Source organism: Melospiza melodia, unplaced genomic scaffold, assembly GCF_035770615.1.
Source record: "Melospiza melodia melodia isolate bMelMel2 unplaced genomic scaffold, bMelMel2.pri scaffold_45, whole genome shotgun sequence".
NCBI lineage: Eukaryota > Metazoa > Chordata > Aves > Passeriformes > Passerellidae > Melospiza > Melospiza melodia.
Window position 1 is genome coordinate 3,942,967 of NW_026948772.1, and position 71,269 is coordinate 4,014,235.

General features: G+C 49.9%; 1 protein-coding gene and 1 non-coding gene across 2 annotated transcripts; one reads left to right on the plus strand and one right to left on the minus strand.

Annotated features, from left to right (window-relative positions):
- Positions 1–19,150: 19,150 nt before the first annotated feature.
- Positions 19,151–41,231, plus strand: LOC134434659 (olfactory receptor 14J1-like; the record flags this gene model as incomplete). The annotated part of the gene is made up of 2 exons (XM_063183299.1): positions 19,151–19,612; positions 41,205–41,231. Coding segments are annotated over 2 exons (489 nt in total), but the record flags the coding sequence as incomplete, so codon positions are not given.
- Positions 41,232–47,284: 6,053 nt separating this feature from the next.
- On the minus strand, positions 47,285–47,488 carry LOC134434678 (small nucleolar RNA SNORA74). The gene has a single exon (XR_010031903.1). It is a non-coding gene; the product is annotated as a small nucleolar RNA SNORA74 (small nucleolar RNA).
- Between the last annotated feature and the right edge of the window lie 23,781 nt (positions 47,489–71,269).

The window sequence follows — 71,269 nt, forward strand, 5'->3', positions numbered from 1 at the left end:
GAGCAGGGACAAGGAGGCAATGAGGCCCCAGCCCTGCAAGGGTCACTTGTCTCCTGCTCCTGCCTCAGGCCCAGGCCCAGCAGCCATGGCCAAAGTGCTGCCCAAGTTGGCTCTGGCAGGGCTGTCTTGCAGCTGCTGCCCATCCCTGTGCCCTGTGCAGCCCAGGCTGTCCCACGGTGTCCCTGCCCTGCGCCTCTGTCCCTGCAGGCTGTCGGCATCCCCCGGCTGCCCCACCTGGCTGGGCCCTTCCTTTGCTGACAGCTCTGCCTCCTGCCTGCCTCTGCCTGCCCACACAGAGCCTGGGGCTGATACCAAAAGGGTTCATTCAATTTTTACTGTGCCTGGGAACTTTCAGCACAGGAACAAGGCATGAAGGGGCTGCTTTCCCAGCAAGGATGGTTGGAAGAGAAGAAGAAAACATCTGGCTCAAGGGTGCAGGGATAGAGAAAACAAGGACTGAATCTGGGAACTTGGGGTGGGTTTTATGGAAATGGGCACATTGTAATTCACATTTAGTGACTGTATAGAAGCAACACGCTGGTAAAATTAAATGTCCATGTGAGATTGGGAGTTATCCCTCACTAGAGCTCAGGCCTGAGTAAATGACACCCTCTGAAACAGCAAATTCATGTACAGGTACAAAGCAGCTCTGTGCTCAGTGGAGTGGAGACTGAGGACAGCAGAGGAGACCTGGGAGGGCTGAAGGGAGGTTTCAGAGATGGTGGATCCTTTTGGCACAATAGAGAACAGCCAGAGGAAGAAAGAATTAATGCAAGGGGCAGATAGGGAGAGCCAGACAGAACCCAAACATAAAGGAATTTCCCTGCCAGGGCAGGGCTGTAGTGCAGCATGTGCCCCAGGAGCCTTTGTGTGGGCAGAAAGAGGCAGGCAGTCATGTCCCTCAGCGGGAGCCATTAAAACTTCAAGAAAATTTGGAGTCAAATATAACTTTGTGTTCTTGAGAAGTTTTTTCAAGACACTCTCAAGGACTGAGTCTGATGTAAACAACAGCAAAGCCCTGAGAGAGTCATTAAAGTTTTCCTAGTCCAGTTATGGAGAAAGATTTCAAAGAGCAGTAATAAAATATACATTCCTATTTTAAAGGGTGTCTTTTATTAAATTTCTCCTTAGAGCAGCATTCTGTGATTGATATTGACCCAGGGTCTCTCCTCAGCAGCTCTGGCTTGCTCACAGAAGCTGTGCCTGGAGCTCTGACCCAGTGTGCACAACCTTGCTCCACATTGCCCAGCCCCATCCTGTCTGTCCTCACTGCCCTGGGCCCTGCTGTGCTTGCAGAGCTGGCTGCACCCAGCCTGAGAGGAGTTTTCCCTTTTTGTACTTGTTGCAGCAATCTCAAACTGCTGAGTTTCCCACTGCAAACAGACACACTGCCCAGGTGTGTGCCAGCCCCAGGTGCCACCAAAGCCACTGCAGAGCTGCCCTGGGCCAGCTGTGAGGGTGGATCATCAGCCCAAGCTGCACTGGGCCCTGCAAGGGGCTGTGGCCATGGGCACTGCACTGACCCCACTGCTGGGTTTGGCTGCCACGGCCACCGTGAGAAATTAAATTGTCCTTGGAAACACTGGGGAGGACTGGGACATACTGGGGAACACTGGGAACGCTGTGGGAGACACTGGGACATACTGGGAGTGACACTGGGGCCGTTGTGGGGAGGACTGGGGACACTGGGGCAGCCTGTGGACTGCATTGGAGGGAACTTGGAGGGACTGGGTATAAACTCGGGTGTATTGGGAGGGACTGGGCTTTACTGGGAGGGATTGGAGGGGCACTGGGGTTGAACTGGGTTCTACTTGGGATGACGTGGGCTGTACTGGTGATGAACCGGGCTGTACTGGGAGGGATTGGAGATGTTGAATGGGCTGTTCCCGCCTCTGCCGCATCCCATTTGCCGAGACTCCCGCCCATCGCCGCCCGAAGCCAATCAGCGCCAGAGATCGGAGACTAGGGGACGGTGCCTACGGTAGCCACAACTCCTATCATGCCCCGCGGCCTCATTGAGCCCCATTGGAGCCGGGACTACAACCCCAGTCATGCCCCGCGCTCCACAGAACCCCGGGATCCGCCACCCCTTTGTCCCTTAAGTGTCCCCCAGACCCTCCAGGATCCCTCAGTGTCCCCTCAGCGCCCATTCAGGTCCCCCCAAAAGCGTCCCCGGACCCCCTGAGTGCTCCCAACCCCACAGATGCCCGGTACAGCCACTTGCGGAAATTCATCTCCTGTCATCCCCCACGGCCCCAGAGCTCCTCAGAACACAGTCCCACGCCCAAAACTCCTGCGGTGCCCCGCGCCCTAAAGAGCCCTCTTAGAGCTCCCCGAGCTCCCGGCAAGTTCTTTCGAACCGTTTACGTTCCTCCGAGGATCTCAAGTCGTGGCTCGGATGCAGAAGTGTCCGCCAAGTGCCTTCCCGAACCTCCAAACAAAGCGTTGGAGCCACTTCCGGGACTACGGCTCCCATCATGCTCCGCGGCACATGCCCAGTGCTCTTTCAGCCGGGACTTCATCTCCCGTCATGCCCCGTACCTCCACCGACCTCTATTGCAGCTGCGCCTCTAACTCCCCTTATGCTCCGCGGCCCCGTTAAACTGCATTAGACCCGCGCCTACAACTCCCATCACCGCTCGCGCCCCAGTGAGCCCCGTCAGAGCCCCCCAAGGGCCCGCCCGGACCCCGAAGGGCCCCAAATCCCCTCCCCTCCCTCCAAAGGCCACCCTGGACTCCCAAGTGCTGCCCCGAACCCCGAACTGGAATCCCTGAGTGCCCCACCAAGTGCCCACCCGGCTCCCCCAAGTGTCCTCCAGACCCTCAAATTCTCTCTGAATTCCCTCTCCAGACCCAAAACTGCCCTAAATGTGCCCCAGAAATGTCTCCACGGACCGCAAAGTGGCCTCTTTTATCCTGTCTTTGAAAAGGATAAAAAAGATAACAAAAGGATTTAAAATAGGACAGATTAGACTAAAGAAGTAGAAATCAATAGCCACACTGGTCAATGAATTAATGTTAGGAATTGTGTTACTTAGAACTAATGACCAATAAATTTTTTGCTTGCTAAAAAGGTATTGATTTTTAAATACAAATATTAAAATTTTGTGATACCAATATAGAATAATACTATTATAAATAATAAAAATAATTTTCCTAATTCCGTAAATTTTATTTTTAATAGGAAATGCACATTTATTTTTATGTTTAGGGATGTCAGTCTGTAAGAGACAGTCCAGAGATCCCTCATCTGCCTCACAGCCGTCATCAAGGATGGAGATTGAAGCCCTCCCCAAGGACTGAGACTGAGACCCCTAAAATTCTAACCCAGGGGTGCTGGCCTGACTGGAGCGGGATGTCTGCCATGGGAAGCGGGATGTTTCCCATAGGAACCAGTCCAGAAACAACGGGCCCCGCTCACTGCTGGCACCGGTTTGTGCCGTTCAGAAATGGACTGTCTGTACCTGTTCCCAATGGATTTATTCTCCACTGTTCCCTCCATGTGCCGTCCTGCTCCCCTCCCGGCGGTAGATTATAAAAGAGCCCTGAGTTAACCAAAGACTTTGAGACTCTCCCCGACGTGACCAGACGGATCTATTGGCCAGACCACGAGGATTTCATCTCTCTGTTGGCAGCCATTCCCCCCCTCCTTTTCTCTGTCTCTCTGTCCTTTATCTCCTTTCTAATCCTTGTGTTGCATCTGCTGTGGGCACTCACTAAAAGGTGCATTTGTTTTGGTTAATACTGAAAGTCCCCTGCTGTGTGTCTTTGCACCCTGAGATCAGTGAAATGAACCATTGTGACCCCCCTTGTACCAGGGGATGGTGGCACGGCCTGATGGGGTTGCTGCCCACAGCACGTGAACGTGATCTTCTTGGTGGCGACTGCGCTGGTTCATCTGCTCTTGCTTTCTGGTCTCCCTATCCCAGAATCACCTGTGCCACCTGCTTTTCTTATATTGTGGTTCTCTGCAGTTCCTTCAATAGTCAGCCCTTCTTAAGTTCACTCTTGGAATAGGGGATTATCACCTCCCCATCATAGTGAGCGCATTTGAATGCAGTTGAAGGCGTTTGGCTGCATTCAAAATATGGTCCCTGTTTTTGATTTACTGTGGAATCTCTGTTTGTATTTTCTACCTCTGTCGAGGCTGGGATTGAAGGTACTTGAGATGATATTTCACATTCAGATTCAGGTGGGTTTTGTTTCTAATCAGTGACACAGCCTCACAACCATGAGTTCTGAAGCCTTTCATCTAAGGCCCAAAATGGCTCCCTATCTCTTGTTACAAGGTCTGGATGGTACCAAGGAGACCATGGTGATACTGGGGATCCAAGGAGGCCGTGGTGACACCATGGACGCTCATAGAAACATGGGCATTGTGACACAGCAGGGCTTCATGGAACCAGGGAGTCAATTGTGACTCTACCAAACCTCGTGGAGCCAAGGGCCCATTGTGACACTGGAGAACTTCAGGGAACCAAGAGTCTCTTGTGACACAGGGGGTGCTCATGAAATTGTGAAGACCATTTTGAAACTTCAAGGCCTGATAGAACCAAAGGGTCATTCTGGCACTTCTAAACCTTGGAAGCAAAGGGACCACAGTGACACAGTGGGGCTCTGTGGAACCAAGGGGCCGTGGTGACTTTGTGGAGTGTCATTGAACCAACTGTCCATGGTGACACTGCAGGGCCTGATGGAATCATGGGCACCATTGTGACACTGCAGGGCATCATGGAAGCGAGGGGCCATTGTCACACTCTGGGGCCTCTTGGGATCCAAGGGCAGATGTGATACCATGGAAATTATGGCAACTTTTGCACCATGAAACCAAGGAGACCATTGTGACCCTACAGGACCCTGTGGAAGTAAGGATTCATGGAACTGTGCAGGACACATGGAACCCAGGGGCCATTGTGAAGCTGTAGGACCAAAAGAGCCCATTGTGACACTGTGGGCCCCCATGGATCCAAAGGTCCATTTTAACATTGCAGGGCCTCATGGAATCCTGGAGACCACTGTTGGGGCCTTGTTGAATGAAGTGGCCCTGCAGGGCCTGATGGAGCCAATGAGACCCCATAGAACCAAGGGTCCATTGTGACCCTGTGGCACCAAGGTGTCGTGGGTTGACCCAGGCCAAATGCCAGGCATCCATGTGGGCTGCTCACTCACTCCCCTCTGCAGCTGGACAAAGAAAATTTAATAAAGGGTTTGTGGGTTGAGATAAGGACTGGGTGAGATCACTCATCAAATACTGTCCTGGGAAAAACAGGCTTACTTAGAGATATGAAATTCATTTATTACTGACAAGGTCAGAGCAGGAAAAGGGGAAATAAAATAAGCCCCCCAGCTCCCTCCTTCCAGCTCTGCCTCCCACCCCAGCAGTGCAGGGAGACAGGGAATGGGGGTTATGGTCAGTTCATCACCCATGGCTTCTGCCCCTGCTCAGGGAGAGGAGTGATTCCCCTGCTGCACCGTGGGTCCCTCCCACGGGAGACAGTTCTGCAGGAGCTTCTCCCATGTGAGTCCATTTCAGGGGCAGCAGCCCTCTGCAAACTGCTGCAGTGTGAGTCCATGCTAGGGCCAACAGTCCTTCCCAAACTGCTGCAGCATGGGTCACTCTTCCAGGGGGTGCATTCCTCCAGGGACAGGCTGCTCCAGCCTGGGAGCAGGGCCCCTCTCTCCATGGCTCTCCTGCAGGTTGCCTGGGTCTCCAGGGCCTGGAGCACCTCCTGCCCCTCCTTCTGCACTGACCTTGATGTCTGCAGAGTTGTTCTTCTCACATGTTCTCCCTCTGCTCTCCTCTGGCTGGAGTTAAAACTGCGCCACAATCTCTATTTTGATTTCTTTTTAAATCTGGTATCACAGAGGCATTGCCACCATTTGTAACTGGCCCAGCCTTTGCCAGCAGCAGGTCCATCTTTGAAGCCACCAGGAATTGGCTGTGCCAGACACGGTGGAAGCTTCCAGCAGCTTCTCACAGGAGCCGTTCCTGTGCCCCCCTGTGAAATACAAAGCTGTGTTTCGTGTCAGGTTCATACAGGCAACGTGGTATTTGTGATTGTAATATGGGTGGGAAGCGAACATGGGACAGTTATAAAGACGATTTCTAATAATTACTAAGGAAAGTAAAGCATAGCTTTGAACCTATCTTTTGTTCGTAATTAACCTTGATAAGTCTTAAGTTGATTTAGGAGCATTGGAATTAAATCTTTAGGGATGTTGCTTTTTGACAAGAACTTTATGCTTGTAGCTAAGCCTTAAAGAGTTTTGCAATAATAACCTGTTGAATTATAATTTTAGAATATTGCTTGTAGTAAGGATCTTTGAAACTATAGCTTTCGAATATATATAAAGGAAACATGCTTATCTCACACCTTACAAAACAGTGAAAAGCAGCTTGAGAAAGGAAGATGAACATCAACTCATGGATTAATAGTTTTAACCAAGGGAAGCTGGACATCACTGTTTTGAGATTTATAGTCTCTGCAATTAAAAGGTGGACCCACAACTGGAATCTGGACCATGCCATCTGGGAGATTCCTTCCTTCTTTCAGAAACTGAACCACCACCATCTGGGCATACTCCTTTCTGGGATACATCCTGAGGAAAACTAATCACAAAAGGTATGGAATTGTGACATAAAAATTGGGAATAGAAACTGCTGAGAAAGCTGATGAGTACCCCTATAAATACCTGTAAGCCTCAACTATCAGTGTGCAGTTGGAGGGAAAACTTCCCCCACTGTACCCAGCGCTGTATTGCTCATACTTTACCATATTAATTAATTGTTGAAGTGAAGGTGAGACGACCATCCTTTAATGCATTGAACTCCGATTTATTGATCAATCAGTCACTTTAAATAACAGTGTTAACGAACTTCATGCATATTCCAAAATCCAAGTTTATGATAGGCAAACAGAGAAAACTCTAACCACTCCTTTTGTTTTACAATACCGTTAATTGTTTACACAAAACAAAACCAGTGTTCCCACTGTGGTATGAAAGGTTCCCAAAACTTCCATATCTGTTCCCAGGGTGCCATCTTTTCCCAGAGAGGGTGTTTCGCTTGTTATGGGAAGACTGTCTGAGAACCTTATTGTTTATAAAGTGATGCCTGAGAAAGTCTAATTGTTTATAGAAATCAGGCTGGGAACTGCTTTTGGAACTGCTTTGCAACTACCTTTTACTTTTCTCTCACTGTATGCCTTCATGGCCTTTTTCTTTAAGCCATGCTTGAACTAAACTCCCGACATTTCCCCTGTCTTTTTCTTTTTGAGAAAGGAGGTTTTTTTGCCAGGTTTTCTCTATCATCCTACTAACCATTTTTTGGATACAGCTACAGAAACAAGGTAATATAAGTAAGAGCAATAAGAGTACACCTAATATCCCTATAACATATATTACAAGGTTTCTTAACCATGGTCCCAATCCTAAGCTTTTAAGCCATTCATCAATTCCCAATCCTTCTTCTTCCTTAAGGCTGTTAAGCCCTAGCCATAGCTTTTTTATCTTAGCATGAATAGATACAGAATGATCAGATAAATTCATGCAACACATCCCTTCAGAGTCTTCAAACCCATGGCCTTGTGCTAGCAGCAAAAAATCTATGGCAGCTCTAACAACTTTGCACATCTGCAGCCAACATATCTAATATCTGTGAGGTCTTATTCAATTCACCCTTAGCCCAACACCCTATTTGTTTTGCTAAAGTCATTGCTTTTCTTGCAGCACCCCATGGTAGGAGAGCTGAAACCATCACTTGTTTAAATTTACTCCAGAACCAGGGATCTCCTATTTGACTACAGTCTAAGTTATGTAAGCTGCGCCTTTGCCTGCTTGTCTTATGACTTAGTTGCATTAACACAGATATATTAGGGTGGAATAATGATAACTTGCCTAAATAACAAGGTCCACCCTGAGGTTGGGCAGTTATACCATTCCAGGCTCTATCTCCACAAATTAGAAATATTCCTGTAGGTAATTTCTTAGGTGTCATGATCCTAGAGCCTTTACATTGGTTATAAAGCTGTTTGGACACTATGTCTGGGCTTAGAGATGAATCCAGAGTAGCCCATGTCTGTTTATGCTGATTCATCTTTTGAGAATTAGAGTAATCAAAGCTGAACCACCCACCGTTGGAAGTGCTGGTCATGCTAGCATTTGCACTTCCAAAAAGAACTAACTTCTCATGTGGGAAATGCAAAGGAGTATTAAGTGATTGAATTAGCAGACATTGACGGTAGCCGTCACTCTGACTGGCAGTATACCCTCTTTGTGCAGGCAATTTATTATTTACCATATTGCGCATACATAAGGCACGGTTATTAATAAGACTACAAAATTCTTGAGGAGACCATACTGGAAGCCCTACCAAACATGTTCGAAATGGATTAGTAACTCCTCCAAGGCTGAGACAAAGCGATGACTGATTAATCTGTCTAGCAAGTGTTATCCATACATTATCTCTAGGTTGACTAAAATGTGTTACCCTTAATTCTTCAGCTACCACTACACCAAGCAATATAACAAAAGTAAACCTCATTTTTCTGTTTTTACTTTGACCTTCTTTTTCTTATCAGTTTTTAACCTTGCTGTTCCCGAGACCTGAAGACCACACCTTTGTAACCTTCTAATGCAGTTATCTAATGCCTGATTGGGATCTCCTTTTATAGGCCCTACAACAGAATGTTGTGTTAAAGGCACCAGTTTTCTACACCTTACAGAGGCTATATATGATGCTCTTTGAGCTTTAACCCTTTTCAAAATACACTGTACCTCCCACCGATAATAGGCCAAGATTCTCTGCTCATGAGATTCATAAAGGTCTAAAGCTAAGGCAGTGTTTAGCCCTGTTTCATTCTGTAGTGCCCGCTCCCAATTATGTTCCCACGTATGTCTATAATTACAGGTGTTATACCATAAATGAGATAGCGACAACTGATCCACCCAAAAGGTCTTATCACAACCCCCGCAACACAGTGCAACCCAAGCAGCACAATGTGGGCTGTGACATTCAAGGCAGTTCTCTTTTGCCGGTCCTTTTATATGGAAAGATGATGATTCAATAATGCCAATCAGTTCTCTGGTCGTCCGGCAATGGCGCGTTATCCCAAAGGGTTAAAACCACCCCCCAGCTGAGCCACAATGTCCGGCCTTATCAGGCATTGCAAGGTAGGTGGTAATTGGACTAAGAAAAGAAAGCTGTTAGCTGATTTCATTCATGCCAACCTGGAGAGGAGGCGAACAGGCAAGTCTGAAAATGATCCCTTCTGTCCTTGGGTTTCTCAGAAAAGTTCAAAATCAGTTTTACAGTCTGTAATCCTTTAGTCATTTGGCTGAAATGGCATCAGCTGGGCGATTCTCAGTCCTTTGTTGATTTGGAGTGGTGAGAAAGCACTTAAAATATTTAACTTAGCAGACTTATTTTCAAATCAACAGAACTTAACTGGCTTCAAAATTCTATGGGCTAACTGTGTTACACTCTTTGCAACATAAGAATAGGCAATTCTAATAACTAAACTGTATTTTCAGCTAGCAAGGTTTCTCTGATGTTCACAACAACACTTTGAACACAAGTCATAAAATAAACGCCTATTGTAAAAGCATAAATCTATCTAGCATCACTTAAACTCAATAGCACTTATACTTAAAATACTTAAAATATTTAAACTTAATAGAACTTAACATTACTTAAACTTATCTTTACTTAAACTTAACAGATTTTTAGATCAACAGAACTTACATGTAAAATCTCTTAATTCTAATAAAACTTAACAAAACTTAACCTTAATAGTATTTAGCATTTAACGACACTTACTAGATAATTTAACTTAAACTACTTAATAACAGATAACTTACTATAGACATAAAATATAGCATTCATTATCACTCACCCACAGGCCTGACTCCAAAACACCAAACCAAAACAACATTTCTCACATTTTTGCTGCAGCATTTATACCAAAAAGCACACTCATACAATCTCACTCATACAATCAATCCAACACATCTTAATATTTTTAAACTTTTCAAAATATAATTTTAGAGTCTGATGTTCCACTGACTGAACCATCCGGGCTTCTGATGTTAAAGTCTATGTTAATGCAGGTGATTCTGACAGCATAACCAATGCTGAGCCAAACTGGCCGAAATTTGACCCATGCATACAGTACGCTGATTCCTGTTTCATAGTCTCTGCCAGGAAGAACAAAAGTGCCTTTAACTTTCCTTGTTTACCATCACTGGTTTCTCAGTTTCAGCAGGGATCTTTTCCTTTTGTTGACAAAAGTTACATCCATTAGGCTGTTAGGTCCAAGACCGAGGCTCTTTGCCAGCTGCGGGGCGGAGAGACAAGCTCTGGCGCTGGAAAAGCACTCCGGTCGCCGCTTGTGCCGGAGCGGACGGGCCCCCCGCGCTCCGCGCTGCGGGTCACTCCCTCTGCGGCGGCCCCGCTCCCCCCGCGGCGGCTCCCTGTGGTGTCGGGTTGGAGACAGGAGAGGGTGCCGATGCTGCAGCGATGACTTCTGTTGGTGCCCGGTCATCCGAGTGGCATTTTTGGCCCCAATTATTTGATTTGCAAATGCAGCTGACGCTTGGAGAGGTGCAAGAGCGGCTAATTCCTGACTCTGAGAGGACTTTGCCTGTTCTTGCAAGCCTATTCCTGATGCTGATTTCTGTTTGATCGCATCTACCACAAAAGCCTGCTGTCCCGTAGATATGAGGGCCATCTTCGCTAATGCCTCTTCTATAGTCCAATTAGTACCTAGGGTGTTAAGTACTCTCCTAGTAGTAGAATTACAATTTCGGAGAGCACACTCCCTGAGCAATACTCCCCTAAGATATTTTGGCACCTCAGCTCTTTCAATTGCTGCGGCAACCTTATCAATAAAAGAGCTAAATGATTCCTCTCTGCCTTGCTTGATTCCTATATATACAGGTCTCTCTTCTGGTTCCTTTTCCCTTTCCATCGCGAGTCTGACTAACCTCATTGCCTCCCGGCACTTCTCCTGGCCTATTAAGGCTTGTGCCTCAGTACGAAGGAAAGGTCCCAGACCCATAAGCTCACTAACAGTGACGCCATGGAGGGGGTCACCCTGCTGCCTTTGTACTGCCACGCACTCGCTAACGAGCACTTGCCAATGAGCATTAAACAGCAATTGTTGATGTTGGGTAAAGATTAATTTAACTATGCCACGACAATCATTAACGAGAAGGATACTGGTGTCAAAAATATAGTCCAGCATTTGCTTGGCTGGTTCGCTTTTAAATCCAAACTGGCTAACAGTGGCTCGCAACTGAGATAACATCTTCCAGTCTAAAGCACTGATTGTAGCTTGTATGCCTCCTCCGGCCTGAGGGGTGAAAATAACCAGACAAGCCAGCTCACTAGCCGTGCTTATCAACTCTTGATCTCCCTTTTCCATGGTATCTTTGGCCAGAGCAGCCCACGCATCTCGTCTATCCCTCGCAATCGTCGCTGCTAGATCATCTTCCGACCCAGGGATCTGATTGCTTTTCGGGAACAGAACATACGTTTTTGGCCCCTAGAGAGAACCTTGATTCTGGGAGAAAGCAACAGCTTCAGTGGACTGGGTTACTCCAAGGGTTTTCTCAATCGCCAAACTGTTGTTATCTTGTTGTATTTCATATTTCTAAAGTCCCATATTGTCACAAACATATTTCTAAAGTCTTGTACCTTCTCGGTGATATTTCTTGGGGGCAGTTCTTCACATCACAGACTTCACCTCCTTCTTATTGCTGCTTCTTAGTCAGGGCTCCTTCCAGGCTCTCCCTGACTGACCAAGCCCAGCCCCTTTTATCCCAGTTTTCTTCACTAGCTACAGCTGCAGTCCAATTAAGGACATCGCAGCTGCAGCCCATCAAGAACAACCGGGGCTTATCGGGGCAAGGCCTATATACAGATATTCAAATACAATACAGATATTTTACTAGGCCTCCTACTATACCAAACCTCATTGGTCAAGCCCTAGGAGAAGTAACACAACTCTTCTCCATTAAACCTGAGATAAAGCTCATCCAATATGTAAATTATTTGCTTCTCTCAGGATGGGAAGAAAAAGAAGTTTGGGAATCCACCATAGTGTTGTTAAATTTTCTGGGGCACCAAGGACTTCAGGTATCAAAAGGGAAACTCGAATTTGTAGAAAGGGAAGTGAAATATCCAGGACATATGATTTGTCAAGGGAGCTGGGGGCTGAACCCTGAGAGAATTACAGGAATAGTCTCACTCCCACGGCCAAAAACTAAGAAAGAAGTCAAAAGGTTTTTAGGCCTGTTGGGATATTGTAGGCTATGGATTGGAGGATACACGCAGGCCATACGGTTCTTGTGTGAAAAGTTAATTGGAGAGATTAGGTGGGAAAAAGACAATGAACAAACGTTTGAAGCTGTGAAGCAAAAATTAGTCAGTGCACCAGCCCTGAGTCTTCCTGCCTTAGACAAACCCTTCTATCTGTCTGTGGATATAGAAAAAGAGGTAACACATGAAGTGTTAGCCTAGGACTGAGGAGGATCCAGGAAACCAGTGGCCTATTTATCAAAATTACTAGAGCCTGTCAGCCAGGGGTGGCCAACCTGCATTCAGGTGCGGCAGTGACTTCCCTACTCATAGCAGAAAGCAAAAAATTAACCATGTAATTGAAAATTGAAGATATATGTCCCAGACTTAGTAACGAGTATCCTGAGAAATGGCTCACTGATTCCCAAATGCTGAAGTATGAAGCCATCTTAATAGATAATGTTTTAGAGCTAATTGTCAGTAACCAACTCAACCCTGCCCCGTTTTTGTATGGAGAACCAGATGAGGCACTAATACATAATTGCCAAGAGGTTATAAACTGTCAAACTAGAGTAAGAGAGGATGTAACAGATCAACCACTCCAAAGTGAAAAACAATTGTACATCGATGGATCTTCACAGGTAATAAAGGGGCACAGGGTATTGGGGTACGCTATAGTGCATGAAGGGTTGGTAGCCATAGAAAAGATAAAGTTACTTTCCTACTGGTCAGCCCAGGCACTGAGTTGTATGCCCTAAAACAAGCTCTGGATATATTAGCACAGAAAAGAAGAACAATATATACAGACTGAAAATACACTTTTGGAATAGTGCATATATTTGGAAAAAATTGGGAAGAGAGGGGGCTATTAAATTCAAAGGGAAAGGGATTGATTCACAAAAAAATTATTTTAGAAGAGTTAGAAACCTTACAATTACCAGAGTAAGTAGCAGTGGTGTATGTTAAAGGACATAAAAAAGGGGCAACTCAGGAGGAGCGAGGGAACAATTAGGCTGATCTAGAGGCTAAAAATGCAATTGAATCAGAGACAAAACACTAATAATAGTATTAACACCCATGAGAGAAATGCAAAAGTCCCTGTATTCAGTGGGACAGAAGAGGAAGAACTCCTTAAAAGAGGAGCCAAGAAAGATAAAAAAGAGAAGTGGAGATTAGCAGATGGAAGGCAAATGTTGAATAAACTCCTGGCCAGGAAAATGCTAGAAGGCATACATGGAACAACACATTCGGGTACACAAGCGCTAAGTGATCAATTTCTAAGGGATTTGGGATGCAAAGGAATTTCCAGAATAGCTAAGCAAGTAACTGAGGGTGTGTGATATGCCAAAAAGTGAATAAGAAAATCATGAGGAAAACACCCAGAAGAGGGTGACAACTAGCCTTAGAGCCCTTCCAAAACATCCAAGTAGACTTTACAGAGCTTCCCCAGGTACAATGGTGGAAATTTTTACCACTGATAGTAGATCACGTGACTCATTGGGTAGAGGTGGTACCCACTGTGAAAGCCAATGCCAATGTTGTGAGTAAAACACTTCTAGAATCAATCATTCCCTGATATGGGATGGCAAACAGGATTGATTCAGACTGGGGAACTCATTTCACATTACAAATATTGCAGAAAGTTGTTCAGGCCCTGGGAGTAAAATGGGAATTACACACTCCATGGCATCCACAGAGTTCTGGTCAGGTTGAGAGAATGAATCAAACTCTTAAAAGAGCTCTATTTAAGCTAATGATTGAAACCCAAGTGTCATGGATAAAATGTCTCCCTTTGGCCTTATTAAGAATTATTAAGAATTATTAAGAATTATTAAGAATTAGAACCCAACCCCAGTAAGATCTGGGGGTGTCACCCTATGAAATGATGTTTGGGTTTCCCTTTTGGACCTCACCCCAGAAGGTTGCCACCTATGAGGAAGGGGAAACCAATGCCAAGAAATTTGTTATGTCCATAGCACAAACCTTAGAAGGGCTAAGACATAAAGGGGCAATTACTTAATCTACCAGCCTGGATTGCAGAATCCTGGATTGCAGAATCCGTAATATTAGTCCTGGGGATTGGGTGATGATCAAGCCACAGGGAGATCAGCCTCTAACTCCCCAGTGGGAAGGTCCCTTTCAGGAACTGCTCACCACTGAATCGGCCGTGTGAACTGCAGAGCAGGGATGGATTCATGGCAACAGAGTCAAAGGCTCAGTAGAAGAGCCAAAAGAGTGGACTGTAACATCCAGGCCATGTGAAACAAGATTGACTCTCAAGCAGAGACTGAAAGACAACCAGAAAAACACCAAGACACCCAAAAAGTGGAGTCAAGCTTCCACCAACCAGCTTGAGAACTCTTCCTGTTTTAATGGAAGAGAAATACCAGCATTTGTTGAGGAGAAGTACACAAGGGACTGTAAAAGGTAACGGGACAGCTTCCTTAAGAAAATAAGACAAAAGAAGGGAAGAAAGACCGGGTTGGCCCCTTTGTTTGCTACCAAGAAGGCTCCATACCCCTGCTGTGGGTAACAACCCCGTAGGCATGGTAAGGTAGGGACAAAAGGCCATACCAGACCTCTATAATTCCTCAGTTGTCTTTTAATTCAACAGGGACTGGAGGGCAGGACTGAGTTGGCCTCTGTACTGACCCCTAAAATACACTGACTATGGATAGCAGCCACATAGGCACGGTAGATGGGAGTCAAAGCCATACTGGACCTCTGGGATGCCATTTTGTGCATTCCAAATAAATGTGTCTAAGGAAAACCGGAGATTTTTTTCTCCTGTTCCCACTGTCCTTTGCCACATTAACAGATGCTGGTGTGACTCATTCAAGAGAGACAGAAATTTTTTTACTTAAATTGTTCGTGCAAAATGACTTCTACAAAAAGAAAAGGAGGTTTGTTATAGATGAGTAATTCTATGGTTGACTCTCACAGTTAAGGGGTGAATATTAAATATATGTTAAGAGAAGTTTTGTAGATGTATAGTTATCTTTCCCCTCCCCCTTGCATTGTTATCACAGGATGGCCTTAGTAGTTGGGGCATTTGGGAGGGTCGGCTTGTTACTATGGCAGCACCTGACCTCCAATCAAGGTGTAAGACAGTGATCTCCACCACTAGACAGAGAAAAAGTGTCGGTTTCTCGGCTGTTTAGGTGGCCTGGAAAGGCCCAGGGTGGCCTTGGACAGCCCGGCGCTTCAAAGGACGAGGAGAGACTTCTGATCTTTGCTCGGTCTCGGTGTTTATTAATTGTTTATCTAAAAGATTTTCTTTCAGCCCAACAGAGGTCTGCACAGCAAGCCAGCCATGAGCACACAGAGAGCCCCCAGGGCGGTCACTTATCTTTATACCCGAAGTTACGTATACAATATTTATAATTTTTCCCCAATACCTTCTACCCTTATTAACCGGTGCACTTCTAGTAATGACCAATCCCAAAGTGCCACCGTCACCACAGAAGATGGAGGCCAAGAAGAAGAAGAAGAAGGACAGGACACGCCCCAATTCCTCCATCTTACTTCTTTAGACCTCCCTGTACAGAAATCCTAAACCCTGTGTTTTACACTCTAATTAACTTATCCCTTCACCATTCACCCCAGTGAAATCCTCCCAGTCCTCATACAGGTGTCATTTCCTGTGTAGGATCAAAGTCCTGCCACCAGACACTTCTGGCAACATTCCAGGACTCCCGAGCCCCCCAAGGGTGTTCTTGGCTACTCTGCACCTCTGTCCTGAGGTGCTGAGATCCCACAAAAAAGGAGTCGATTGACAAGACTTTGGGAGGGGCTAGAGGTGTAAAAGACAGAGCATCCATTTTGTAGATGAGCACATGGTGACTGAATTCTTTGCTTCCAGCACTGTATTCTTTTCTTTATTCAGTCTTCTGTTGTATTTGAAAATATATGAAATCAAGAACCTTCTGTTGTATTTTGATAAGGACTTAATAAACCATTGAAAATATTGAAAGTGAAAATCATGTCTCACATGGGGTTGCGGAATCTGAGGCATGGCTGTCCACAATGGACTCCAGTTCCAATGTATAACTCTTCTGACATGGCCAGACCTCCTTAGGAGCAGCACTACATCAATATCAGGAACAGAATGCTGCAATCACCTCTTCTCAAAAGAGAAAAGTAATAAAATACAGTCTTTAAAATAGGATTACATATTTCTTAGAAGCTCATTGAAATATTTCTCCATAACTGTAAAAGGAAATCTTCCTGATGAACTGCTCCAGACCAGAGGGAAATCAAGGCAGAGCCATGGTTTGTCAGGACTTGCCTGATCCTAATGAGTTCTGAGGTGCATTTGAAGCTGAGCCCTTGAACCTCAGGGCCTGAGAGGAGATTGCACAAACCTTTCTAGGAGTCAAAGTCAGAGGACAGACCCAATGTGTCTCAAAGCATGAATGGGTCCCACTGAGGTCCCTCTCCAACACAGGCTCCTCATGGACTCCTTGCAGGAGAGAATTGGAGGCCAGGATGGCACAAAAACCTCTCAGAGATGGAGAGTGGAGAAAGAAAAATCCAAAGTACCTTAAAACCTTGAGTGCCTCAAAGCATTAATGAGCCCCACTGAATGTCAGTACAAAGCTCTCAAGGGACTCATTAAAATAGATAATTGGGGCCATGATTGCACAAACCTCTCACAGAGTCTGTATCCAAAGGGCAACACCAAGTACCTTAAAATAACTGAAGTACCTTGAAGCATTAATGAGCCCCACTGAGTGTTGCTACTGACAAAGCCTCTCCAGGGACTTTAGTAGATAATTGGAGGCCATGAGTGCACAAACCTCTCAGAGACTCCAAGGCAAAAGCCAAACCCAAAGTCCTTTGAACAACCTGCAGTACCTGCAGGGAGCATTAAGGCACCCCCAGGGCCATTCCTGGCCAAGGCTCCCCAGGGACTCCTTCCAGCAGATCCTTGAGGCCACTAGGATGTGGGCTAGGGGGGATGCTGAGGGCAGGACAAGGGGGTGACAGCGCCCAGCCTGGCTGGTGCTGTGCAAGGAGGCCCCAGTGCCTCAGGACAAGGTGTCTTCTCCCAGCCCTTGGTGGCACGGACCCATCTGTGCCCCAGGGCACCAAGACTTGGCTTCTCTCTTTGTCCCCACCTGTCATCACTGCCTCCAGTTCTCTGCTCTGCCTGGGGCCTGGGGAAACTTTCTCCATCATGTCCCTCACTGGGACCCATTAAAAGTCTAAGAAACTTTGGAGCTGGATTCTGACTTGGAGTTCTGGAGAGGTTTCTTCAGCTCCCTCTCAGGGACTGATGTTCAGGGCCTGAGCACAAAGCCCCAGAGGCTCATTAAAGTCCTGGTGCTGTGTCTGTGCTGCTGAGCTGGGCTGGGCTCCTGGCCCAGAGGCAGCTTCTGGTAACCAAGAAGAGCTTCAAAAGCACATTTCTCTTGATGAGCAGCTCTTCTGCCAGCCCAGCAGGGCTGGGGCACTGCCTGCAGCCACCCCAAGCACAGCACAGAGGCACAGAGAGCTTCAATCAGTCAGGGCTGGGAAGGTGCTGAGAAGTGCCTGGGGCAGAATCACTGCCAGCCCTTGGCACAGGAACCTCTGGCTGCAAGACAATGCAGCTGCAGCTCCTGGAGCCATCTCCTAAAGCTGGAACATCCCGTTGCCTACAGACTCTGTGAGTACATTCTCTGATTGTCTCTTGTGCAGAGCAGCCAGGGGTGCCCAGGGCTGTCCTGCAGAGCAGGGTCCTGCAGCCCAGGGCGCTGTGCTGGGGCAGGGACTCTGCTGCTGCCAGGGACAGCTCTCAGCCAGCCCTGGCAGCTGCTCCCAGCAGTGGGGGACAAGATCTGGGTGGGAGGAGACAGCTGGAAAAGCTTGGAAGTGTTCTCCTTGTGTGCTGAGGATGCTGCATTGTTCAGGGCTGCTCTTAGCATGGCATTTAACTGCAGCACATTTCCAAGTATATTATACAGGGAGCATAGCAAGGCAGGGGCTGCATAAAAGCGAAAATCCTGCTTCTTTAATATACTGCTCTGGGTTGCCTGGATGGAGCCTATAGATTTTCATCTCTTAGTTCAGAATGGAATAATAAAAACATTTTGTCTCAGATCTGAATAAAGCAGGCAGTGACAAATATCTGCACAGGGCCCCTTTGAGGCAGCATCAGTGTTGCTTTTCCAGCCTCCTCAGGGTTGCTCTGACATTCCTATCAGAGCCTGCAGAGCCAGAGCATCCCCTGGGCAGTGCCAGAGCTGGGAGTGGTCTGCAGGGCAGAGCTAAGCCCCCAGGGCTGGGCTGGGCTCTGGCAGCACTGGCAGGGCCCAGCCCTGGGCACAGGGAAGCAGCTGCTGGCAGGGACAGCTCCAGCCAGCAGAGCCCTGGGCAGGCAGTGGGGGGAAAGTGCCCCCAAGCTGTGCTGGGATATTTAAAGTCCTCTCCAAACCCAACTATTCCTTGATTACTTTTCTTGCAGATCCCCATGCCAAGACAGTTCAAATGTCCAACAGCAGCTCCATCAGGCATTTCCTCCTGCTGGCATTGGCAGACACGCGGCAGCTGCAGCTCCTGCACTTCTGCCTCTTGCTGGGCATCTCCCTGGCTGCCCTCCTGGGCAACGGCCTCATCATCAGTGCCGTAGCCTGCAGCCACCACCTGCACACGCCCATGTTCTTCTTCCTGCTCAACCTGGCCCTCAGCGACCTGGGCTCCATCTGCACCACTGTCCCCAAAGCCATGCACAATTCCCTCTGGGACACAAGGAACATCTCCTACAAAGGATGTGCTACACAGCTCTTTTTCTTTCTCTTCTTTATTGTGGCAGAGTTTTATCTCCTGACCATCATGTGCTACGACCGCTACGTGTCCATCTGCAAACCCCTGCACTATGGGACCCTCCTGGGCAGCAGAGCTTGTGCCCACATGGCAGCAGCTGCCTGGGCCAGTGCCTTCCTCTATTCACTGCTGCACACAGCCAATACATTTTCCCTGCCCCTGTGCCATGGCAATGCCCTGGGCCAGTTCTTCTGTGAAATCCCACAGATCCTCAAGCTCTCCTGCTCAAATTCCTCACTCAGGGAACTGGGGCTGCTTGCAGTTAGTGCCTGCTTGCTATTTGGTTGTTTTGTTTTCATTGTTTTCTCCTATGTGCAGATCTTCAGAGCTGTGCTGAGGATCCCCTCTGAGCAGGGACGGCACAAAGCCTTTTCCACCTGCCTCCCTCACCTGGCAGTTCTATCCATGTTTATCAGCACAGCCACATTTGCCTATTTGAAGCCCCCCTCCCTCTCCTCCCCATCCCTGGATCTGGCTGTGTCAGTTCTGTACTCAGTGGTGCCTCCAGCCCTGAACCCCCTCATCTACACCCTGAGGAACCAGGAGCTCAAGGCTGCTGTGAGGAGACTGATGACTGGGTGCTTTCAGAAACATTAAACTGCTGGTCAATTTCTGCAAATCACTTGTAATAAAACTAGTTTTTGATACTTCTTGTTGGTTTAATTTTGGAGATTTCTTTCCTTTGTTTTAGTTTTTCCATTCTGTCCACAAAGAAACATCATTGCTTGTGCCATTTCTCATTTTGTTTCTCTCCACCTTCCCTGTGGCCACAGACTGTGTCAATGGGGGACTGCACTCTTGGTGTATTTAAAGGAAGTAAAGGATGTCCCAGCAAAGTTTTCTGCAGAGATGCCCTTTTGTTGCCTTCTCTGGAGCTGCAGCAGCAATGTCTGTGTGCAGAGCTGGGGGCAGATCAGTGCTGGCACAGCAGCCCTGCTCCTGCTGGCCACACCATTCCTGAACCAGGCCAGGAGCCATTGGCCTTCTTGGCCACCTGGTCACACTGCTGGCTCATGTCCAGCCTGCTGTCCATCAGTCCCTGCAGGTCCCTTTCTGCCTGGCTGCTGTTCAGCCACTCCATCCCCAGCCTATAGCACTGGGGCCAAATTGCAGGGCCTGGTACTTGGATTTTTTAAACCTGAAATTGCTGAATTCAGCCCCTCAATCCAGCCTGTCCAGGTCTCTCTGCAAAGCCCTTCTATGCTCCCACAGATCAACACTCACATCCAGCTTGGTGTCATCTGCAAAGATGTCCTAGGTTCCAGGGGGGCCCTCAGTGTCACAATGGCCTCTTGGTTACACAAGGCCCTGCACTGTCACACTGTTCTCCTTGGGTCCATGAGACCATGCAGAGCAACAATGGTCTCCTTGGTTCCGTGGGGCCCCAAAATGTGACAATGCACTCCTTGGTTCCATGGGGCTTCACATCTTCTTGTTTGTGCTGCAGTTTCACAGTGGCCCCTTGGTTCCATGAGGCCCCAGAGTGTCACAATGGCCCCATGGGTACATGAGGTCCCACACTGTCACCATAGTCTCTGTAGTTCCACAAGTCCCCTCAGTGTCGCAATGGACTCCTTGTTTCTACGAGGCCACACAGTGTCACAACGTTCTTCCAGATCCCCTGAGGCCCCCTCGTGTCACAGTGGCCCCTTGGTGACACAGGATCCTGCACTGTCACAATGTCCCCTTAGTTCCATGAGGCCCCGCAGTGTCAGAATGGCCCCTTGGTTCCACTGGGCCCTGGAGTCTCCCAATGGTCTCCTTGGTGTTCTAGTGTCAAAATGGTGAAACCCCTTGGTTACACAAGGCCCTGCAGTGTCACAATGGCCTCTGTGGTTCCACAAGGACCCAGAGTGTCACGGTGCACTGCCTGGTTCCATTTGGCCCCAAGCACAACAGTGGACCCCTGGTTCTGTGGGGCTGCATGGTGTCACCATGGTCCTCTTAGCTCCATGAGGCCTTGCAGTGTCACAATGGCCCCAGAGTGTCCCAATTATCACAGAATGACAGAATAAAATAGACTGGAAAAGACCTTTGGGATCATCAAGTCCAACCAATGCCAGTCTGGCATAAATATTTCTGATTAAGGCAATTTTGTCCAATTATTACCATAATAGATAATACGTATTTATATAAATATATCTGCCCATGACAGGAACCCTGTTAATGTCTGTAACATCCTGGGTCTTTGGCAGCCTGGGGACTTCTGGGATGTCACAGTGGAACCCCCGTGAGTGCCTGTGACAGATCGGTGCCTTTGCAGCCCAAGGTGCCCTGGGATGTCACCATGGAATGGCTGTGACTGCCTCTGACCACAGGGCTCTTTACCATCCCCAGAAAGCCCTGGGAGGTCTCCATGGAGCCCCTGTCTGTGCCTGTGACATTCCAGCTCTGGAACAGCCTGGAGACTCTTGGAAGGTCCCCATGGAATCCCTCTGAGGGCCTGTGACTTATATGATCCTAAGCAGGCCACCATCACCAGACCCCTGTTGCTATGGTCAGCTTCCATGGCAACCATCACCAGCCCCCTGTTGCTATGGTCAGTCCCTCAGCAGCTCCATGGAGACCCCATGCCAGGGATGGTTGCCATGGACACCAGCTCAGGCCTGCAGCCACAGCCCATTGCCATGGCAACCATTGGCAGCCCCATCCCCAGGCTCATGGGATCCCAGAACCACAGAATTGGCTGAGCTGGGAGGGACCCATCAGGATCCTCCAGTCCAACTGCTGGCCCTGCACAGGACACCCCAACAATGCCAGCCTGGGCCTGGCAGCGCTGTCCAAATGCTGCTGCAGCTCAGAGAGCCCTGGAGCTGGGACCCTTCCCTGGGGAGCCTGGGCAGGGGTCCAGCAGCCTCTGGGCAAAAACCTTTTCCTGACATCCAACCTGAGCCTGCCCCGACTCAGCTGCAGCCGTTCCCTCCACTCCTGTCCCTGGGCACCAGAGGGAAGAGGTTCCCACAGCCCCAGCCACGGACCCGCTCCCAAGGCTGTTGCCATGGCCACCAGGGCTGGCACCAGCTGGGATGCTCGGTTTCCAGGGCCTGGGGTCCAGAATGGGATTCCCCAGTTTCCTGCCCCTGCTAAAACTGCGCCGCCCTCGCTGCCTTCCTGCCTCCCATGGAAAGCACAAAAGGCAAAGGTTCTGGTCTGGGATAAGAACAATTTATTAGGAACAGGAACAAGATAAGGGACTAACAGATCAGAAACAATATTGATAACAGAAGGGATAAATGAAACATCTTCCTGGGAAAACTAAGAAACAACTCACTGGGTCTTCCTGGCCACAATTTGCCCTGTCTGGAAAGGACACCCTTCTTCTCAGGGAGAGAGAGAGAGAGAGTGTCCCTGTTCTGCACCTGGAAATTCTCTGAGGTGGGAGTGAATGTAATGACACAGCCATGGCAAGACCCTCATGTTTTTCAATGCCACATCATGACACTGGCAGGGACAGGAAAAGGGTCAGGTGTCTTCCCAGCATGGATCATGGGGAACATGGATCACCAGGGTTCTTCCCAATGTGGATTCTCCCATGGGGGATGAAGCTGGAGTGGTGGATGAAGCTGTTCCTGCATTTGTGGCATTTGCAGCGATCCCTTACTGGTGGCTCCGTTGGTGTCTGGTCAAGTGAGAGCTTGTGGTGAAGCTCTTCCCACACTGGGGACACTCGTAGGGCCTCTCCCCTGTGTGGATGCTCTGGTGGATGATGAGTGTGAAGTTGTGCTTGAAGCCCTTCCAGCACTCAGGGCAGCACAAGGGCCTGTCCTCAGTGTGCATCCGCTGGTGCTGGAGGAGATTGGAGCTGCTCTGAAACCACTTCTGACACTGGGGACACTCGTAGGGCCTCTCCCCAGTGTGAATGCATTGGTGCCTGATGAGTTCAGACCTGTAGCTGAAGCCTTTCCCACATTCCCCACACTCATAGGGCCATTCCCCGATGTGGATGTGTTAGTGGCTGATCAGGGTTCTGCTCTGTCTGAAGCTCTTCCCACACTCCAAGCACTTGTAGGGCTTCTCCCCATCATGAAGCTGCTCATGGACCACCAGCTCTGAGTTCTGTCTGAAGCTCTGTCCACCTTCTTGGCTAAAGGGAGGTTCTTTCCTCCTCAGAGCACACTGGGCTGGGTTCAGAGTTCCTCTTCCTGTGGAATCTCTGGGGATTTTCCTCCCCGTTGGATTCCTGTGCCCTGGAGTCAATCATAATGGCCTCTTCCACGAGGTTCTGCTGTGGGGATTTGTCCTCCCTGGTTCCAATCCTCAGCTTCTGGTCTGGGGGAGGAAAGACAAGGAGAGGATGGGATTTGGCTCTGTGACACAGGGAAGGGGAAGGAGATTCCCCCAGTGCATCCCCAGCAGGATGGCGTTGGCAGCAGGGTTGTCCTGAAGCTGGGAGCCATCCTTATCTGGGAGATGGAGCAGGAGAGAGGGGGAAATAGGAACTGACTTCCTCCTCACTTGCCCAGGTGTCCCGGGGAATCCTTCCTGTTCCTCACAGCCTCCTTTTCCATCTGGCAAAGGTTTGGGAATGGGAAATCGTGTTTTGGGAGGAAAACAAGGAATGAGTACATTGAGTTTTGCACTGGCTTTAAGGCAAACCTGGGGAGGGTCCAAACCAGAATTACAATTTAAAAGAAAATTAAGATCAAGGCAATGATACAGAAACACTGCCTTAAACTGACAGAGTCAGGATGTAACCTGACACCCTGTTGTTCAGGGTGGTGGCAGCAGTCCCAGTAGATGGTGGTGCAGTCCTGTTGGAGTGATGAAGGTGGTTCTGTCGAAGCAGTGATCCTGTAGATGGGTCTGGTCTTCCTCTGGATGTCCAGTGGTGGTTATGGAGCTCTTGTCCTCTGGCAATCCAGTAGGCAAGCTGCTCTAGTGTAGCAAAGTGTCAGCTTATATCCAGGTACGAATGCTTGGTTCCTCCCCCTGGGCGGAGCATCCCACAATGGGAGGATGGAATTTTATCAGTCCTGCAGTGACACTCAATGACCCATTAGCAGAAGATATCTCCCCTGGAGGGCGTTATCAGGGCTGAGTCATGGAAGAGATAAAGAACACTGCCCCACCTGCTTATAGCAGTTGATGAAGGTGGAGATTGAAAACATGCATTTGGTTACATCTTGCATGGCAACCTGAAACAGCGGGGTAATCCCTGCTCAAGGGGTGAACACCACCCCCCTTACCCAAATTGGCTCAGCTGTAAAACCCCTACCCTGAAAAGGCACACACACACAGGGGACAATGTCACAGTTGCCCTGCTCCAGGGGAGGTCTCTGTCCCTTGTCACTCCCTTGCTCTCTCATCTTTTCTCTTTCTTTCCGTCTCTTTCTCTACCTCACATTTACTGTTCAGTAAAATCCATTTTTGATTTGGTCGCATTAGCACCTTTATTGGGGCAGAGACATCTCTCCAACAATTTTCTTAACCATATTGCCATACTCTTTTGGAACAATGAGTTCAGGGCACTGTTCTCTGACCCCAAGTGCCTTTGACAACAGCATGGTTCCCTCCACTCAGGAGGTTGTGGTTCTTTCTGGAAGAACTCTTGCAAACTTGGACACAGTCCCTCCTTCCTCCTGGGGAGCTTATGGAGGTTATAAAAGCTTTATTTGTTTATGGGAGGAATAATGAGGAAAATGGCTTTTTTGGGTGGCCAGTGTAAAGAAAATTATTTGCTGTCTTTCCTTTTAAAGTTGTTAAAATCACTGGAGGAAACGGAGCAAATCTTACCAGTGAGACTGACAAGGTTCATTCACCCCATGATGAGGAACACAAGGCGGCTGAAAGTCCCACAACAAGCCCAGCTCAAGTAGCTAAATTTCTGACTAAGTCCTGAATTCCCAGGCTTGGAGGCTTTACCAAATGTGACAATCATTTTTCTCCGTATCCCTGTCACCTTTGTGACAGCTACACAGAGCTTTCCCTTCCTTTTAATAAACTGTATTGGGCCAAATTTCCACTTTCCTTTTATCGGAACCTGCCAGCAGCTGAGCTGGAGCTGTGCAGGAAGCAATGAATATTGGAATTGCCACATCACTGCTTGGATTGCCAGTTTATTCACGTTTGGGATTTGTTTGCGCTTTCATCACAAGTGACTTGTGGAAATCAAATATTCTTCAAAGTGATTTATGCAGAGTCAAGTTTGATTTCTGCCAAGTTTATTTTGTCCAGTGCCCAGGGGATGCTCAAGGGGTCTCTGTGCCTCTTGCCCTGGGGGATGCTTGGGAGGCGCTTGGGGGGGGTTTTCCTGTCCCTGTCACCCCAGGCCATTCCCCAGGGGGTCTCCATCATTCTCACCCCAGAGAATGCCTGGAGGGGTCTCCCTCTCTGTCCCTCTCAGCCCAGGGGATGCTCGGGGGTCTCTGTCCCCTCACCCTGGGGGATGCTCAGAGGGGTCTCCATCCCTCTGGCCTCAGGCAATGCCTGTGCAGGGCTGGGGACCAGGGGCTCTGTGTCCCTCTCACCGCTGAGGGTGCTCGGGCCTGGGGGGGCTCTCCGACCTTCTCACACCTGGGGAGGCCGGGGGGGTCTCTGTCCCTCTCAGCCCTGGTGTGACTGCACCCAAACATCATCGGGCTCAGAGGGACAGAGACACCCCCAAACCCCCAGAAGGGCTGAACCTGGGATTTGGTTTGGGGCTGAGGATTTAGGAAGGGGCTGGAATTGGGGCTGGGATTGGAGTTGGGGCTGAGATTTGGATTAGAGCTGGGATTGGGGTTAAGGCTAGACATGGTATTGGCTTTAGGGCTGGGGTTGGGATTGGGTCTGGGGCTAGAGAATCTGCCACTGGGATGTGATTAAATACAGAACTGTGAGTGTGTCTGTCAGTTTAAGGCAGTGTTTCTGTATCATTGCCTTGATCTTCATTTTCTTTTAAATTGTAATTCTGGTTTACACCCTCCCCAGGTTTGCCTTCAAACCAGTACAAAAGACAATGTGCGCACCCTTTGTTTTCTTCCCAGAACAGGATTTCCCATTCCCAAACCTTGATTGGATGGAGAAGGAGGCTGTGAGGAAGAGGAAGGATCCCCGGGACACCCAGATAGATGAGGAGGAAGTCAGTTCCTATTTCCCCTTCTCTCCTGCTCTATCTCCCAACCCAGCACAGCCCCTAGTTGCAGGACAACCCTGCTGCCAACGCCATCCTGCCGGGGATGCACTGGGGGAATCTCCTTCCCCTTCCCTCTGGCATGGAGGCAAATCCCATCCTGTCCTTGTCCTTCCTTCCCCAGGGAAGGAACTGAGGATGGAGACCAGGGAGGAAAAATCTGCATGGCAGAACCTCGTGAAAGAGACCGTTTTGAGTGATTCTAATCGCCCAGGAATCCAACAGGGAAGAAAAACCTCAGACATCCCCCATGAGGAGGGGCTCCAAACCCAGCCCAGGGTGCTCTGAAGAAGAAAGAGCAACCCTGAGCCAGGAAGGTGGGCAGAGCTTCAGCCAGAGTTCAGAGCTGGTGGTCCATGAGCAGCTTCATGATGGGGAGAAGCCCCACAAGTGCTTGCAGTGTGGGAAGAGCTTCAGGCAGAGCAACCACCTGATCAGCCACCAGATGATCCACACCGGGGAATGGCCCTACGAGTGTGGGGAGTGTGGGAAGGGCTTCAGCTGCAGATCCAACCTTGTGACCCACCAACGCATCCACATTGGGGAGAAGCCCTACGAGTGTCCCCAGTGTCAGAAGAGGTTTCAGAGCAGCTCCAGTCTCCTCCAGCACCAGCGGATTCACACTGAGGAGAGGCCCTTCCACTGCCCTGAGTGCTGGAAGGGCTTCAAGCACAACTCGGACCTCATCAAGCACCGGCACATCCACACTGGGGAGAGGCCATACGAGTGTCCCCAGTGTGGGAAGAGCTTCACCACCAGCTCTCACTTGACCAGACACCAACGGAGCCACCAGTAAGGGATTCCTGCAAATGCCACAAATGCAGGAACAGCTTCATCCACCACTCCAGCTTCATCGCCCATGGGAGAACCCACATTGGGGAGAACCCTGGTGATCCATGTTCCCAGTAAACTGTTTCATTTATCCCTTCTGTTATCAATATTGTTTCAGTTCTGTTTGTCCCTTATCTTGTTCCTGTTTCTAATAAATTGTTCTTGTCCCATGCTGGGATCTTTGCCATTTGTGCTTTCCATGGGAGGCGGGAGGGCAGCGAGGGCAGCATGGTTTTAGCAGGAGCAGAAAACTGGGGAATCCCATTCCTGAACCCCGACCCGTGGAAACCGAGCATCCCAGTTGGTCCCAGTCCTGGTGGCCATGGGAACAGCCTTGGGAGCGGGTCCCTGGCTGTCATCACAGTAGAGATTGTGAAATCATAGAGCGACTTTCTGACATCACAGAGACTTCTGTGACATCACAGAGCAGCTGTATCACATCATAGCGTGGCGTCTCAGAGTTGGCTCTGGGACATCACAGGGGCAGTGTGATGTCACAGGGGCCTGTGTGACATCATAGGGGCACTGTGACATCACAGGGGCAGTGTGACATCACAGGGGCAGTGTGAGGTCACTGGGGAGGTCACTCTGCCCCGGCCCCCCTCACAGTTCCCCCCAGAGCAGTCCAACCCTGCTCGTGCACAGTGGGATCCCCTGTCCCCCTGGGTCCCCCCACCCCCGGCCACGCAGCCTCCCCCAGAGGATGTTCCACGAGATCGACTCCAGAGCCTGACACGGGGACGGGGCCCTGGGGGTGGCACAGGGGGACAGGGACCCCCCAGTAGGGTCCCTATGTCCCCCAGGGCCAGAGCCTGGGCCAGGGCTCCTTCACCCTGCTGCCAACGAGGCCTTGAGAGCACTGAAGAAATCCCCAGCAAGGGATCAGCAAAAACCAGATTGAATATTAAGGGACAGCAGCACAAAGTTCCTTGGCAAGAGTCACTCTGCTCCTGCCTGGACACTTCAGGCACACCAAGGAAACAAAGCAACAACAAAACCAAACACAATCCAGGCAACCAAACCAGAAATGAACCAAGAACTGTTCCTTGTGTGTGTGTAACACAAGGATAGAGAGAGTAAGGATAAAAGGAATATGGCCCAACAGCTTACAGAGCTCAAACTTAACAGGAGTTAACTTACACCTTAACTGGTACCTAAAAACTTCACAATTTAGCAAAATAACAGCACTAAAGACTATTTAACCTAACTTAAAAATTATGACAATTGAACAAAGGAATAACACTTAACAATATTTAACTTAGCTAATAACTCAAATTAAACTTAACAACATAGCAAAAGAGCAACTCTTAGCAGCATTTAACTTTGTTTAGATCTTGTGACTTAACTTACTTACTGATACCTGGATATCTGACTGACTCAGCTATGCAAGGCACTCAAGCCCCTCAGAGAGCAGCATTTCTGCCACATTTCCCCAGGACAGGCAGTCCTGTGTGCACACAGACACAAAGAGTCAGTGCAAAGCACCTGTGAGAAATTCCTGAGGGCAGGAAATGCTCCCTGTGGATCCTTTGGCATCTCCCCAGCGGGCCAAGGGTTGAGCCTGGAGGAGTGGGGGGATTGGCCCAGGCCCCGTCGCTGTTCGGGATCCCCGAGTGCAGCAAACGGGAGAGTTCCTGGCTGGGAGAGTCCCCACTCAGAGGGAGTCACTGGCCCAGGAGTGCTCCAAGGGCTCCTTTTGGAATGCTGTTTGTAGGGCCCCAAGAGAGGGGCTTCAGTCCCAGCAACGGTTCATCCTGGCCACACTTGGCATCAACTGCTTTCTTTGGTAGGGTGAGAACAGGGATGTTGTGCTACTGGGGGAACAAAAACACTTTGCAGGTGTTGCAGTGTGTTGCAATTTCCTGTTTTAGACTTCCTAGTCACCTCCCAGGTGTGGCAATATCCCTCTCCCTTCCCCCTTGCTCCCTTGCTGAGTGAGTTCTGTCAATCAGGCTTAACATTCCAGCAAGGCCTCATGTTGTCGGTCAAGTTCAAAGGATGCCCTTCAGGCCTGGGGGTCATTGGCCTGTCTGGGTGTCATCGTCCCCTGAGACCCTGCCCCTCCCACCTGGTTGGTGGCTCACCTGTCCCTTCCCCTCCCCCTGTCCCTGGGCTTAAATTGACCAAGGACCATGTGCTTGCCATTCTGTTGGAGCTGTTACCTGAGATTCAGACCTCTGTGACCATGCAATAAACTCTGGATATTAACCCTCTGGCAGAATCCATCTCCTTTCTATTCACCATCGCCTGAAGCCTTCCCACCTGAGGTAAACTGAGTTTCTACAAGCCTGGACTTGTTTTAGCCCCCAGCTGCAACCTCCAGCCAGCCAAAAGTGTCTCTGGGGTGAAACACCACAGTTGCCGCCTTTGGCCTAGCAGCAGGGGTCAGACGGGCCCAGGCACAATCTACCTGGTAATACTGGGATTCATATTCCAATACCCAGGGCTCCTCCTAAAGGAATCAGGAACTGGTTGGGCAGCAGCAGTGCCTGGAGCAGACAGTGTTTGTGATGAGCTGCAGAGGAGCTGAGCCCAGGGGCTGTTGGTCAAGGCCCAGGCCCAGTGAGCATTTCTCAGCTGGCAGGGCAGCCTGAGAAGGGGAGGGGGGAATGCAGCAGCACAGGACCCATGGAACCAAGGGACCATTGTGACACTGTGGGGCCCTGTGACACCAAGGGACCATTATGACACTGTGAGGCCCTGTGAGACCAAGGGACCATGGTGACACTGTGGGGCCTCATGGAATCATGGAGAGCACTGTGGCATTGCTGGGCCTCATGGAACCAAGGGGGGCGTACTGATGCTGTGTGGCTCCATGGAATGTAGGGATCATTGGAACACTGAGAGGCCCCATCAAACCAAGGGTCCATTGTGACACTGCAGGGCCTCATTTAACCATGGAGGCCATTGTGACACTTTGGGGTGTCATGGAACTAAGGGGCCATTTTGACACCATGAGACCCAATGGAGCCAAAGGTCTATTGTGACATTGCAAGGCCTGATGGAATCATGGAGACACCATTAAGACACTTGACAGCCTCATGGAACCAAGGAGCCATTGTGACACTGAGCGGCCTTGGGGAAGCATGGGGACCATTGTGACACTATGAGGCCCCATGGAATAAGCAAAGCATTGTGATACTCTGAGGCCTCATTGAACCAGTAAGACCATTGTGACCCTGGGGGTCCCCACAGAACCAAGAGGACCATTGTGATACTGTGGGGCTTCATGAAACCAAGACACCTTTGTTACACTGCAGGGCTGCGCAGGACTAAAGCTCCAGGGTGGCACAGAGGGGCCTTCTGTCATCAATGATCCATTGTGACACTGCGGAGCCAAAAAAGACCATTGGGACACTGAAAACCCTGAGGTCCAAAGGTCCATTGTGACATTGCAGGGCTTATAGTACAGAAGCATCACATGACATTGTGGGGCCTGGGGAACCACAGAGACCATTGTGACACTGCAAGGTCTCATGGAGTCATTGGTACCATTGTGACACTCAGGGGCATTTACAAGACTGTAGAAACCAACCGGAACAAGGGTCTGTTGTGGCATTGCTGGATCCCATGTAATCATGGCACCAATATGACACTGCAGAGCCCCATGGGTCCAAGGCACTATTGTGACATTATGGGGCATTGTAAAAACAAAAGAACATGGAACAGGTGTGGCTGGCTTGGCCTCCCAGGGACCACCAAACAGGTCCAGCTAACGTTTGCAGGTTGAGGGTCTCTTCTCATCTGCTGCTGAAACAATGGGGCTCTGTGCTTTCCTTGCCATGGAAAAGAACTGTCCCTCTCCTCCAGGCACCCATGGCTGGCAGTGGGAGTTCCACCTCCAACATTGCCTGTTGTGACAGACTGGAGGAGATTGTTGGTGGAAACATTTAGTGTGTGGGGGAGGAAGGGGCAGGTCCAGCTTTGCCCTGCCCTGGAACCCCAGCACTGCCCTGCCCTGGAACCCCAATCCCCCCAGAGCCTCTATCCCAGCCCAGCAGTTTCTGCCAGTCCCTGGCACAGCACAGGCAATGCTCCACAGCCACCTCTGCAGCCCCAGCCCAGCTCCTGAGGGACCAAATGACCCACAGTCCCACCTGGGGGAAGGGCCCAGGGAGACCAAGGGGTATTTAAGGATGACAACAAGGCAAGCACACATCTTGACCCTACTTCCTCTTGGAATTTAAATCTGAACACTGCTGGAATCCAGGAGTTTGTACCTCTCTTTGTGCTCCTCTGTATTTTTTTGCCTTTCTCTCTTTCTGTTCTTTCCTTCTCTCTTTCTGTACTTTTCACAATCTGAGTAATGTAAAATTCAAATAGCTTAGAGTTTGTGAAGTTGGCCAAGTCAGTGCTTTAAGAAGTGTTCTGTGTTGATTGAATGTTCTATTAAACCTGTTGCTAAAATTTCTCCGATTATCTAAAGTTCCCAGAAAAGGCTGTTTGGTTGTTTGGAGCTCCTGAGAAGCTCTTGTTGGTATTTCTCCAGTGCATCCAACTCAGAGGACACAAACAATTGTAATTCCTTTTAAATGTCTCATTAAGAGAATTGTTTGGGAGATGGGGTTTCAGGGCTTTTGTGTCCTGCTTGGCCCAGCCCAGGCAGGGCTTTCCCAGCCACATTCCACACTCCATTTCCCAGCTGGAGCCGCTGCTGCCTCTGAGTTGTGCTGCCCCAGCCCCAGGGACGCTCTCCTTGTCTGCCCATTCCCCCATAGTCTCTGGGCAGGGATGGTCTCAGTGGGGGCTGCTGACATCCTCAGCAACTTGGAGGCTGCTGCTGAATTTTCTTGCTCCAGAGGCTTGTTCAGCCTTCAGCTCTTCAGTGCAGGAATTCAGTGCCCCAGGGCTCATTACCATTCAGAACACCTTGAAAAGCCAAGCTTGTGGGAGTAATTTGATTTTCATTTTCAAATCTTTTGTGATTAATTAGATGAATTCCAGTAGTGTATTCAAACTAAATAGATTCTATTTAAAAACACAGTGAGAAAAGATTTCTTACCTCAAATTTAAGGTTTTTTTCCCTGTCAATTTATTGATGTATGCAGTCTCCAGCTGACACTGAATCCAAGTACCTCCTCATGCAGTTTGAATGGATATGAAAATCAAGACCCTTCATGGCTGACAATCAATCAGACTCTGTCCCTACCCCCACCCCACCAATTTCCCTATCCAAGCCCTGGCACTCAGAGCAGCCTTGTGCAAATCTGAGCTCCCTCCAGCCCAGGCTGCACCTGCAGCTTTCAGCTCCTTGGCTCCAACTCCCACCTGCTTTCCTTGGGGAAGGAGCTGCCCGAGACACAGAGGGATGTTCATTTATTGTCAGCCAACAAACCCCTGGGAACCGAGGTGTGTGCTGGAATTCAATGCCCTCCCCATCCCACAGCAGCCCTGCATTTCCTTCCTGCAGCCTTGGTCTCCAGCACAGCCATGGAGGCTCTTTGGGCTCTGGACTGTTCCTGCAGCCCCCAAGGGCAGCTGAGCTCTGCCTTTGGCACAGTCAGGCCTGGCCAGCACAGTCCATGCTCAGCAATTGCTTGTGTGTGCCTGGCCTTGCTGTCAGCCCCGGCAGCGGCTGCGTGGCCCCTTTGTGGCCCTGTGTTGGCCCAGCCATGGTGGCCCAGCCCCTGTGCAGGCCCAGCCCAGGCCAGGAGCATTGCGGCTGGGAACGGCCCCTGTGCCGTGGTGCCCACAGCAGCCTTGGGGCTCTGTGCCCCATGGCCTCCCTGCTGGGCAGCCTCTGCCAGCTCCTGCAGAGCCCCTGGCACCTGTGGGGCTGCACAGACAGCCCTGCCCTGGGCTCTGCCGGCCTCTGGGCCAGCAGAGAGGCAGCCAGGGCTGGCCATGGCCAGGAACAGGCCCTGAACCCCGCAGGAGGATGGAGCTGGGCCACAGCCAAACTCAGCCCAGGCCAAAGCTGGGCTCAGCAGCCAGGGCTGCCAACACATGGGCACAGAGGCTGGTGCTGGCAAATGTCCTGGGCCCCCTCCCTGCTCTGTCCATGCCACCCAGGGCACAGAGTAGCCTCCTCTCTGGGCCACTTGCCTGTTTGCAATGCCTTGCACAGGCGCTGGCCCTGCCCCACAAGGCCTGGCCTGAGTCCTGCCCCTGCACGCTCAGCCAGGCTGAGATGGACACTGATGGTTTCTGGGCCAGGCTCTCTGAGCCCAGCCCAGCTCCCTGCAAGCTCTGCCAGCTGCCCTGAGCTCTGGGCAGCATCAAGGGCCTCTCCCCAGCCCAGCCCTGCCGGCTCTGGTCCCACAGCTCTGCTCAGGCCAGGCTGCTCTGGGCACTGGCCCCACGGCCTCAGCCCCTGGCAAGGGCACAGCAGCAGCTGCAGCTGCCACAGGACTCAGCCCCAGCCATGGGGGAAGGTGCTTGGCCAAGGCCAAAGGAGGCTCCCTGGCTGGCCTGCTCCCCTCGGGCTGAGGTGCTGAGAGCTCTGCAGCCCCTGCTGCCGTCCCATGTGCCCAGGGCAGCATAAGAGCCCCGGCCTTGGGGCCCTCAAGAGCTGCTCCTGCTCCAGGCCCAGGGCCCATCCCAGGGCTGGGGCAGCCACAAAGCTGTGCCCATTTCTGTTCATTGCTGCTCTGAAGGGGATGGATCCTCAGCCACCTGGAGGTTGCTGATGAATTTTACTCCTGTAGAGGCCTCTTCTTTCTTGAGCTCTTCATTTCAGGAATTTAGTGACAAATGCTCATAAATATTTTTGCAAAACACTTGAAAAAGAAAAGCCCCTTGGAATAATTGAAGTTTTCAATTCTTCTGTGGTTAATTAGATAGATTACAGAAGTGTATTCAAAGTGAATATACTATGTTGAAAAAAATGCAGAGAGAACTGTTTTTTTTCCTGTTTAGTGTTCATTTCCTGACTACAAATTTTTATCCAATTGGTATTGATCTCTAGCACCTTCTAATGCAATCTGAATAGATATGAAAATCAAGATTCTTCATGGCTGACAATCAATAACACTTTGCCCTCACCCTCTCCCCACCATTTTCCTTATCCAACCCCTGGCACTCCTATGGATCAGGAACGGTGTGGCCGGGAGGACCAGGACAGTGATCTTCCCTCTGTTCTTGGCACTGGTTGGGCAGCACAATGTTAGGTCACAGGCTGCCCAGGGAGATGGGTGAGTCACCGTCCCTGGAAGTGTTTAAGGAAAGACTGGATGTGGCACTCACCGCCATGGCCTGGGTGACAAGGTGGCGTTGGATCCCAGGTTGGACTTGTTGCTCTCCAAGGTCTTTTCCAGTCTGGTTGATTCTCTTATGATTGTAACACTGAAGGGCCCTGGGGAAGCAAGGGGCCATTGTGACACTGGGGGCCTGGTGGCACTGAGAGGATCATGGTGACACTGTGTATGACATGGCAGTACAGAGCCAAGGGGCCATTGTGACACTGTGGAATCAAGAAGAGTATTGCTGTGTGGTGTTTGTGAGGTGCTCAGGATGAGGTGAGAGATGAGAATCTTACTCCATGTTCTCAGAAAGCTGATTTATATTATATTATATTATATTATATTATATTATATTATATTATATTATATTATATTATATTATATTATATTATATTATATTATATTATATTATATTATATTATATTATATTATATTATATTATATTATATTATATTATATTATATTATATTATATTATATTATATTATATTATATTATATTATATCATATCATATTATATTACATTATATTACATTATATTACATTATATTACATTATATTACATTATATTATATTATGCTTTTCAAAAACTATACTTTAGAACTTTAGAAAAAGAAGAATACAGACAGAAGGCTTAACAAGAATGATAATGAAAACTCGCTACTGACTCCTCAGGGTCCAATACAGTTGGTGGTGATTGGTCATTAGTTAAAAGAATTCACATGTTTGGATAAACAATCTCCAGACCACATTCCAGAGAAGCAAAACACGGAGAAGCTGAGGCTTCTCATCTTCCCAGGAGAAGAAATCCTGGCAAAGGGAATTTTCAGAAAATATCACATTGACATTGCTGCACTGCCAGATCTCATGGAACAAACGGTCCATTGTGACAATGCAGGGCCTTGGGGGACCAAGGGACATTGTGACACTGCAGCGGCCCAAGGATCCAAGGGACTTTGTGACAGCAAGGGGTCCCATGGAACCAAAGGAACATTGTGACACTGGGAGGCCTCATAGAACCCTGGTAACACCAAGTTGGCTGGGAGTGTGGATCTGCTGGAGGATAGGAGGGCTCTGCACCGGGCCCTGAACAGGCAGGATCCAGGGCTCAAATCCAACAATGTGAGGGTTAAGAACTCCAAGTGCCAGGTCCTGCACTTTGGTCACAACAATCCCTGCAGCCCTACAGGCTGGGGAAAGGGGGGCTGGAGAGCAGCCAGGCAGAAAGGGACCTGCAGAAACTGATGGACAGCAGGCTGGACATGAGGCAGCAGTGTGCCCAGGTGGGCAAGAAGGCCAATGGCTCCTGGGCTGGATCAGGAATAGTGTTGCCAGCAGGAGCAGGGCAGGGATTCTTCCCCTGTCCTCAGCACTACTTGGGCAGCGCCTTGAGCATCGTGTCCAGTTCTGGGCCCCACAATTTAGGAAGTACATGGAGGGGCTGGAGCATGTCCAGAGAAGGGCAACAAGGCTGATGAGGGGTCTGGAACACAAGTCCTGTGAGGACTGGCTGAGAGAGCTGGGGTTGTTTATCCTGGAGAAGAGGAGGCACAGGGGAGACAAGAAAGTGTCAGGGCACAGGTTGGACTTGATGATCTCCAAGGACTTTTCCAACCTTGCTGATTCTGGGATTCTCTGAAACCACCCTTGGAGCAGTTGCAGGAGGAGCCCTGGGCCTCCTCTTCAGAAGCTCCAGCAGCCCAGGTCCCTCAGCTTCTCCTGCCAGCCCCAAAGCCCATCCTGTCAGTCCTGCAGAGCCTCTGCAGCTCCTCCTCTCTTCCCAGGACAAGGAGCTCCAGAGCCAGACACAGCAGCCCAGATGTGCCCCCCTGGCCTGGGGTGCCTCTGGCAAGGGAGCAGCAGGAGGCACTGCAGGAGCCTGCAGACAATTCCTGCAGCACTTGTAGGATGATCCTGCTCCCCAATGGACGTTCCCATGGTGCCAAGTCAGGAACTGCAATGGGGAGTAGGGCCAGAGGGGAAAGGGCAAACAGGGATGGGCTGTTTGCAGGGGAGGGAACAGGGGTGGGCAAGAGGAAGAAGTTTGTATAAGGAAAGAGTAAAGAAAGCAAAGGGGAAGCATAGGAAATGCTCAGGGCAGTTTGGGGGTGGCTGCCAGGCCGCCCTGGCTCTGAGCAACAGCGTCTGCAGTGGGACAGGGAAATCCCAGCTGATGGGAACAAATTTTCTGGCTGAGTGCAGAGGCCAGGACAAAGCTGAGTGGTTTCCCTGCCATCCCCCAGCCCTTGCTGGCCCCAGGGGCTGATGGCATTTGTGCTCCCTCAGGTTCATGTCCCCACACCAACAGCATGGGGGTGCTCCCGCCTGCTGTGTGCAATGCAAACAGGGGCTGCTGAGCCAGTGCCGCCGTGTCTGTGCCTGCAAGGATGGGGCACCTGTGAGAGCTGGGGGAGAGGCCAGGGCTGCAGAGGAGGGATGTTGTTGGCAGCTCCATGTGGACGCTCTGCGACGTTGCCCTGGGCTGTGCAGCGCACTGGGGATGGATCAGCCCCTGCTCTGCTGCTCCTTCCCGTCTGCCCCAGGGCCCTTGCAGAGCCCCAGCCATGCTGTTTGCCCCCAGCCTGCCCACGGCCAGCCTGGGGCTGCTCATGGGGCTTTTCTGTGCTGAGCATTGGCCTGGGCGTGTTCTTGAGAGAGCCTGGGCAAGGAGCCTGGAGCCCCCAGGCCCTGGGCTGAGGCGTCAGCGCTGCCCCAGCAGTGCCCATGGCCTGTCCCTGCTGCAGCCCCAGCACTGCCACCCCCAGGGCTGTGCCCGCCCCGAGAGCACTCAGGCCCTGCAGCAACACCAGGGCCACCAGGGCAGCGGGGCAGGGCCACGGCAGCAGCACTGGCAACACCAAGAGCTGCTGCTGCTGGGCACAGCTGCTGGGCCAGCACTGATCTGCCCCCAGCTCTGCACACAGACATTGCTGCTGCAGCTCCAGAGAAGAGAACAGAAGGGGCATCTCTGGTGAAAACAATGCTGGGAGATCGTTTAGTTCCCTCAAATCCACCAAGAGACCAGCTCCTCATTGACGCAGTCTGGGGCCACAGTTAAAGTGGAGGGAAATAAAAGGAGAAATGGCACAAGGAATGACAGTCCTTTGTGGACAATAGAAAAAAAAAAAAAAAAAAAAACAAAGGAAAAAACACCCACAACCAAACCAACAACAAGTACCAAAGATGATTTTCATTATAAGTCTTTTTATTTAAGAAATTGGAAATTGGCCAGCAGTTTAATGTTTCTGAAAAGCATCCAGTCATCAGTCTCCACACTGCAGCCTTGAGCTCCTGGTTCTTCAGGCTGTAGATGATGGGATTAAGGGCTGGAGACACCACCGAGTATAGAACTGACACTGACAGATCCAGGGATGGGGAAGAGATGGAGGGGGGCTTCAGGTGGGCAAATGCTGCAGTGCTGAGAAACAGGGAGACCACGGCCAGGTGAGGGAGGCAGGTGGAAAAGGCTTTGTGCCGTCCCTGCTCAGAGGGGATCCTCAGCACGGCCCTGAAGATCTGCACAGAGGAGAAAACAATGAACACAAAGCAGCCAAATGCTAAACAGACGCTGACAGCAAGAAGCCCAAGTTCCCTGTGGGAGGATTTGGAGCAGGAGAGTTTGAGGATCTGGGGAACTTCACAGAAGAACTGGCCCAGGACATTCCCATGGCACAGGGGCAGGGAAAATGTATTGGCTGAGTGCAGCAGTGAAAAGAGAAAGCCACTGGCTCAGGCAGCTGCTGCCATGTGGGCACAAGCTCTGCTGCCCAGGAGGGTCCCATAGTGCAGGGGTTTGCAGATGGACACATAGCGGTCGTAGCACATGATGGTCAGGAGGAAATACTCTGCTGAGAAGAAAAACAAAAAGAAAAAAACCTGAGCAGCACATCCTGTGTAGGAGGTGTCCCTGGTGTCCCAGAGGGAATTGTGCATGGCTTTGGGGACAGTGGTGTAGATGGAGCCCAGGTCAGTGAGGGCCAGGTTGAGCAGGAAGAAGAACATGGGCGTGTGCAGGTGGTGGCTGCAGGCTACGGCGCTGATGATGAGGCCGTTGCCCAGGAGGGCAGCCAGGGAGATGCCCAGCAAGAGGCAGAAGTGCAGGAGCTGCAGCTGCCGCGTGTCTGCCAATGCCAGCAGGAGGAAGTGCCTGATGGAGCTGCTGTTGGACATTCCTTCACTCTGGGCATGGTGCGCTGTTGAAAAAGACATTGACAAGCTTGGACAGATTTCCTTTTTGATTTCAGGCTTGTGCTCCTTCTGATATACTGCTTTACTTTCAGCATTGCACTCAGCCTGAATACTGGGGAGACCTGAGGGAAAACAGGGCTCCCTGTGCCGCAAGGCAGTCAGACCTGCTGGAACCACACAGGTGCCCTTTGTTCATTTAACCTCTCTCTATTTCACCGTGATCACGCTTTAATATTTTTTGAAAAATGAAGTAGACTTTTTGAATTCTCCAGCTGAATTTTTTTTTTTTCCAAACCCTTCTCTCTTTCCCTATGCACATGAACAGAAAGGATACCAAGGGCTGGTCTGGCTCTCTGCTGCCTCGAGTTGTGCCTACTGGGAACTGTTTCTCTCTATCCAAGCCTTGTCCCTGCCTGTGCTGCCAGAGCCCAGCCCAGCCCTGGGGGCTCAGCTCTGCCCTGCAGACACCTCCCAGCACAGGGCACTGCCCAGGGGCATCTCCCTGGCAGCAGGGCCTTAAGGGCAGGGCAGACAAACAGAGATGCTGCAAGCCAAGGTGCTGCTGCTGCTGTCTGTAGGGAGAGGAGGCTGAGGAGGCACTTTGTGAGGGAGATCTGAGGCCCATCTGCTGATGCCCAGGCTGACAATGCAGGAGTCTCAGTGACACACCCAAAGCTGACAGCCCCTTTCCCTTCCCTTGAGAAGAAAGCTGAGAGCAGCCCTGGCCATGCAGCACCATCTCCACAGCAGGAGGAATCTGCCCTGATGGGGGTGGCTCCTTCCCCCTCCAACTTCTCCCTTGCAGCATCCATGGGGAGCTGCCCCTGGCAGGTGGCACATGCCCTGGGCTGGCCAAGAGCCCTGAGGGCTGCAGGAGCTGCTCTGCAGGACAGCCCTGGGCAGCCCTGGCTGCAGCCCCAGCTTCACCCCCTGCAGCTGTCCCTGGAAGCAGGAGCCGTCCTGCCTGTTGGAATCCATAAGGTTAGAGGGTTTTTAGGAAATGGTTAAAAAAGTATAGGCCTCAGACTGAAGTTTTGTTAGCATTGCAAATACAGCAGAAAAGTTTCCCATGCAAGTAGAAAAGTTTCCCAAGCAGTAGACGTGACAAAATAACGATAGGTCTCTGTGGAATTTGCTTTAGGATGGCAACAAGTTTATTTAATGTATATCTTTAGAAGGTTAGCATGAATAGAACTCTGTTCTTTGTCTCTTATGAACTAGTCTTTGTTTTAGCTACGATTACGTATGTTTTATAAGATTGGATAGAATGCTTGTCAATATGTGTTTTCTGTGTCTGATTGGCTGAATTCTAGTCTGAGATGATTTTATGTATTGCTGTATGAGCCCTGTTGGAGGAGACATTTTTTGGTGTGGATCAGTGAGCTGTCATGTCTCCATTTTGTATTTTGAGACTGATGTGCTGGAAATAAAAGCAAAAATCTCTTCACTGGTCTGGTTACAATGTTATCCATATTTGGATATTTTGCCGCGGCCTAGTGGGTTCCTTTTTTAAGGCGTGGGTTCCTGACACCATTGGACTTATACCTGTCCGTCCCCCGCATTTTGGTGCCCCGTGTGAGGATCGAACTCATGACCTTCAGATTATGAGACTTGGTTTAATCAAAAGACTAATGTTTGGGAATCTGATATTCAAGCAGTAGAGGGATCCCCTCAAATTGTTGAGCTTGCCGCAGTAGTTCAAGCTTTTCAGCTGTTTCCTCAGCCTTTTAATTTAGTCACAGATTCTGCTTATGTTGCTAATGTAGTCAGGAGAATAGAAGGTTCAATTTTAAAGGATGTTAGTAATGAAACTTTACATCATTGGCTTTCATGTCTTTTTATAACTTTGCAATATAGAACTAATCCATATTTTGTTTCTCACATTAGGGCGCATTCTTCACTTCCTGGATTTTTAGTGGAAGGAAATGCAAGAGCGGACAAGCTGACAATGGTCATTTCTAACACATTGCCAAACATTTTTGAACAAGCAAAATTAAGTCATGCCTTTTTCCACCAAAATGCACAAGCGCTCATGCAAATGTTCCAAATCACTAAAAGTCAAGCTAAAGCTATCATTCATACTTGCCCTGACTGTCAATTGGTACAACCTCCTGTTTCTACAGGAGCAATCAACCCCCGAGGCTTACAAAGCCTACAGTTGTGGCAAACAGATGTTACTAAATATCCTTCTTTTGGTAAATTTAAAAATATTCATGTTTCCGTAGACACGCTCTCTGGTGCAGTTTTTGCTTCCCTTCACACACAGTCATGCCTGTCATCATTTCCTGCAAGCTTTTGCTTCCTTGGGTGTACCCAAGAAGTAAAAACTGACAATGGTCCCGCATACATATCTCAAAAATTGGCCACATTTTTAAATGAATGGGGTGTTCGACACATTTTTGGTATTCCCCACTTTCCCACAAGCCAAGCAATCATTGAAAGAACACATCAAACCTTAAAACGCATATTAGATCAACGGAGAGGGGGAACGGAGATCACCCCACAGATGAGACTGAGTAAGGCTTTGTATGTTTTTAATTTTCTAAATAGTTCAAGTACAGAACCAGATCCACCAATCTTTAGACACTTTTCAAATAACACACAGGCAAAACTGAAAGAACATCCTCCTGTTCTAATTAGAAACCCTGACTCTGGACAGATGGAAGGTCCGTTTCAATTAATAACGTGGGGCAAGGGTATGCTTCTATTTCCACAGGTGCTGGAATTAAGTGGGTTCCTGCCAAAAACGTCAAACCATATCGCACCTCAGAACCTGTTGTCGAGCCTAGAACCGAGGAAGTGAGTACGAGACGTGAACCGAAGCGAAGGATCCCGGGTCTCGCCTGACGCCTCTTGTGCCTGACGTTCTTTGTGCATCGGTGGAACCCATGAACTCTGATTTTGTGTCAATGTTATTTATGAGTATACTAATTGAATGCTGAATGTTTGTTTAACAAAGCTAATTTTTGGCTGAAAACTTAGGTTATTGTTTTTGCTTAGAAAGAATTCTGCCAAAACTTAGTTACTGAAAGAGATGGGGCAAATTCAAATGGTATACTTGTTTTGCTTGATTTTAATTGTTTTTTGTCGTGCAGATTTGCCTGTGGATCAACCGAAAACGAATGTTTGGGTGACCTTAGCCAAGGCTGCCGGATCGGATACTATATGTTTGTCTAATTCGAAACCAGAAAAGCCTTTTTCAACCTGTTTGGTTGGTGTGCCAGTGAAAGAGTTGCCTTTGGTAAAAAAACAATCCAATGGTAAACCAGGTGGAATTGACAATGGAAACAGTCCTTCCTTCAATTGGAACATTTGGTCCAAAAAACTCCTTAGGGCAGCATCTGAATTTCAAGAATTGGAAATCCTTGGTTCTTTGACCATGGATTTTTGTTTTGCTTTCATGACTCGTGCCTGGCGAAAAGGTGATCCCCCAAAGTTCAGGGTTACTCCTCATTATTTTGCATATAAAAATTTGAGTTTTTGGTGTAATGTTTCAAACAGTTGGGATGTGGTTCCGGAAACGGATCAGTATCCACGGCAATTGCCAAAAGGGTATTGGTTCATTTGCGGAGACAGAGCTTGGCACGGCATTCCAGCCCACCTTGAAGGTGGCCCTTGTAGCATTGGTATGCTCACCATAATTGCCCCCACTGCCAAAGCAGTGATGAAAAAGAAACAAAGGAAAACAAGAGCCGTTCCTTATTATGATGAGAATTGTCAGAGTGATTTTATGCCTTGGAATGCCGCCAGAAGGGTTTCAGCAGGTATATTTTTACCCCAATTGGCTTCAGCTGTGGCATTGAGACAATTAGATCGAGTTGGATGTTGGCTGAGCAAACAAGCTAATGCCACATCCTCTGCAATCAGTGATATGTTGACTGATGTTGATAGTATTAGACATGCTACTCTTCAAAACAGGGCAGCCATTGATTTTCTTTTACTGGCACAAGGACATGGTTGTGAGGAATTTGAAGGATTATGTTGTATGAATTTGTCTGATCATTCTGAATCCATTCACAAAAGCATTCAAAAATTGAAGGATCTGACAGCCCAAATTAAAGAAGATGGAGGTCCCTGGTTGGATGATTTGTTTCAAAATTGGAGTTTTGCACCTTGGCTAAGGCAACTTTGCAAGATAGGTCTTTACGTATTAGGTGTTCTAATACTGATATTGATAGTGGTACCTTGTATACTCTGTTGTGTTCGGCGAATGATGAACAAAACAGTCCGAGAAGTTTTTGTCATTCAAGCAGGAGAATTAGGAAGTAGAAGCACAGAGAGTGTACGAAATCTCACAAAAGCAGTAGATGAGGGTATTGACATGAACGAAGGTTTTGAATTAAGGCCTTGGAATCGACCAGAGTTTTTCAAACGATGACTTGTGACTGTTGCCAAATGTGATTCATATCTCTTTCAGGGATTGGGTCTTTACAGCATTAAGTTGCTGTGCCATAATATAGCAATGCTTCAGTTTAGTGAAAATAGTCTTCAACAGATAATAACCAGAAATTTTGCAATAGAGCTATGAAACGCAATTAGCAAGCGACAAGAAAATGAAAGCTTCTGGGTCAAACAGAGAGGGGGAATGTTGGAATCCATAAGGTTAGAGGGTTTTTAGGAAATGGTTAAAAAAGTATAGGCCTCAGACTGAAGTTTTGTTAGCATTGCAAATACAGCAGAAAAGTTTCCCATGCAAGCAGAAAAGTTTCCCATGCAAGTAGAAAAGTTTCCCAAGCAGTAGACGTGACAAAATAACGATAGGTCTCTGTGGAATTTGCTTTAGGATGGCAACAAGTTTATTTAATGTATATCTTTAGAAGGTTAGCATGAATAGAACTCTGTTCTTTGTCTCTTATGAACTAGTCTTTGTTTTAGCTACGATTACGTATGTTTTATAAGATTGGATAGAATGCTTGTCAATATGTGTTTTCTGTGTCTGATTGGCTGAATTCTAGTCTGAGATGATTTTATGTATTGCTGTATGAGCCCTGTTGGAGGAGACATTTTTTGGTGTGGATCAGTGAGCTGTCATGTCTCCATTTTGTATTTTGAGACTGATGTGCTGGAAATAAAAGCAAAAATCTCTTCACTGGTCTGGTTACAATGTTATCCATATTTGGATATTTTGCCGCGGCCTAGTGGGTTCCTTTTTTAAGGCGTGGGTTCCTGACACCATTGGACTTATACCTGTCCCGTCCCCCACACTGCCCTGTCCCTCTGACGGTGCCCAGGGCAGCCCCGCTCTGCAGCACATCCTCCTCCTCCTCCTGCTCCTGTGCCAGAGAGAAACTCAGAGAGTCCTCCTGACACATCCCTCAGGCTGTGGGGTGTGCTGGCTTCAGGAGATCCCTCCAGGAGCACAGGGGACATTGCCCTGCACCCACACACTCACCATGCACAGGGCTGTGAAGATCTTTCCCCAAGTGAAATCTCAGCTCAATGTCTTCCCAATCCTGATTGCCTTCAGCCTGTCTCTGCCTGGCTCCTGTCCCCGCAGTGCCCGCAGGCAGAGCCCTCTGCCCTGCTGGGCTGGGAGAGGAGCTGGCCCTGGGAAGAGCTGTTCCTTTAAAGCTCAGCAGTACAGATACAGCACAAGGACTTAAATGAGACTCTTGGGGATTTGGTGTTACTTACATCAAACTGAGTCCCTGAGAGAGTGTTCAAAACACTTCTCAACAACTCAAAATTAAATTGAAACTCCAAAGTTTTCCAAGTTTTAATGGGTACCACTGAGAGACACAAATGACAAATTTTCCCCTGGTTCCAATTAGAGCAGAACACTGGAGGCAGTGGTGACAGTTGGGTACAAACAAGGCAAAGGTGTCTCTGGTGCTGAGCAAAGCTGGATGTGTTTGAGGAATGCAAAGAGCCCAGGCCTGAGCCCCAGCCTCTGGCCAGGCAGATCCTGTCCCTCCCTCCTTGCTCAAGGCTCTTCCTGGGATGGGCACTGGCATGTGGGGATGTGCAATGGCAAGGGCAGGAGCATGGGGTGGCCCCTGCCAGGCTGCTGAGCAGGGACAAGGAGGCAATGAGGCCCCAGCCCTGCAAGGGTCACTTGTCTCCTGCTCCTGCCTCAGGCCCAGGACCAGCAGCCATGGCCAAAGTGCTGCCCAAGTTGGCTCTGGCAGGGCTGTCTTGCAGCTGCTGCCCATCCCTGTGCCCTGTGCAGCCCAGGCTGTCCCACGGTGTCCCTGCCTTGCTCCTCTGTCCCTGCAGGCTGTCGGCATCCCCCGGCTGCCCCACCTGGCTGGGCCCTTCCTTTGCTGACAGCTCTGCCTCCTGCCTGCCTCTGCCTGCCCACACAGAGCCTGGGGCTGACCCAGACTCCTTCTGGGAGATGTGTTGTGCCACAGCCCTGCCCTGGCAGGGAAATTACAGAATCACAGAATTTTCAAGACTGGAAGAGACCTATAAGATCATCTAGTCCAGCCGATGTTCTAACTGTTCAACTAGATCATGGCAGCAAGTGCCACATCCAGTCTTTTTTTAATTATTATCTCTCCTTGGTTCCATTCTGGGTCTTCACAGCTGCACTTGGTGACATTATTTCTATCTCAGGTTCATTTCCACTATGAAGAAGAGGTCCAATATATTTGAATCCACCTTTGTCATCCTCACAGGCTATTCTTGTTCTGCCCTCAGTCTCCACTGAACCCAGGACTTCCAGTTCCCATACAGTGATCATGTTCTTGGGGCCTCCAAATCCCATCCTGGGAGATCTCTGGGCCTTCTCAAAGGTGCTCAGCCCTGGAGATGTGATTTAAGTCCAGGAATGGCTTAGTACAATTTTGCCCAAGATTATATTGGGGAATATAATACAGAATAATACACTGTATCTTTTAAGTGACTGAGGGCAGATTTAGATTTTCTGTAAGGATGAAATATTTTTTGATGATGGTGGCAGGACACTGGCATAGGGTGCCCTCAGAATTGAAACCCCATCACTGGATGTGTTTAAGGTCAGGGGCTTTGTACAACCTGAATGAGTGAAGGTGTTCCTGGGTAATGGGAGTTTTACCAGAGACTCTTTTCGGTCTCTTCTAACTCAAACCATTTTACATTTCTTTGGTTCTTATATCCCAACTGCTTCTCCACACGGCTGCAAATACCAATGCACACCCTGCCAGCATTTTAATGTGGCCTAATTCCCAACACTTTCATAAAAAGGAAAGAATTGCCATATTAGGGACATGAATTGCCATGTTTATGGAGGAATCATTAAAAGCCCCAAAAGTAAAGAAACTGAAAGGAAGGACCAAAATCTCAGTGTGAAAGATTCACCAAGTGGGATATTGGCAGAGACTCTGATGGTGACCTCCCAGCTGAGGATGGGGGTTTCTGTCTTGGGGTCTGAGTATCAGGATGGAAGGTCGATCCCAGGAGGAGTCCCTGTGCATTTTCCTCCCCCATGGCTCTGCCCTTCCTGATCCAGCAGCTGTGGGGCAGCAGAGCGGGGGCAGTGCAGGGACAGGCCTGGTTCTGACAGGGCTGTTGTGGTTTAGGAATGGTGCTCCCAATTTACTACACCTACTACCAAGACCACGTGTCGCCCCAGATTTATATTCCCACCATTGCCCCCCCACACCACAGGGGCTTTGCCTGGCCTGGCCCTGATTGATCTCAGCCCATGTTTCACAGTCAGGGATAACCTGGAGATGGTGTCCAGGGTTCACCCTTGTGTGGCCAATCCAGACCCCCCTGAGGCGCTTTAATCCTGGCCGCCCCATCCTCCTGTCTGTTGTTGTGATGCTCTTCAGTGCCCAACTCTTGGGCACGTGAGCATCCACAGGAGGGAGTTTCACAGCCAACTTCTCCCCCAGACAGAGATGCCCTGCCCCAGTCCAGCAGCCCAGCTGGGTTTCCCTCTGTGCTCCCAACTGTCCTTTTTCCATGGTTCCAGCCACCCCAGAGAGCCTTTCCCACCATCCCCAAGTCAGTGCAGAGGTGCAATGCTGGCCATTTTTCTTGCTCAGAGCTCCAGGAATGGTCCCAGTGCTGCAGTGACTGCAGGAAAGGGGACCCCACAATGGGACATTTCTTGGTCAGATACAGACAGGAAGAGTGACAAACTGTCTGTGACTCGGGTTTTGGCCTGGCAGTCCCCGCCGTGGTTTGCAGGGAGCTGCAGTGTGGCTCGGCCTTGGCTGTGCCAGGCAGTGCTGGCCTGGGAGAAGGTGTTGGTGCCAGCTGGCCCAGGGAGCTGCAGCATGTGGGGAACGAGTTCCTCCTGGCCTCCTGCCCCAGGGTGGCACTGCAGGGCCTCATGGAGCCAAGGGGCCATTGTAGCTCTTCAGGGCCCCATGGAATTAAGGGGACTCTTTGGACATTGTGGGGCCTTGTGCGACTGAGGCCATCATGACACTTTAGAAACAAGGGGCCACTGTGAAACTACAGGGCCTTGTGGAACTGACACTGAAATCACCCAAAAAGAAACTTTCTAACACAGTTTGAGTATCAAAAAGCATTCATTTTTATTGCAGCACTGATCACTTGGAGGAGCCTTCCTCCATTCGAGTGCCCCAAACATCATGCGAACAGAGGTTTTATGACACACCCAAGTTCCATATTGATGAGCTATAGAGGTTTTATGACACACACAAGTTCCATATTTATGAGCTATTCCTCTGTGATGCTCTACATCTGGCCTGTAGGCCACACAGTATAAATAATTCCAAGTTCATAAGTGATTTATTATATAATTACCTTGCTTATGTAATTCAACCAGTAAGAGCAGGCCCAGGCCATTGGAGACTCAGGCTGCTACTGGCTGGTTAGCTGAGTAGTAACTGGCTCAGCCAATGAGGATTACCTTCATGGGCCTTCTCATCTATATAAGGATGTTAGATCTCAATAAAGCTGCCTGTTGCTGCATGAACACTCACAGTCTAGTCACTTGTCTCCACAGGCAGGAGTTACTCCACTCTCAGGCATGCAGAGTGCTGCCAAAACCTGGCACCACTGAGCACCAGGACGGCCTTGCTGGTGCCAGGAAAGCTCAGCAGCACCTTTCTCTCCCAGCAGCATAACACTGCCACAGGCACTGAGCAGCCACGGGCAGCTGACTACTGCTGGGATACAAAAACCCCAAAACTGGGGGGTTTACAGGGCAGAAAAAACGTGGAGGCACTTTTCTGATGATGCCTACTCTCATCAAGGCTTCATCCAGCAAGAGGAATAGATAAGCTAAACTTATTTCTGGATAAACCACGTTATTTCCACCCTGAGGACCTGAGGCTAGCACAGGAGCCAGCAGAGGCCTTTTAGACAGCAAAACATTTTTGCCCATTTTCCCAGGCTGGCTCACGGTCACACCTCACCCATGTGGCTCCAGAGCTCTTGCTGTGTCCCACGGGGAGGTTATCCCTTCACATCTGCTCTCGCAGGCTCCAGTGCCCTCCTGGAGCGCCTCCCCGGCTGTCCCAGCACAGCTCAGCACAGCTCAGCTCGGGGTTCCACATGTGACGGGGCCGGGGCACCTCAGAGCTGCTCCTTCGGGCGGGTCACCGCCATCGGTCATCGGCTGAAGGCCTAAAGAGAGGACAGAAGAAACATCACAAATAAGCCATTAGTTCCATCTGTATTCACAAAGCTCAACAGCAGCGGCCTGGCTTGTTGCAGAGGACAAAAGCCAGCACACCGAGTGAAAGGCTGAGGAATTAATGCTGAACCGCACAGCCGAGCAACATCCCCAGTCCCCCGGTCGAACAGATAAATAGGAGACAGTGAGTATTTCAGGTGGCGCCTTCCTGCCCCGGAGCCCCGGTCTCCAGCCCCGCTGCCGCCACCACCCGTGCCCTGTACCCCGCCCCCCCTCACCTCATGGCGGCGGTGGCCCCTCATGGCGAGGGAGCTTGGCCCGCCAGAGCTGCTCCTTGCCCTCATGGCGGCGAGCTGAACGAGCCCAGCCCGCCAGAGCCACTCCCTGCCCTCATGGCGAGGGAGCCCGGCCCGCCAGAGCTGCTCTTGGCCCTCATGGCGGCGAGCTGAAGAAGCCCAGCCCCCCAGAACCGCTTCATCTCCACACGGCGGCGGGGGCAGAAAAGGAGCAGGCTTCCCCACGCTGCCGAGGTGATTCCACAGACACCGCCCCGCTCGCTTCGGCCGCTCTCCCCGGGGCGGGGAAAAACCCTCGGTAATCAGGCACCGGGAGGGACTTTAAGATCGTCTCTTCCCACTCCCTGCCATGGGCAGCTACACCTTCAACTGTCCCAGGTTGCTCCAGTCCCTGTCCGACCTGGCCTTGGACACTTCCAGCATCCCTGACAGAGCCGGAGCAGGAACACGATCTGTGGAGCTGGGAGAACTGAACTCAAGCACCGGCTCATGGGAAGCAGAGGGCTGGTGAGCTGCCTCTGCTTGCCCCTGATGTGTCCCACTTCGGGCACAGGAGCTAGAAGTGTCAGCTCAGAAACAGCTGCCAGCAACAAAAATCCAGCTCTGAAATAAGCAGAGAAAAAGCTGTGGTGCTGCCAAGTGCCTTGCTGGGAGAAGCACAATTCCACACCTTCCCTGACCTCCACTGGATGCTGTCACATCAGCCCAGTGCTCTGTGTATCCATGTCTGGGCACAGCAGTGTAACTGTAACTCCCTCGCTGGGGATCCATTCAAAGGAAGTTTTTCTCTGTGCTTTGTGCTCCATTGAGACACTTGAAGGCCTTTCCAGAAAGCCTGGCATCCCTCCCCCATGCTCCTCATGTGCTTATGCTCTCAGAGCTCAGCAGTGAACTCAGCTGGAGCTGCGCCTTGCCTCAGGCAATCATCCACTCCAGCTCTGTCTTTTTCAAATGTTTCATGGTCTATTTTCAGCCCAAGCAGGCAGCTATTCTTCCTGGATGTGGGGTGCTCCTCTCCAGCTCAGCCTGATCCTGCCTTGTCCTGGGAAGCTCTGAGCTTGTTGTGCCCAGGACACTGCTGTGTGCAGGGACAGAGGCTGGTGCTGAGCAGAAGGAGCTCGGTGCTTCCCCTGTCACTGATGAACCTGGTGAGGAACAGGTTTCCCAGCTATGCCCAGTGCACACAGCAAAACCTGTCTGGGGGAGAGACAGGTAAGAGCAGACACAGAACACTTCATGCTCTTGTTCCTGGGGGTCTCGCTGCCCATGGCCAAGGGCACATGCCCACACAGGCAAGGATGATGACTCTGCCAAGACCCTAAGCCACAGCTTCAGTTTTGAACTGTTTAATTCATTAGCCCAGCATGGGGCCCAAATTAATATGCTTTGTCTCTTTAATAAGACATTTTCAGCAGGATTGGGGAGATACTTCAAAGCTTCCTGAATGCCAAATACCAGAACTCAGTAACTCTCAGTGCCAGGATCAGTCTCTCACTTCCCAGTACAGATTCCCTCTGTGTGCACAGCTTTTTCTCTGCTTGCTGGCCTTGGAGGGGGGCTCAAACAAAGGCCTGCACATCATTTGTGAACTTTGGGTGAAAAGCATCAAACCAGATGAAACACAGCAGAGCCGCTCTGCCATGGGGGTGAAGCCCTTTTCTGTCACAGGAATGTGCTCTCTGCATTAGCTGCAGCCAGTCCCTGTTGTTCATCTTGGCTTGCTGACCACTAAACAGAGCCTCCTTTTCTCCTGCAAGTGTCGTGGCAAGGCCTGAAAGGACTGAGAAGCTTTGTTCCAAGCCAGATTAGAGATATGAGTTACTACAAAACAAAAGCCCAGCAAGCCTCCTGGAGAGTTCCTCTAGTCTAGACACAGTCTCCCCTGAGCTCCCTGCATCCCAGCACAGCCCTGCAGCTTGTGTTCAAAGCAACTCAACTGGCTCCAGAAGCCTGGGTAACCTCTGTTGAGTGAATGTTCAGTTGCAGCATAAAGGAGGAATCACATCTGAGTGATTTTGCTCCCATAAATTAGCAGGATGGGTTAAACCAGGACATGAGCACTGTCTGCTGGCACAGTGCATCCACTCAAGAGATCTGCACTGGCATGGAGCTGTAGTGCTTCAAAAGATGTGTGCTCCAAGCCTGGGGTGGGACATCCCCCATGTAGCTGATATCTGCAGCTCCTGTGGCAGCAAGAGAGATCCTTTACTGTCACCTCAGCCCTGAACACACCCGTGCCCAGGGCTCACTGCCTGCCCCCCGTCACTGCTCAGCTCTGGCACTGCAGGGCTGCTACTGTGATCCTTCTGTACCAATCAGATTTTGGCTCAACACCATTTGGCCACACTGTCAGTCACTGGAGAAAAAGACAGAGTAGTACCGTGGGAAGAGGAAGAAAATTCAGTAAACCTATGGAAGAAAAGATCTGTGGATGTACATCATCATTTACCATGGTGGTCACCTCCAGCCCCACAGCCAAGCACATTCAGGCTTTGGTGAGAAGAACTTTTATCCCCCTGGTGTCTGTCATGGCTGGGGCCCGTGATGATGACACCTCATGGGTGTTGGTGCTTGCACTGCCCTGTGAGTGACACCAGCCTTGCTTGGCTCCCACACAGCAGAAGGCAGGGCAGCCATGGCCTCGATGGTGCCTTTTCCTCTTTGAGGTGCTGCACCCAGGTCAGGGATACCCCACACATGAGCACAGACTGGGAGAAGAGCTCATTGACCAGCAAAGAAGGACTTGGAGGATATAATGGATGAAAAGCTGGACATGAGCCAACAGTGGCAGCCCAGAAACTCCCCTGTGCTGGGCTGCACCCACAGAGGAGTGGGCAGCTGTTGACGGAAGGAGACCAAGACATCAATTAGATCATCACAGGCCTAATTTTATTGATCAGTACAGCGGGTTAAATACAGTTCATAATGAGCTTCATACATATTGCAAAAGTTGAGCTCAGGATTGGTCAGTTACATATCAGCAACTACGCCTACTTCTGCATTCTTATGGTTATACTTTTGATACTTTCTACATATTCTCAGGAAGAATCTCTCTTCCCTATCCTCATGTTGTGGCAAGGGCATTCTGTCCTTGCCTGTCGTTGGTCACTGACTGAAGACTTCTCCTTTCAGCCTGCTGACTGCTGATTTCCCTCTCTCAGCTTAACCAGCGGCATTATGTCAGTATGGCCTTTCTCAGCTAACCCATTATTAATAATACTCTCCACATTTCCCCCGTTTTCTTCTTGAGCAAGGAGATTAGTTTGCCAGGTTTTTGCTATTATACGGCTGACCATGTTCTGAATACAATTAAAAATACAAGGCAAAATAAGCAAAAACATTAAAATTACACCCAGTAGCCCTATATCATATGTCACAAGGTTCCTCAGCCATGGCCCAAGTCCTAAGCTTTTAAGCCATTCGTCAATTCCTAAACCGTCTTCTTCCTTGAGATTGTGAAGTCCCTGTTGCAGTTCTTTTATCTTAGTGTGAATGGATACTGAATGATCAGACAGGTTCATGCAACACATTCCCTCAAACTCTTCACATCCATGCCCTTGCGCTAAGAGCAAAAAATCTACAGCAGCTCTATTTTGCAAAACAGCATGGTTAACACTCTGCACATCTGCAGTTAGCATGTCTAGAATTTGTGATGTCTTGTTCAGCTCATCCTTTGCCCAGCATCCTAATTGTTTTGCTAAATTCATGGCTTTATTGGCAGATCCTCCTGGCAAGATAATTGAAACTACCACCTGTTTGAATGTACCCCAAAACTGTGGATCTCCTTTCAGCCTGCTGACTGCTGACTTCCCTCTTTCAGCTTAACCAGCAGCATTATGTCAGCATGGCCTTTCTCAGCTAACCAATTATTAATAATACTCTCCACAGGCAGCAGGTGAGGGGGGGATGGTCCCCCTCTATTCTGCCCTTGTGAGATACCCCTGCAGAGCTGCTCCAGCATCAGAAGGACCTGGAGCTGTTGGAGCAAGTCCAGAGAGGCCATGGAGATGCTCCCAGGATTGGAGCCCCTCTGCCATGGAGCCAGGCTGGGAGAGCTGGGGGTGCTCACCTGAACAAAAGAAGGCTCCAGGGAGAGCTCAGAGCCCCTTCCAGGGCCTAAAGGGGCTCCAGGAGAGCTGGAAAGGGACTGGGGACAAGGGATGGAGGGACAGGACACAGGGAATGGCTCCCACTGCCAGAGGGCAGGGATGGATGGGAGATTGGGAATCAGGAATTGTTCCCCGTGAGGGTGGGCAGGCCCTGGCAGGGTGCCCAGAGCAGCTGTGGCTGCCCCTGGATCCCTGGCAGTGCCCATGGCCAGGCTGGACATTGGGGCTGGGAGCACCCTGGGACAGTGGAAGGTGTCCCTGCCATGGCAGGGGGAGGAATAAAATTATTTTTATGGTCTCTTCTGACCCAACCCATTCTGTAATTCCATCATCTCCTCTGCCTCCACAGAGGGGCCATTTCCACTTCCCCACTGCCATCACAAGATGGCATTCCAGACCTAAAATCTGAGCTGGCTCAGCTGATACTTGGAGATCTTTTCCAGGCCCTGGGGTGTCCAACCCCAGAAGAAGCTGTGGATTTAACCCTGCCTGCTGAGCTCTTCTGCCAGGTCTCAGTCCTGACACTGCCTTTTAATCACATCCTTTAATGCCAGGGCTGTGCTTTAATCAGCTGCACTGAAACACTGCTGCCGTTACTGTGTAACCCCTGAGCCATCTAATTGCACTGAGTTAAGCCAGTTACAGCTTTGACAGTGAATGTCATGCAGAGCACTTTAATCTTGACCTGCAATACCTCGGGCTCTTGCAGGGCCTCCTCTGCCTCCGAGGACACGCTGCTAATCAGACTGAGCCAGGATGTAGTTTAAGACATGGACAAAGGGAGCCAAGGGCAAATCATGAGCAAAATGAATCTGACTCATTTTGTTACAAAGCAGTGTTGAAGGTAGAGCTGCCTTTTCTTTGCCTCAGAATGATTTGGGAGAGCAGTGAGAATAATTTGTTTCAATAATTTATAACTTCAAAATAATAACAAAAAAAAAAAAAGAGAGAGAGAAAAATCATTCTTCTTAGATATGTTTTTTAAAAAGAAAGCTTATTTTGAGTTAGGTGCATAAAGCGCTGGTGCAGTGTCTTATCCCCTGTGTCTGCTCCCACGTGTGAGTGGGTGCTCCAGGCTTCACCCACCAGTTGCTCCCTGCAGGAAGAACCCATGATCCAACCATCTCCTTCCCTGGCCAAGGGCCTGCAGCCTCCCACCGGGGCTTGGTGCCATGTCCTGGGTGCCAGCTCTGCCAGCACAGCTCCCCGGGGGTGGCGGTGGGGCAGGATCTGCTGCTCAGCTGCCTCGGAGGCTGGGGCTGGCTGTGTCCCTCTGGGCAGCTCAGGAAAGGCTGCTCCGGCTGCTCCTTGCAGGGAGCTGGAGCAGCAACCTCACTTGATCGGGGGAAAGAGCAGTCAGGAAAGGTTACATAACCCCGACCAGGCTGCCAGAGGGGCGGTGCAGCAGCAGCAAGGGCGGTGCCACTCTGGATGTGGCTGGGCAGGAGCGTGCCCTGCCTGTGGGACCCTGCCTGTGGGACCCTGCAGCCCCTCTGTCCATTCACTCTTGCCTGGGTCTCCTGGCCCTGTCAGAGCTTGCTGGTTTTGTTGTTCAAAATGCCCTCGGGCAGCTCGAGGAGCCCGTGCAGTTCCCTCTGTTCTGGGCTGAAACTGCTGCACAGCAACTCCTTTTTCCATTTTATCTCTGGCAGAGCCCTTGAGCTTTGCTCCCTTCCTCTTCCACCCTCCTCTCCTCCTTCTGAGCTTCTCCTTGGCCCAGTCTCCTTCCCTGGTGTCCCCTTCTGCTCCCAGCTCCTATTTAACCCCCATCTTTTCTGTTCTCTCCTTCAGTGCTCCTAGCCAGAGGGCAGATCACAAACCACAAGCTCTGCTATTCATCTACCAGATCCCAAGCCACTGTCTCAGTGTGATAAAGGTGATCTGCTAATCGTGTGGAGAGGATCCCCCAGGATGCAAACCCCTGCTGGGATCTGTGGCAATTCCATGGCATCAGCCACAGGGTCAAACGTACAAGGGGGGGTTGCAGCTGCCTTGCCCGAGTGTGGGCACCACAATCAGCCTGCCTCAGGAATTGAGACCTGCAAAGGCCCACCAAACACACCTGTGTCCTTCCAGTGCCCCACCAGGTCTCCTGGCAGCAAGGAATTTGCTTTAGTTCTGTGAGTTTTATAAAGCCTGACTCAAACCCCAGGGATTTCAGGCAGTGCTGACACGCAGAGTGGGGTGGGGTGAGCACAGCCCTGGGGTCAGGTGCTGGGGCAGATGGGTGGGCACGTCAACATCAACCCAATGTTTTAGAGCAGAGCTAACTAGGAACAGCTTATTCCATTAAGAAAAAAAGAAAACCAATAATCATTCTTAATTAGAACAGAAACCTCCAGATAGGCTTTTTTAAAGAAAATGCCTAAAAATACCATTTTTGCTTTGATTTGAAAACTATTTTTTGCTCTTCAGACTGTAAGATAAAACAATTTGAATTGATTATGCATTTCACAGCAAAAATACATCCCTTTTCATCTTGAAAATGCTGAAATGAGTTGTTACAAAATTTTCAACGTTTACCCCCTTTCTTAAAAAACAAAATTTTTAATTTAGATGAAATGTCTTTTTTTTTTCTAATAGAAACTCTTGATTACATTTTTACCCAACAGTTCTAATTAGAATTAACAATTACAGCTGATTCTTGGTGAGGTGATAAACAGCTGGACTGCACAGCCCTCTCCACTCTGGGACTTCCAAACAAGCCCCAGCCCTGGCAGTTTAGCCTTCTGCAACATTTTAGACTTGTCTAGTCACTGGAATTTATTTTTCTTTCTTTTTTTCCCACCCTTTCTCCTCTGAGGGTTAGATTTTACCAGTGCAGCATCTCTAACAGTCAGGGAACTTCACAGTGAGTTGAGATCGCATTGATTTCTCGAGGAAGAAGCCGCATACTAATTTTTCCTGCTTTCCTCCCTTGAGGAACACAGGTAACAGCTCCAGGAAGGCAGCTGGGTTTGTAGATATTATGTTTACCCACTGGCTGTCAGGGAATTCTGAGGTCTGTGGGACCATCATGGGACACAAGGAGACTTTGGCTGGTCTGGTGCAAGGCTGGATTTGCTGAGAAAGAATGTGGGATTAAAGCAGAACAGGTTAAACCTGAGAGAAGCATCAGGTGAAGATCAGGGGATGGATCAGTCCATGCTATGCTGCCAGAGCTTCCCCCTGCCTCCAGGATGATCCTCACAATCCAGCTCTGTAGGGCAAGGAAAGGAACACTGGAGCAGCAAATGAAGAGGAAATGACTGTGGTGGAGGGGAAGGGAAGATGTCAGAGTCTGCTCTTAAACCCCCAGACCCTCTATTCCAGGCACTGAGGCAAGTTTGTCCAGCCTTTGCAGGCAACCTCCAGAGAGCCAAGAGGCACTGGGACATCCTCTTTCAGGGGACTGGTGTCCCCAGTGCCACTGTGACTCCTGGACTGCCATGTCCAGTGCTTTTCATGCCTGCTCATCCCTGGGCTGGCTCCACGCTGTTAATGGCTGATCTCTCCCTGGAAACAAGCCCATGGCCTTTGCCTGTCCCACCTCGCCCCTCCCACTCCCCTGCCAAACAGTTATGACCTTCTTGGACAAACCTGAGATAGTATTAAACGAGAGGGAGGTTTCCATACACAAATGTCCCTGTGATTACTGGATTAGGAGATTCTGTGCAAATTAAAGCCTTTCTTCATACTTTGCACATCCAGCTCTTCAGCTGTTGTTCTTTCCCTTCTAGTCCTTTACAGAAGTCCCTGTGGGCCTTGCTTGCCCCATTCCTTTTGCTGCAGTTTTCTCCCCACAGTGACCCAGGGATTTCCCCCAAATCCTTGTGCCCACTGAGTCCTGGGCAGACCCTGCTGCTCCTGAATCAGCACTGTGGAGAGGAGGATGCTGTGAGCACAGCTTGTTTATACACAGATTCAGCCCAAGAGAGGGGCTGTAAACGCCTCTTTATTTCCATATTTATCATTGCAGCTCAGATGGATGAGGAACCCAATGGAAAGTTTAGATGAAACAGAGAAGAAATGAAAAACTGTTGGCAAGCGGCGGCTCAGCTGAGACTGGCAGCCTCAAGGGCTTCCAGAAGGAAAAAGGCTTTCAATTCCTGCACTGCTGCTCCGTAACAACCCAATTCCCCTGCCAGGCCAGGAGGAGTGGGGCAGCTGAGGAACCCTGCCCTCCTATGATCCCACCCCAGGGAGATGGACCTGAGACCCCAAAGCAGCACGTTTGGTCTTGCTGATGTTTGGCAGGGCTGATTTCTTCCCAGAGCAGCAGCAGAGTGTGGGTGTGGAGGCTCCGTGAGGATCTCCAGGTGATGGGCACTGTGGTCACCCATGCCATGGTGGAAAGGAGCCACAAAGGCTTTGCTGGACACCTTTGGAACATCCAGTGCTGGGTGCTGGTGATGGATGATGAATTTAAAGCCCATTTGTGCAGGGGATAATGGCTCATAACCATCCCCTCTCCTTTAGTGGTGCGACACTGCTGAGATGGGTGGTCTCATTTCCACCTTAGGGGAGGCGGCGGGGCGGCTGGGGCCGGGCGGCGCGTGCGCAGTGCGGAGCGGTGAGTCGGGGTAGGGGGGTAGCAGGGGGCGGTGGTGCTGGCGGCCCGTGAGGGCCGGGGCGCAGCTCCGGGTCGGGGATCTGCGATCCGGGACGGAGCCCTGGTCCCGGCCCGGGGGTACCCACTGCTGCCTCCCTGCTTTGCCCTCACACGAGCGGACCCGGCGGTAAGGCCTTGCCGGGTGGAGGCTGCCCGCCGGCCCGGTTCCCCTCATTGGCTGTGGCCGGGCCGTTGGGGACGTTGCGTGTGCGGCCCCGGAGGCTCGGCAGCCCCGGCAGGACGGGCAGCCTGTGCGGCTGGAGTGCTGCAACAAACGCGTGCCCTGTGAGGGGCACTTAGGCACACAGTCGGAGCAGGGCAGGGGTCCCTTACACAGGGCTTTTAAACAAAAATCTTACACGTGAGTTTCCCCCAACGGGCACAGTTTGGATCCTGCCTGGAGCACGAGGCTGCGTGACCTCTGGCCTACTGTGTGCCCAGGCTGCTGTGGAATAAAAACGTGCTGGAAAAATTGAAGTAGCTCTGGGATATTTAAATGGATGTTTCTTCAGAGTGTGCGCTCTGTAACACGAGGTCTGAATTTTAAAACAGGTTTAATTGTTTTGGTACAAGCCCGCATATGGTTTTCTGGCAGGAGAACTGGTGAAACGATGCATTCCACAAGGCCAGGAAGGAGAATGCTGAGAAAATGGGATTTTGTATATAAACACTGTTTGGAATGTTGCCTTAAAATGTTTTAGTTCAGTGGTTGCTTAACACTTGCATTAGGAGTGAGCTTTGACAGAGCTCTGATGCTGCCCAACTTCAGGAGGGTCTGGGTTTACACCAAGCTCTATAGACACAATTTCTTAAGTTAGTTATTCTGCAGTGTTTCTTTGCTAGAACTAACCCTGAGTGCAGCGCAGAGGCAGAGCTGCCTGCGCTGGTGCTGCTCAGTGTGCCTGCCAAAGGAGGGTGATCAGCAGAGGCATTTCTGTGGTGGAGCTGTCTGTGGAAGAAGCTGGTCTGTGCACAGCCTGGCAGGAGCCTTTTAGGTGCAGATAAGTGTCCAGAGGATGTTAGAAGATGGTGACATGCCCTGTCATTTACCCAACGTGCTGCCGCAGTGCTCCTGCTCCCTGTGATCATTTGAATTCATTTGTTCTCTGGGAGTAGCACTGTTAAGGGATGCACTTCTAAGCTTCTGTCTTTTCTTTCTCCCAATCCTGCCTTAAAGTGACCCAGCCTGATCCACTTAGTTTTTCAGCAGCCTCTAGGGTATTTCTGTGGTGGAAGTACCCAAAATGCTGTCCCAGAAACTTCAGTGTAGGAGTCCAGCTACCAGAGGTGGGAGAGCAGTGTTGCGAGTTCCTGGAGGCTGCTGTCTGTGTCACCATGTATTTACTAAATTTGAACGGATACAAATATGATTCTTGGTAAGAAATCAGCTGGAAACAATTCCTGGTGAACTGTCGGAACAGCCTTTGAACCCACAGTGTTGTCCCTGTGTCCTTAATCCTGCAGCAGCACAAGAGCAGGGCTGGTTCTACTGCCACCACCTTCTTCATTTTTACAGTGGAGAATTCCTTTAGCCTGAGCAATAAAACACCTGGCAAACTCCAGCACCCCCACACCTGTGTCTGCTTCTGCTTGGGTTGAGCAGATGGGGTTGAATGCACAGCAGCCATACCTTGAGAATTTGTGAGGCAGTGGATTATTTGGATAAATTTAGGGATAATAGTCAGCCTTTCCATGTGCTAATCCTCTGTGCTACTGACTCCCTCCGTGGCTTTTGTAACCCACCTCAGCTCTTACACCCAGCGTTCTCCTCTGAGAAATAACGCTCCACTCGGGCTCGTGAGGGAGGTGAATCAGCTTTAATTAAGCTTTGTCGAGCACTTTGTGGATAAGTTGTCAATAGCTGGTTGCTATTTTTTATGAGCACGCAGATAGTCTTAGCACCTGCAGTGGGAAGTGACACAAGGCTGGGGGTCTCTGGGAAGCAGCCCTGCCAAGGGAGACGGCGCCTGCTCACCGTGAGATCCATTCTGGCTGTGGTTCACGAGGCAGCTCAGCAAAACCCCAAATCCCTCTGAGTCTTTGGGAAATGTGAAACGTTCCTGAGAGCTAAGCCCTGCTTTTGCATGAGATTTGTAGCTTTTGCCCCCTCGCTGGGTTTCTCCCAAGCTGCTGGTTGGGTTGGTGCAGCTGTGTTCTGGTGTCACCTGCTTTGTAACACCCTGTGGCAATGGCTTTTAACAACTGTCCCCTCAAATTAAGGTGTCTGGGGTGGGCAGGGCTGGGTGATGGCCCCTGTGGGCTTCAGGCATTGCAGAGGTCAGTGGGGTGGAAGGGGAGGAGGGAAGCTAGGAAACCATGCCCTCCCCCAGGGCAGCATCCCATTCCCTGCTGGCTTCTCTGCTGCAGCAGCAGGTGGCAAATGAAGCTTGATGAGCTCTGTTAGTGAGGGATAAGGGAGGCGTGAATGGAAACGGCCACAGCAGTGCTGGCTCTGTGTTGTGTGGGTGCCCCTCAGCAGGATGAGGAGCTCTGTTGTATTTTGGGGAAGAGAAGGCTGTTCATTTGGCTTTGTCACTGCTGTAGGAGTAGCCAGATGGAGGATGCTGAAAGGAAATACAGGGCTGGAACAGCCTCCTTGTCCGTGCCCCTGTCCTGAGCCAGGTGAGAGATGCTTGGCTCCAGATTGGGCAGTGGTGGATGGTAGTGCAGATCTGGACAGGGCCCAGTTCCCTCTGGGCCTTGATGGAATCCCACTCTCAGAGCCTGACAGCCCATCTAACTTGTCCTTGCAGCAAACTGAGCAGCCAGTTTGTGTCTTGCCTTCATAGAGTGGGGAGTCCTGTGGCTGGTTTTCCTTGTGAGTAAACCCTGTTAAAATCTGAGAGCTGGGACTGGCCCTGGAGGGAGCAGGGATGGAGAAACCCCTCCACAGCTGGTGTAGGGCAGCATGTTTTATACTGCTGACTGCTCTGCTGGCTGCCCAGACCCTCTGGTTTGTGTGTACGTCAGAGCTGATACCAGCACAGAGCCCAGAACTGGGTATTTTATGTTTCTAGATCACAGAGAGGAGTTCAGCTCTTTGGAGCTGTGGTGTCACAGTGCTGGCACATTTAGTCTGGTCCCCAGTTTTCCCTAGGTTCCCTCTGTCTGGAGAACTTTCCCCTGGACTCTGTTTGTGTGCTTGATCTCTGTTTGTGCTGTTTCCAAGTACACTTCTTTGCATTGTTTTCTTAGCTTTTCTTTCTATTGATTTGTTGGTGTTTTGGGAACTTTTCTTCAGTTTATCAATTCCGATCATGACCTCCAGAGTGCCTCCAGCTCTTAACTCCTGGGCATCCTTTCAGGTTTTATAAAAGTGCTTTCTCTTCTTTGTTCAAACTATTAATGGAAAGGTTGAAGAGAAGCAGACCTGGGCTGAGCTCCCAGGGCTCATACACAAGGATTTCTCTTGTGGTGACAGGGAATTGCTGATGGCTACCCCTCAAGTGTGTGGGGTTGAGTTGCTTTGGTTGGTCTTTTTTTTTCTTATTAATGAGCACTGGGCCTCGTGAAGGTGAGCTTGCCCAGACCCAGCTCCTCTGGCTATTGAAAGCATCAGATGGATAGAGTGAAAAACCTGCTTTGTGCTGGTCAGAGGTGTGATGGGCAGGTCTCTGTAGGGGAGGATTGTGTTGTGCTCTCCTTCTGAAGGCTGAGGTGATTTTTAAGAGCTTTCATGAACTTTGTTCACCTGGGGCTTCTTGCTGATGCTTGCTGGGGCTGTCACAGCTCTGGGACAATCCTCAGCCCTGCTTCCCGTTCAGAGCTGCCTCAGCAGTGGGCTGTGCATGGGGGAAGTTGTGTCCAGCATCTCCTGCTCCCCTTTTCTCTCTATAAGTCTCTCCTCAGTGAGAGTTGGGCTTGTCTGTATGTGGCTAAGGTAGCAAAAATGCATTTTTCTCCTCAAGCAATTCCAAGTTCCTTGTGTGGTTGCTCTTCTCTGGAAAAGATAAAACTACCTGCTCTGGAGAAATTAATGATGCTCATTTTTATTCCTAAATAGTGTGTCATGGTGGGTGTGGTTGCAAGACACCTCACTGCACCAGGCCTCTGCTGTCACCTCAGTGCCAACTGCTTAAGGAAGAGCTGAAATAGATTTCACTGGAGCAAACATCTCTGCCTAGCTCTACCCTCCCTGCGTTCTGTGAGTACTGAGCTGCTGGGCTCAGCTGCCTGAGGTTCAAGAATTGGTCCTTTTCTCAAGTGCTATTCCATCTTTCTTTGCACATGGGTGTAACTGTGGGGCGAAATTTGGGCCCCACTGAATTTAGGGACAACACAGGGTGTTCATGTCTTCCTCCTCTCCAGGCTGGTAACTTGTGGTACCCAGCTGTTCAATCCAGCTGTGCTTCAGGGACACCATCAACAGGATGGAGATGCTGTGCCCTCTTTCTATTGGTCTGTGGCTGATGGTAGAGTCATGGAATCATGGAATATTATGAGTTGGAAGGCACCTACAAGCATCATTGTGTCCAACTTGGTGGATGCCCTGACCTAATTTCAGTTCCAGGGCAGAAAATTCAGTCTCCCTAAAACCTTCCTATGGCTTCTGTTGGATTCTTCCTCACTTTTCTCCAGGGGGCTGTGTGCTGTAGTTAAATATGGATGGAAAGGTTGTGTTCCACTCTGGATTACAGCTGAATCTCAGTGGTGGATAAATTGCATCCCAAGTCTAGTTTGCAAAGCCCTTTGGGCTTCATGGGCTGCAGGAAGCTGGATTTTATTCTGGATGTGTGTTTGCTGATAATTCTATAGGATTTGCAGACAGCAGGTTGTAAGAGCCCTGATTATACTGGTTCCCTGTGCAGTCAGACTCTGCCCAAATAATTCAAGTGCCTGCTGCAGAGAGAGGGAAAGGAAGATGGAAGGATGATTTAGAAATCTCTGGAGTAGATGGGAAAAAGATGCATATGTTGATCTGAAGGAGATACCAAGCCACATATATGTCTTCCAGCATCTAAATAAAAGTCAGGATTTTTTAAATGGTTGCCTACTTAAAGCCCAAATACTTCCTTTAATGGCAGGTTTTAAAGGTTTAACCTAATTTTAGAATTTTTATTTCAAGTGTCCTTCCATAAAATTAACTTTTTGAATGCAGAATGCTTTAATGTCTTCCGTGTTGGTGCTCATTTTCAAGAAATCTCTGCACAGTTATTTCTTATGTACCAGTTAAATCTATCAGCCAACAGCTGTCAAGTGTAGCAAAAATGCTATAATAATATTATGGTCTAATAACAGTTATAATGATTCTAATACCTGGTGCAGCTTTAAAGAGAGGCAGATTCAGAGATGAGTGCAAAGGAGGTGTTTAACCTTGAACTGCAGAGGCAGGGCTCTTCCAGAGGTGCCTGTGCTGCGCCCTCTCCTCCCCATCAGACATCCCCCTCCCTCTATTTCCTCCAGCAGACTGGGAGCAGCACTCTGGTGTGTTTTTAATGTTCAGACCCCATTCTGGCTGTGCTCAGAGTGCTGGTGAGCTGAGGATGAGCACGTTTCCTGCAGTACCTGGGAGTGTGAAGCCTGCTCGTGTTCAGCCTCTGTCTGCCCTGCTCCTGGCGGGCTCCCACAGCCTGATGATTGTGGCACTCGAGGATTGCTCCCACCCTCGGAAGCTGCAGAGCCTCAGCAATCTCCATCCTCTCTGCAAGCTGCTTGTGCTGCTCTTAACCATTAGGGGTGGCTTTGCCACAGCCTGGGAAGCACAAAGCCAGAGTCTCCTGATGGAGAGCACTGGGGGTGTGCAGGTGAGTGGCTGAGAGCTGTTGATCCCTACAGAGGCTTTGCTGTGGGGGTAGCAGAGCACTGGGCTGGTGCTTGAGTGCTGTGCTTGCCTTGCCTTCGACAGGCTGGCCCCACAGAGCCTGGTCAGAGTCTCCTTCCCCAGCTGCTCCATGTGCCAGCCCTGTTACATCACTCCCAATGCCCTTACACCACTATTTTTCCTTTAGGAAGGATGCTGGGCTGCATTTGCTGTGTTCCTGTGGTTTTTGCCCGATGTTGCTGAGTGCTGTTAGTGCCTTGGGGTGCCAGTGCTCATTGTGGCTGTAGTGTAATGGATCCCCTCGTGTCACAGCTGCTCATTTAATCCTGTGACATGAGGGGTGAGGAGTCCCTGGCTCACAGACCAGCAGCCTTTCCACAGAGGAAGCTCTGTGTGGGCTGGAAGTTGACAGCTTTCAATGATTATATGCTGAACCTTCTTCCTATAAATAATTCATTCACAGGCTGATGAGAACTACAGGAACTTGTCTCTCAGTTGCTGCTCTCTGGCATGGACAGCAGCTGGAAATGTGCTGTTTTCCTATAAAATGGATCCAGAGGTGCCCTTGCTAGGTTTTCTTTATTTCCAGCCTGTTGATAGGCTGACCTGCTCTGCTTCTCAGGGAAGCCCTGCCTGCCAACACCTGCAGCACACCTTGTGCCAGGCCTGGTGCTGCTGAGAGCTCTGCCACCTGCAGCCTTTCCCTGGGGGCTGTTCAGCCTCTCCCTTGGGCACGTTCAGCCTTTCCTTTGGGGAGGTTCAGCCTTTCCTTTGGGGAGGTTTGCCTTCTTGCTGGAGTCAGTGTGTGTGTGTGTTGGTGCATCACCATGGAGATGAGGCCACAGGAGCTGCAGGGCGCAGCCTTTTCCAGGCTCATGTGAAGAAGGATGCGGTAACGGGCTCCTCTTATTTAGGGAAAATGGTTTCTTGGAGTAAATAAATCGTCAAAGAACACTTGGCATCAGCTCAGGTGCTATTAAGGAGAAGATCTCTTGAAGCCAGAGCTGTAAGGCTCATACAATATTAACCTGCTTTGCTGTGTTCCACATCAGGCATTGCTGCTGTGCCCAATGCTGACTCACTGACCCACTTGTGCTTTTACTTACCCCGAGATAACAAAGCTCCTGTTGCTTTTCTCCTCCCTGTGTAGGTATTTGTCATCCTGCCACAACAGCACCTTCCTGAATCCCTTTCCTTGCCCACTGAGTGTCCAGGCTTTCAATGCTTTGAGTGGTTACAAGGCTTCACCTCCCATGGCTGCTGCTGCTTTGGCCGGGTTTGGGGAGGACGTGGAGGGTGTGTGGCTGCAGTGAGTTCTCCCCCATGCAGAAACACCTCTCTGGGTTGAGCACACCCCAAAACCCTGTTCTGGTCATGCAGACATTCTTGGGGGGTTGGGACACTGCCCTTTCTGTGTGCCTGCCCCTGGCACACTCTTTCCTTTCTAGTTTCTGGTACACAGAACCCTCCCAACAAGGTCTGGAAGGGCCCTGTGGCAACTCTGCCTCATTGCCTCCACGTCTTATTCCAGACTTCATCTGTAAACATCTCTTTGCCCTTGCTAAAAACACTGTCTCTTAATTTCTCTCTGCAGGAGTATTATTTAATTTGTAACAGTTTTAGGACGTTATTTGAAAAATCTGATATGAAGCTGTATTTCATTTACTGTAATGATCCACTAATGCAGGCATATTTCAAAGGCAGGCAATGCAGTACTGTGGGGTTTAATTAAATTTTGTTTTTCAACTGAGCATCAAAAGATAGACAATAACAAATGGTGGACAATATGCATACAGAACAAAGTCTCTTCATTTTCCTTTTCAAGACTGTGGAAGTGAAAATGTATAGCCCTTAAAATGGACTTGGCCTGCTCACAACTGCTGCTTTAGTGTATTTAACTCACTTCAGGAGGAGTTTTTTCTTCTTACTCTGCCTTAATTAATTTTCTTGCTCTCTTCCTGCCCACAAAATAAACTCTTACACTGTGGAAAATTTCCAGCAGGAGCCGTGGGTGATCTAAGTGCTCCTGCAAGTTCTGCATGTAGTTTTGAATACTGTGTTGGTACCTAGTGTGTGATGGCTCCTCCAGATGGGCCCTCCTGAGGGTGACAGAACAGAAGGGCTGGGTGTGAGGTTCCTGTCTCTGGGAACTGGACATGGCATGTGCCAGCCTTGGAGAGGGAGGGAAAAATGGTGTTGCTGCCATGGTTGTACTCAAATCAGGAATTAGTAAGTGGCTCTGGAGTGCATTTTGTTCCTCTTCTCCCAGCAAGCGTGGGGTAATCAAGCACAGAGTGTATGTGGGGAAGCTCAGGCAGAGTGTTCCACATCAGCAGGAGGTTTCTGGGAGCCATCTGAGTGCTCACAGCGTGGCACTTGGACACGTGTTCTTGGGTAAAGAAATTTGTCACGGGTGCTGTTAATGGGCTCCTTTGTTCAGATTTGAGGAGCAGGGTGAGATGGGCTGGCTGAGGCAGATTTGGTTTCTCCAGGTGTCTGGAGAAATTACCATTGTTCAGGAACAGAACCAGAGTTTGCTGAGGAACCCGATGTGAGTGTGACTCCCACTGCCCTCCAGCCCTTTGATTCTTGCAGAAATCTCTCAAAGGCAGAGAGCTGAACAAAGCATTAATTTTTCAGAGGCAGAGTCTCCATTCAGAGATGTGAGTTCAAGCCATGTCCTGGGTTGATGCCTAAGGCTTTGCCTGCTTAACCTGCCTTCAAAGGCTGGGGGCAAGGGCTGTGCCTGGAGCTGGCACTGCTTTCCACCGCTGAGCTGGGCTGGGTCACAGTCCAGAGAGCTGCTGGCTGGAAACTGGAGCGTGCAAAGGCTGGGAATCTGTGGGAACCCAACTCCTGATGTCTGTGCAGCTGTAGCTGCCTGAAAAGCATGGCTGGAAATGACAGACTGGAGGCTGTAACCTCCTCCTCCTCCCTGGGATCTCAGTGTAACGCTTGCCGTGTTCCAGGCACAGCCTGTGTTGTTTGCTCCTTGCTGGAAGCAGCACCGTGAGTCCTTTGCAGCTCTCCTGGTGCCTGGGCCGGCTGAGGGTTGTGTTCTGAGCTGGGTGAGAGGCTCCTGGAGCAATGGATGGGGTCCTGTGCTCCTGCCAGTCCCTGTGGCTGGAGAGGAGTCCTGGCACAGATAGAAGGGGTATAAATAGAACTCGTCATCAGGCACCGGATGCTGTTTAAATAAACTGGAAAAACCCCTCACAGCTGAGGTTTGTACTGGCCCTGCTAATGCTGGGGGAATGCCCCATGCCTGAATCCTTGTTCTTCCCTTGTTCCTTGCTTTAGGCTGCCAGATTTCCCATTTGCTCATTTCGTTTTTTGATAGGCAGTGTCAAGGTTCTGTTGCTGGGGTTTGGGGCAGGATGTTGCTTTCTGGTGACTTGAAGCAACACGTCCAGCTTCTCCTGTCCTTCCTTTGCATCTCCTGCCTTTCTGCCTGTGGCTGCTCTCACTGTGCCATAAACTAATCTCCTTCCAGCTAGGAACTTCAGGCCTCTTGCAGACTCACTTTTATGGGGCCATTATCTATCATCTATAGAAGGAGAGGCTTTCCTGGCTGTGGCAGGGCTCAGGTGGCTGCTCCCAGATGGAGCACACTGGATCATCTGGAGCCAGTGGCTGTGCCCTGGGCTGAGGGATGTGCCCTCTGTGCAGACCAGGGAGTGCTTGAGCCTGGTCTTTGCACGAGCAGGTGAGTGATTTGAGATCCTCACAGTACTGCTGGCATGATTTATTCTTGCAGAAGTGCCCACAGCAACTTCAGGGGTTTGTTCTGCCCAGCAGGATCACAGACAAGGACATGCCTGGGCCCTGTGCTGTAGTGGCTCTTGCAGGACTATGCAGCAAACAGGACCTGCAAGGGGCGTCAGCACAAGGGCACAAGCCCAATGCATGGGGAACTACAATGGTGCTTGGGAGTGAACAAAAATAAGTCTATTTAAAATGAAAAAGTAGTAATCTGTAATGCAGTTTTGAGGGAATTATTGTAGCAGGAGAGCATGTGCTGGCTGGGAGGGGAGAAGCACTTGCTCAGACAGGTGATAATCCATTGCAGCCCATTCCAGACACCTGGCAGATACCAGCCTTCCTCAGGCCTCCCTGGGATGAGCGATGTGCTGTGCCACTGGATGAGGAATGTGGAGTTTCTGGACTATGTGGAGGGCTAATTTAAACACCAAACCCTTGTTCCTGATGGGAGCTGCTGGTGTCTGCCTGGTGTGGGGTGCTGCACGGGATCTGCAGTCTCACAACAAGGAGCGTGCTGGGCTCCTCAAGCACTCGGGGCTGACACGGCCGGCTCGCTTCCTTGGATTTCTCCTCTGGAGTTTGGCAGCCGTCTGCTTCAGGGAGCACAGTGGCCTCATAAGAGTTTATTTGATCTGACACATGACAAATTGTTTCTGCTGGCGGCTGCTTGAGGCACAGTCTGTTCGCTGGCAGCTGCGGCTCTGTGGGCGCTGGGAAGTGGAGGAAGGCAGCCCTGCCTCCTCCTCTTAGGAAACATCAGTGCAGAGAGCGTTGCTGTGACCCCCCCTGCCATCCCAGCCTCCTTTCTGCTGCTTGGTAGCGGTGCTGCTGGCATGGATTATTAATGGTGTTTGTGTGCTGGGTGTGTCTGCAGGTGCTGGTTGTGGCTCCCATGGCAGGGCAGAGCAGAACCTGTGTTCTGGAATCAGACCCAGTTACCACTAAAAACACTTTGTTAAGTTCCTTTTTTTAGGACACCCTTTTAGCTCTGCAATGAGCAGCAGAATATTACATTCCTCAGCAGAATAAAAAGTACATGTCCCCTGTGAGATAGTGTCAATACATTTTATTTGTTCTATTACCCGCAATCTTCAGAATATGTCCCCTAAGCATTTTAATCTGTTTTTCCAGAGTTGTCTGAGAGTGAGGAATTGCTCCTATTTGCAACTTTGGGAATGATTACTTGTTCATTAATTTCTTCCCTTTCCTGCTGTCCATCTGTTATTGCTTCCAAGAGAAAAAAAACCTCTCTGTAAATCTCCTCCAAAACAGGCCTGAGTGCCTGATTAGACAGAGAGTTATGTGTGCTGGGAATGTGTTCCCAGGAGATCATCCTGGAGCTGTGCACGGAGCCCTGGGTGCTGCTGTTCTATGCCCTTGGCACACAGAACCCACCAGGTGATGCCTTTTCCTTGGTCTTAAAATGAGGAGCCAGACACAGTTAGGGGATAAAGGGTTTTTATCTTGGTATTTAATAAAGACCTTTATGGTGCACCACTTCACCAAGGTGGAATGTGCTGAAATGCACACACATGGTATACAATTTATAGACCTTGCAAATTAGCATATTTAACAAAGATGCCTCAATGAGAGGCTTGAAGGAATAGCCTGATATCTTCCTATTTCAAAGTATTTCTCACTGGATGGGCTTAATTTTAGTTTACAGGATGTATTTTAAGGGGATCTTGGTTTCTCAAGATAGCTTAGGGCTTTCTGGCCTCCAGCTCAGAGACCTTTTGGATATTTGGTTTTCTGACCTAACAGAATGCCAGGCTTATGGTAAGTGATCAGACATAAGGAATTACAAGTGTGCATGTTAGGGGCACTGAGAATACATAAAAGGTACATAAAAGAATGGCAAAAATCCTCATGGCATCATGGGTGCCTGGACTGGCTCCCTGCTCCTTGCCCTGGGATGAACAAGCCCAGCAGGCAGCACGTGCCAGGGCAGCCAGGCACACCTGGAGCACTCCTGGAGCACACCTGGAGCACACCTGGATCACACTTGGGGCACACCTGGAGCACACCTGGGGCACACCTGGGGCACACCTGGAGCACTCCTGGGGCACACCTGGGGCACACCTGGAGCACACCTGGAGCACACCTGGGGCACACCTGGAGCACTCCTGGGGCACACCTGGAGCACACCTGGAGCACACCTGGAGCACACCTGGAGCACAGTGGCAAGGCAGGAGCTGGAGTCAGGGCAGCTCCAGCACCCAAGCAGGGCTTTGCTGCTGCTGTGCTTTGCCTGCAGTGCCGGGGCTGTTACGAAACAGGAACGAGATGGGACAATGCAGAGCAGTTCCTGCTGCCACGCTTTTGTCCAGCAGCTAAAAGCCTGTTCAGAGGGTTTTGTGGAAGCCTTGTTTGCTTTGGTCTTTTTTTGCTCTTTCTTTAAGTACATACTTAAAAGAGCTGGAGACTGGAGGCCACTGTAGTTATTGTTTCTTCCTGAATAGCACAATAAATGTGCCATTTGTCAGGGTCCTTGCCTCAGAAAACATGTGGCCTGTTCCCACTGCTGTTCCCTTTGACATATGAGGAGCTGCCCCTGCCTGCCTCTGGGTGCGTGGAGATTTCTCACTCCCTCACTGGGGCCAGTGCTAAAACTTGTCTTGACGTGTGACGTGTGTGGTCACTGGAAGTCACTGTGGAGGCTGTCACTGAAACAGCCTGGATTCACAGAGCAGCTTCATTTAGATGGCAGCTGATGGAGGAGCTCTGCAGAACGGCTGGGTAGGAAACCTGTGTGCAGGAGGGGACAGCTGAGAGCTGCAGTTATCGTGGGAGAAGCTCAGACATGTACAGACGTGGTGTGGCAAACCTGTGGTGGATATGCCATGTCCCGCCTGCCATGGCACCACCAGGATGCACAGGCAGCGGCTCAGGATGTTCTGGTGTCTCACAGCAGAGAGGAAGGTGCTGCAGGTGCCTCTTGGATCAGAGCTGAGGGTGTGTGAGGGAACAGCCTGCTGCTCGCTCTGACAGCAGATTTCGAGCTCTTGGCTTTGCCAATCACCTCACAGCAAACACCAAGACATGGGAGTGAAAGTCCCTGTGTCCTTTGGCTGCTGCTTGGGTGTTTGCAGAGCCAGCAGGTCCAGTGACAGCCAGGACTGTCAAAGGAAGAACCCTCTGTGGAGCAGTGCTGCTCAATACTGAGATATGCCAGTCCATGAAATGGCTCTTTATAGGGTGTCTCAGCAAAAAGATTTTCCTTTTGAGTGTCTGGATCTCCTGCTGTTGGTCTGAGCTCCAGATGAGAAACAGTGCTTTCACTGGAAGGTACTGAGGTTACAAACAGAGTAATTGTCCCTTAGAAGGGAAAATTGTGGAGGAAACCCACTCAGAACATGTCTCTGTTCTTCCTCAGAGCAGGTTTAGGAGTGCTGTGGCTGAGGGGCAATGAGGATGGAGCTGAAGTTCTGCTGAGTGAACCCCAAGGCTCTGAGGAGCAGGGAGCCTGGTCATGGAGCCCAGGAGGGACCTGGGAGCTTTACTGGCTCTTTAGTTCTCTCTGCACAACCCGTGAATGCAGATCTCCTGGGGCAGCAGAGCGTTCCTTGTGAGGGGAGCCCTTGGTGCTGCGGTTCCAGTGGCACATGCAGGGTCCCATGGCAGTGCAGGCAGTCACAGGAAAGCTGTTTCATAACCTCTGCTGGGATTCATGAGATGTTCAGAGACAGGTTCTCCACTTAGTCAACGTTTTATAAGGATTTAAGGCTGAGGAGCTCTTTGAAGTACCGATGCAGCTTGTTCTGCCATGACAAGGTGCAGATGAACGCTGGCGTGACTTCCATTCCCAAGGAAAGTGCTTATTTGCACAGATCACAAGCTGTGGCTCTGCTGCTGTTTGAAGAGACCTGAGGAATCTCAGATCCAGGCACTCTGTACCACATCAAAGCCTTCCCATCTGAAGGTGAGGTGATGGGGAGCTCCAGCTGCATGTCCTTCGTGTTTGGGCAGCAGAAGGAAAGAAGGTCCCTGAACCAGGAGTTGCTTGGAGGATCAAAGCTCTGCTTAGCAGAGGCTGACAGGGCAAAAAGCCAGGATGGCAGCAGGAAGGACAAAGCCTGCAGAAGATCTGGGCCATCTGATAGCAGACCTCCAGAGGGGCCTGGGAGACCTTCTGCTGTGCTGGAGGAGGCAGACCTGCAGTGTCCTGGGCTTGACTGGAGCCATTCCGTGGTGCCTGAGGGATTGTTTAATTAAAAAGAATGCTGCACCATCAAATTTCAACTGTTTTCTCCACACATTGCTGCAAGTAACATCTAAAATAGCTCTAAAAGGCAACAAACCATTCCCCAAAGCAGGGGTGGCAGATGAACAACATGAGAGGGAAGGAATTATGTTCTCTTTCTGCTTTCTGTGTCTGTGCATTTGCTTCTGCATTTGCAGGCCTTGGGGCTTGTTTTAATTTAAATTTCCTTAGGAAAAACCCTGTTGAAGGAATGCTGCCTGCAGTGGCTGGCTGTTCTGCTTTGGCTTTGTCCTGGGGAAGCTTTGATGGTTGGGGAGCAAGAGATGCTTTTCAGTCTTGGTGGGAAATGCCTGGATAGAGGAACGGCAATGACCACAAGAGTCACTTCTGGATGGTGGGACTGGCAATCTCTCAGCTCTCCCTTCATGCTCATTCCTGTCCCAGGGCTTATTTAATTGCTGAACAAAGGCATCCTCTGCAACCACTGAGAAAGGACCAGTGCAGGGACGGAAAAAAAGCAAACTTGCATCAAGCCTTTGATCCAAGCACAGGGAGCTACTGCTGCTGACCTCAGTGTTTGTAACCATGGTGTC